Source organism: Gastrolobium bilobum, unplaced genomic scaffold, assembly GCF_033153095.1.
Source record: "Gastrolobium bilobum isolate Gb01-03AN ecotype WA unplaced genomic scaffold, APGP_CSIRO_Gbil_v1 utg16099, whole genome shotgun sequence".
Classification (NCBI taxonomy): domain Eukaryota; kingdom Viridiplantae; phylum Streptophyta; class Magnoliopsida; order Fabales; family Fabaceae; genus Gastrolobium; species Gastrolobium bilobum.
In genome coordinates, this window is record NW_026898009.1 from 349,384 (window position 1) to 420,729 (window position 71,346).

A 71,346-nucleotide genomic window follows, 5' to 3' on the forward strand; every position below is an offset into this window, starting at 1 on the left:
ATTTAGGAATGGAGATAACTGATAAGTTATCTCTTGTGGTAGGAAAAATATTTAACTATATATAAAGAGAGCATATTATTATTACATTAATGTACGAATAAGAAATTTTATATCAAATTTTGATCATTAATTTACTTGTATTTAATCGTTCATATATTTTATAAATCAAAACCATTAAATATGAATGACGGCAAATATTAATAGTATAATCATGACTCATATACCTATTGATGTTTCTCCGAATAGGGATAATATATATATATATATATATATATATATATATATATATATATATATATATATATATATAGGGTCAGGATCATTTTACACCAGTGTAAGTTACACTTTCAATCTTATCCGTTGATTCCATTTATATCTAACGGCTAAATTTTTTTAGTAATGTGAGCCATTGGATACAAGTGGATCAATGGTCAAGATTGAGTGTAAGACTTCTAACTCTTACACCGGTGTAAGAATATCCTGTATATATATATATATATATATATATATATATATATATATATATATATATATATATATATATATATATATATATATATATATATATATATATATATATAGAGGGAAAATCACTTCTCCTTTGAAAGAAGAAGAAACTTCTTCTACCGCTGAGTGCTTGAAAGTTATGCCTTGTTTTTTTTTTTCTATTTTAAAAAGTGTGACTCCCACTTTTGGTTGTGTCTGCTGCAAAGTCATGAGTTCTACTGTGAAAGAAGAGATGTAAAGCTCATATATATATATATATATATATATATATATATATATATAATATTTTTATAGTGAATATTTATATTTATTCTCAAAATAAATTATTTTAGATTAAAAGATTATACTAAGAAAAACAATTAAAGCCTTATAATAAGGGAGAAAGGTGTGTCATTTTAAATGACACACCTTATATCCTTTCACTCTTATAAAGAAGTGAGACTCACACCTTTAAAACTTTTTCCATCTATTCTCTCTCTCATGATTTATCTCTTTCTCTCACTTAAAATGACACAATTTTATGTTCTTTAAAATGATACACATTTTTTCCTTATAATAAAGGATTTCGATTTTCTTACGTGGTAGGAGAAATTTTTTTCATGTTGTAGACACATCTTATGTGAGACTCACATCTATTAAAAAATAAAAAAATAAAAAAAAATATTGCACGAAAATCGAAAAGTAACTAATAAGAGAAAACAAGTCTCCTACGACATGAGAAAATCGTAATAAATTATAATTATAAAAACATTTTGATTTATGTGGAATTAACCGAAAAAAACGAATCACGTGGATGGATCTCGCTTTCTGTTTCTATCTGTGTTGCGGGGATAAGGTTATTTATATTTCCACGAGAAACATTAATCTTAACATTCAACAAATGGACAAGCACACGACCTCGTAAACTCAATCATCTTCATCCCTCTCTCTGTCTCTCTCTCTATATATATATTAGGTAAGATAGCCATAGGTGATCATCGATCACTCACTCTTTTACAAAATCGAAATCGGATATGACGAGGGACACATCTAACCTTGTACCGAAACTCACCCCAGCTCATCAACACTTCAACCTTCAATCTCTCATTCGCTATTGTTCTTCCAACATTTCTGCCTTCCCTCACTCCCCTACTCATTTCACCGTCTCCCAGGTTCCATCTTTTCCCTTTTTCTCTTTCTGGGTCATCTTCTATTGCATCAAAATTCCCTTTTTTTTTTATATATATATTTGACTCTTGTGGTGAATTGTTCTAGTTTGGGCATGGACAATCCAACCCCACGTACTTGATGGAAGTGGGCTCACAAGGCTCTCAGGTGAAACGCTATGTTCTGAGGAAGAAACCTCCTGGGACATTGCTCGCTTCAGCTCATGCCGTCGACAGAGAGTTTCAGGTTTCTTCAATTCATTGATGAATATTGAATGCCCATTTGTTTTGGATTTGAAAATTTTGATTGTGCAGATTAGTTTTTGCAGTGAATCAAATTGATAGTTATGAACACAATGTGTTATGAGAAGGGGAAAAAAAAAATGATTCCTTTTTTCTTGTCTTTCCCCTTTTAACTCAACAGGTTCTCCAGGCGTTAGGCACTCATACTCAAGTTCCGGTTCCTAAAGTTTTCTGTTTGTGCAATGATCCAACTGTTATTGGAACAGCATTTTATATCATGGAATATTTGGAGGGACGCATATTTACTGACCCCAAGCTACCAGTATGATTTTTCTATCACTTTTCTCAAACTAAATTTAGTGGATTGCTGAAGTGTGTTATATAAATGTGTCAGGGTGTGGCACCAGAGAGGAGGAGAGCAATTTACCGGGAAACTGCTAAAACCTTAGCTTCCTTACATTCTGCTAATGTGGACTCCATTGGTCTGGGAAAATTTGGGCGCCGTAATGATTATTGCAAAAGACAGGTAAATTACTTTAAATGAATTTCAGTTGAACTGTATGCTTGTTTATGGTCATGGTTATGCCTTGAAAATGATTTTTTTTTTTTTCCGAAGAGATATATATTGTATGAGGATAGAAAGGAGTGCCATTTGACTGTGTGATGAACCTTGTATCACTGTATAGGTCTATAGAAAAGTTGAACACGGATGCATTAACCAGTTATTACAGTACAATAAAATTTGTGAAAGTTATTTTTGTGGAGACCTTGAAAAGTTTGAATCTTCCATCAGGTTGCCCAGGATCAATCCTGGGTTACGGGTGCTTATCCCTTTCCTCATGCCCATTTCTTGGCACCATTCCCCTCTCTCCTATCCCCTCCCATGCTATTGTACCAGGTCACAAAAGAAGGGTTAGGATCGAATTAGTTTTATTTTGCCAACATTATAGCAGTAATGGATATATATTTTTTTATTTTTTTTTAGATTGAGAGGTGGGCTAAGCAATATGTTGCCTCAACCAGTGAGGGTAAACCTGCAAGAAATCAAAAAATGTTTGCCTTGGTTGATTGGCTACAGCATCGAATCCCTTCTGAAGATTCTTCAGGAGCTACAGCAGGTCTGGTTCATGGAGATTTTCGCATTGACAATCTTGTGTTCCATCCCACAGAGGTAAGATGCGTATAGTAAGAGTATACACTTTCCTTCCATTGGATTAAAAAGAAGTCCTTTTTCTTTGTTCCGGTATTAATGCATATATATTTTATCTGTTCATGGTCAAAATTAGAGTATCATAACCATCGTGCTAAAAGAAATAGAAATTTATGTTGTCATGTATAGATTACTCTGGAATCTGGAAAGTGTCAAGATTAGCATTTAGGATTTATAAAAATTCATTGGCATCTTAGAATCCAGGTCTTATGCCTGATAAGATTTCTTTCTACTGCAGGATCAGGTAATTGGCATACTTGACTGGGAACTCTCTACCCTTGGTAACCAAATGTGTGATGTTGCATATAGCTGTCTGGTATGTACTACACTATTCTGAGTCAAGACTTTGGCAAATAAAGATGTATTTGTTATATTCAACTGCATACTTGTTTATAAAATCTTGATGGTTAGTATTTTCATTTATTCATGGCTTTTCTTTTTCTTTGGCAGCCTTATATTGCAGATATTGGGCATGAAAAAATACAGGAAGGTATGGAACGTTCGGGATTACCAGAGGGAATTCCTTCACTACCAGAGTATTTGGCTGAATACTGCTCTCTGGCAGTAAGTGCTGTAACTATATATGCTCAATTTGGATTTTTGTATCACCTATGAGGTATGCTGGTATAGATCAACGAAGTTTATTTATTGCCTTTGCCTGAAGACACAATCTTGTTAGGGATTGGAAACTCCATTAGGCATGTGATGGAATTTAGATTCAAATAAAATTAGCAACAATTTAAAATTCCTAATCCATTTAATTCTAATTACAACATGCACAATAATATCTATCTAGAATAGGGTTTCCTAGAAAAGGATGAAGATGTAGCAGCCAGCCATAATTAATCCTGAAAGCAATCATGAACAAGGATTTGTGTGTGTGGAGTGAAGGAGAGAAACTGTCCCCATTCTGTATATATGTCGAAGATCACACAGGCACGATGGGGAAACCATGGTAAATATATGGGATTAAAAAATCCAACAGCATGTTCAACAATAACTAGCTAATCTCATAACTAGATGATTTGGATCATATATTTGTTTTGCTAGAAACTTGATGGTCATGAACATTGGCTAGGGATGCTTTTGGCATATCTCTAACATTTGTATGATATGTTGATCTACTGTGTTGTCCTGTAGTTAAATTTTGCAATCTATATACATCTTCCAGCATCTAGAAATGGTCAAGTGAAATAGTGGTTGATTTATATCCTATCTTTGCCTATACTAAAGAATTCTAACAAAGGGGTTTTGGATGCCAGGGAAGAAAATGGCCTGCTGCTGAGTGGAAGTTCTATGTTGCCTTTTCTTTCTTCCGTGGGGCTTCAATTTATGCAGGAGTGTATAATAGATGGGTTAAGGTATCTAAACTTGTTAGAGACATGTTTCCATTGGAGTTTAAGATTAAATAATTTGTAGCTCTTTTGTGTGCAATCTAGGGTAATGCATCAGGAGGTGAACGCGCACGACACACAGAAGTACTTGCTAACGGTCTTATAGATACTGCTTGGGAATTTATTGAACACAAATCTGTGCTTCCTCAACATCCTCCCTCTGGTAGCTATACCATGGGCTCTTACATGCAATTTAGCTCACATAATTTGTTACTTTACCCTATGCTAATCATATTACTAGATTATTAGTATTACACTAATAGCTGAGGCATTTTACTCTTATCAAATCAGATGCAAATGCAAAAGACTATTCAAAAGAGTTAGTGCATGGGAATGATATGCAGGGCCTCTCAAATCAGGGGAAGTTTGTTCCTAGTCAAAAGGTTTTGACGCTGAGGAACAAATTAATTAAGTTCATGGAGGAACATATATACCCCATGGAAAATGAATTTTATAAACTTGCCCAGTCAGAATTGCGATGGACTATTCACCCAGCAGAGGAAAAGTTAAAGGAGATAGCAAAGAAAGAAGGCTTGTGGAACTTATTTATTCCGGTATGCATCTTTATCCTGCTCTTCTGTAGTATATTTTATCTTTATTACGTGATTTCAGAAGCTTTTATCATCCTTCTATCAGGTTTTGATATATTACAGCTTTCTCCATATCTTCACCGATAGGCTTGAATTTATTTGTTATAGACCTTGGTACTTGGTATAAAAGGGTTTTCACCATTTTCAATATTTTCTTGCCGAAGTTCACACTATTATGCAATAGATTCTACAATTTAAACAAATACATTATGACCCACTATTCTAGTGAAATATTATTGAGAATGAATTGAAGGTTTCCAATGTGAAGTATTCGACCTTATATGAGATTCATGACTTTAGTATGTGTTTAGAGAGAATGAGAGATTATTGCATATATACTCAAGCTTTGTGAGTTGTACAGTGAAATATTAGAATGCCAATGTAGAAGTTCCAAAATTGGGGATTGTTATGCGTTAAAATTATGGGGCTTGTGCAGAGAAAAAGGAAAAGTCAACGTGAATTCTCTATAAAAGAATATTATATTGATACAGTTTGTAATGTGATACAAAATACTAACTCAATGGTCTTCTTTATACAAATAATTAGGTCAAATTCTAGAGTAGTATTACTAATACAAAGCCCTAATAAAATAAGGGAGTGAATCAAGAAAGATAATGAATAGGAAATAACTCCTAATATTGCGTCCTCAATTGGATGACTAATTAATTCCGCAATACATTCTAAAGTTCATGTAAGATATTCTAAATATTAAAAGATACAACTAAAATATTATGAGATATTTTGTAGATATTCTAACACTCTTGCTAAGTTCTAAGCTTGTTAAAAATGAATATTTTAAAAAGAAAATAACAAAAATATAAAGTGGGCTCCATAAAAGCATGTCTGGAAAAAGGGGGAAAAGCCTCATGGATGTTAGAGATGCCATAGAGATGAGCATTCCTAAAAAGGTAACTCATCAAGACGACAAACAATGTCATATCCTAAAGAGCTAGTTGAAATATTACATGGCCAAATAAGAAAATACTTCATCGAAATGAAGCTTAGTGAAAATTTCCTAGCAAGCAATTATTTACATCGACGAGTAAAACTTCTCCAAATTCAAAAACAGTATTTGGAAAGCTTTGAACAACAAGAAAACTTAGGTGACCCAATAAACTTGGAAATTAAATTTGGGAATCAAATTAAGGGACTAGTGACTCATCATTGGAACGTCAACAAGAAGAGAAGTCGCCACTAAAATGATTCATTTGTGGGAAAGAAATCACCACCATAATAAAAATATAAGTTGGGTTTGGATCATCATTCTCAATCTCCCCCTCAACGCTATTTGAGCATTGGAAGACCAACAATTATACCATTTGAGGGAAGAGATTTAGCTAAGATGAAGACTTATTAAGAGCAAAGTGAGGGTGAGATTTGGAGCGAGTGGTAAGGTTGCTTCTTTATAACCGTGAAGGTCACGGGTTCGAGTCTAGGAAATAACCTCTTTTCAAAAATGCAAAGGTTAAGGCTGTTAGGTAAGTGGCTTCAATACTCAAGAGGAGGGTGAATTGAGTTTTATAAAATCTTTTCGCAAAATGCCTCCTTTGATATTTTGAACAGTATTTCTTCAATCAATTGATTTAACACAAATAATTCTAGGTGAAAGTAATAGTGTATGAGCAATAAATATGAACTAAAAAGTAGACAAACACAATCTAATAGTGCAATTTCAAGTTAAATATAAGGAGTTCAAGGTTAGAGAAATTGCAAACTAGATGTATCCTGGTTCGGTTACCATCATCGTGACCTACGTTCAGATTGAAGCCGCTCGATCAACCTTTTTCACTAACTATCAAGCTTCAAGGGTGCTTGATAAACCACTACAATCTTTCAAGACTTCGGGCTCTTGGTGCCTTACAACTTTCAATCAAAATTTACTTAGGAATTTGGTAACCTCTCAAATACAAAGGGGTTTCACTACCCTCAACTCAAGTATTCAGTGGATGAGTGTTTAGAAATGAATAAGTACTCTTAAAGTACAAATTAACAAGTTGAAGCTTATAGGTATTGATGGATATCACAAGAAAAGAGCTCAAAGAGGTTTTATGATCAAGATATGTAAGAATGAGTAGATGATGTGTTTGATTTAAGGAAAATAATCAAGAATGATTGTATATTCAATAAAACAGTAACTTCTTCTCATTTGAGGCGTAACAAATGAGTATTTATAAGTGTTGGATCAAAACTAGCCGTTTATAGCCATTAGAATACTTACTGTCCAGTAAGTATTCTAATACTTTTCAATAAGTAATCGAATACTTTTATTTCCAGAAAAGTATTCGAATACTTTTCTATAAGTATTCGATTACTTTTGTTCTCAGCACAGGTATTCGAATACTTGTCAAGAAAGTATTCGAATACTTTCTTGACAGCTAGTAAAATGCAGTCTTTTAAGAGTTCAAAAGCACTCCAACTTGCCTCCAATCACTTTTTATGTAAATCCTTGACTTAATGAAAATGTTTTAAAGTTATAAACCAGGTCAAGGATGTTTTTAATGAGATTTTCAAATATCTTTGTAGTGTTTTAAAGACGTTGACAATGCATGTATAAAGATAGGTATACTTTAAGCTCATTCATGCAATTTTAGTCAATTACCTTTACATTCAAGTCTAAGTCCTATAGATGTACTACTTGTAGGTTCTAGGACTTAGGTACTTCCGTTGTAGTTTGATTCTTGATCTCTCTTTGGACTTGGTTATGTGTCTTGATGGTTTTGTATCCATTGACTTGTTGAATTGCTTCCTTAGACTTCTTTTTGATTGTTGTGAGTTATATCACTCTTGAAGTCTTTTCCAAACTTGTTTGTTATCATCAAAACTCTTGTATTATTGAAATCTTCATTTTGAGTACATTTGTTCCACAAAAGCTACATACAGTTGACTCTCACCTCTATCTTCGCAAAGTTGGGTAGCCTTTGTGCAGTAGGTTTGTTGTCAGACTGAGAAAAGAAGGGAAAAGGTTGCCAAAAAGTGAAATACAACAAAACAATAGTCGGTAGAAAGAAAAACTAGACTTTTATTGATATAATTGGTGCACGGCCAACCAACTGAAAGAAAAGAATCATGGAGATAAAGTCACCAATGTAGTGGGGTCCAGATTTTAGGGAATTTTACAATGGAATAATCATGAGATCGGGTCATAGATGATGATAACGATCTAATACCATGGTGAAATATAGACTCTAAATAATATTTTCTTAGATTGATATGGTGTATATTGATGTGGTGTGATATAAAAGACAAACTACTATCCCCTATTTATGCTGGTAAAATACTAGACTTCTAATCCTAATCAAATAACGGAACAAAAAACTTGTTAAAGAAATGATTAATTCCCTAAGAATAAGATAAGATTCCAAAAAAAAAGAAAAGAAAGAAAGATATGACCCCTAGAAATTGGGTAACATAAATATTCTTAAAATGACAATATAAATTACCCAAATCTATTATGCATCATTTTCTTGCTCTAAGATATTTTGTAGATATTCTAACATTGTGTTAAATTAAAATGCAATATGAAGATGGTCAGTTGCCTTTGGAGAAGGGCAGAGGGTAAAATGGCAGAATATAAAAGTATGTACAAGATTTTAGTACAGAAATTCTTGAAATATAAAAAAGTAAGATGATGATTTTAATAGAGCTGAGATTTGGCATTTGTGGTCTATGATGACTTTTTGACTTCTTCTCTTATTACCTCTCAATGGTACTATATTTTTTGAGAATAAAGTCCTGTTAATATCTCTGTTTTTATGCAGCTTGATAGTGCTGCGAGGGCAAAAAATCTTATTTTTGATGGGAGCAATAATGATCTCCCTAGTGATGCAAATGACTTGTTATTGGGTGCTGGTCTCACAAATCTCGAATATGGATACCTTTGTGAGATCATGGGTCGTTCTGTTTGGGCTCCACAAGTGTTTAACTGTGGTGCACCTGACACAGGTAATATGGAGGTAAGATGGAACTTATATATTTGCAGGATTGATCAATAATTGACTGACTTTAATTGGATTCTCTCCTGGGTTGAGAAGATTCTGCACTTCTCTCTACCTATGTTGCACTTTTTGTCTGATCTTGTTGTAACATTACATATTAGGTATTACTGCGCTATGGAAATAAAGAACAAATGCGAGAATGGCTTATTCCTTTGCTTGAGGGGAAGATTAGGTCTGGATTTGCAATGACAGAACCACGTATTGCATCTTCTGATGCAACCAATATTGAGTGTTCTATCAAAAGGTAGGATTACCAATAATCTTAAAGTAATTCTTTAGTTCACCCTTTCCATTTAGCTGATGTAAGTGCGTTGGAAAATTAATTAAAATCATAGGTTTCAGTCAAGCTTCTTGATAGAAACAAATAGAAATTTATGAGGCTATGGACTATTATTTTCTTAATTTTTCTTCGTGTGTAGGCAAGGAGATTCATATATTATCAATGGGACAAAATGGTGGACCAGCGGTGCTATGGATCCGAGATGCAGAATTCTTATAGTCATGGTGAGTATTTAGTTGAAACTTTTTGCATCAAGAGTCCATGTGCTATTCATGTCAATAAAGATTAGAGAGTGATCAAATCATGTACACAGGGGAAAACTGACTTCAATGCAGCAACGCATAAACAGCAATCTATGATCTTAGTGGATATCCAGACTCCTGGTGTTCACGTAAAGAGACCATTGATGGTATTTGGCTTTGATGATGCACCTCACGGGCATGCAGAAGTAACATTTGAAAATGTTTGTGTGCCAGCAAAAAATATCTTACTGGGTGAAGGACGTGGATTTGAGATCGCTCAAGTAAGTTGAAAAATATTTCCCTTGGATTGAATACTAGCTTGTGATGTTGGTTTGAACTCTGTTATCCACTAACTCGGGCACATTTTGTACAATTGAGTTTCAACTATGCTTAAAAGCTTGAGGAGCTCTTCAACTTTTATGTGTCAATTCCTCCCATGGTTTAATCTGCTTAAAGTATCAATTCTACTGATTTTTTTTTTTTTTTTATCAAGTATTGTTCATAATTTTCGAACCAGTCAAAGTCCCCAAAATGAGCAAGTTGATATAGTTTTAAGGCTTGAAACACTGTAGGTCTCCTTATGTTGTTGAGATGTTTAAAGTACCGAAAAGTGTATTTTTCATTTGCTGCTAACTTGCACACTTGCAGGGTAGGCTAGGTCCAGGAAGGCTGCACCATTGTATGAGACTGATAGGTGCTGCTGAGCGAGGCATGTATATGATGGCTCAAAGAGCTGTTAGCAGAAGAGTATTTGGGAAGTTGATCGCTGAACAGGGTTCATTTCTTTCAGATATGGCTAAGGTATTCGGATTGAACAAGCATCACACTTTTATCCATGGGATTGGGTGAGGGAAAAAAAAAACATTTACCTAGGGGGTGTTTGGTAGGAGTTTTTTCTCAAGATACCCAGGCATTTAGAATGGTATTTTAGGTGGTGTTTGGTTGGGAGCTTTTCAGCGGATATCTATGTTTCTCAAGTATGGCTTTTAGAAACACTATATTTGTTTCAACGTATTTTCACCAAAAACCCATCTATCCAATTTGTATGGATTTATGAGAAACATAGATATCCGCACTGTTTAGAAACCCAATTTGAAGGTGGGATTTTTCGAAAAACCGGTTATCTGGCTTTTAATGGACTGTTGATTTCATAAAGTTACCTAATTTTTCCAGTAAAATTTTTCCCCACCAAACAACTTTTTTTTACATTTTTCTACCTATCTCACTTTATCTATCTTTCCAATCATTTCTCTATCTATCTCATTTCTCTACTATTCCAAAAAAATTTCCTCAATCAAACGCCCCCTTAAGTTGTCCATATTTGGTACAAGTTTTTAAAAAATTCACCCAGTAAACTGATTTGTCCATCATTTCTCGCTTCTTTGAAAATTGTGATGAAAAACACGGTTTAAGAATACTACTTCGAAAATGGTATTTTGAGATTACTGGCAAAATGGAAAAAGGAGCTTGAAGTAGATGACGGAAAATGACCCTCTTCTAACCCTATTCGTGTACTGTGCAATATTATTTAGTCAAGAGTTGCTTTCGTAATTTCACCCCATTTTCCCAACAATATTTTACCTTCAACCAAACATAGACTCAGGAAACTTAAACCAATTTCCTCAGTAATATTTCGGCCTACTAAACAACTTTTTTCTAACTTTCTTAGAAAACTCATTTTCCCACCATATTCCCAGTAATTATAATTTCATGGTAAAAACAAATTTCTCCTCTACCAAGCGCCCCCTATAAAAAGTGTCAAAAACAGAAATCTATTTCAATTTGACTTTAACAGTATCTTCCCTTACTAAGCTTTCTATTGTTCAGTGCCGAATAGAGCTAGAGCAGAGCAGATTGTTGGTGTTGGAAGCAGCTGACCAACTTGATAGGCATGGGAACAAAAAAGCTCGAGGGATCCTAGCAATGGCAAAGGTAATTCGATCCTCATCCGGGGTTCCTATCATTTTACTCATGAGATTGATTTTCTTTCAACAATATGCTTGGTTTGTGTTCAGGTATCCGCGCCAAACATGGCACTAAAGGTGCTTGACATGGCCATGCAAGTGCATGGAGCAGCTGGTGTATCATCTGACACAGTCCTGGCACATCTTTGGGCAGCTGCAAGAACATTGAGAATCGCAGATGGTCCAGATGAAGTTCACTTGGGTACCATAGCCAAGTTAGAACTACGGAGAGCCAAGCTTTGATTACCTCAACATTCTGCATCATGGGACGAAAAGAAAGTTACCAAATTAAAAACTGAAACAAAGCAGGAAAATACACTGCCATCAAATAAGTGTTCCAAGAAAAAAAGCATTTATGACAATAGCAGTGTTCCGAAATGCTTTTGGGAGCATTAGGTAATTTGTATTAGTTTTTTTTTTTTTTCAAAATAAGCTTTCACTTTGTGCGTTCCATAATTGTAACCCTTCTAATTCCTTGCTAAATAGTAAATACCTTAATCCTTACTACACAGTAGTGAAGTATTCCGGAACCACAACTACAAGAAGGATTCCTAATAAGATTTCACAAGTACAAAGCAAAAAAAGGAAATAAGTACAATGATACCTGCCAATAGTCATAACTTATTTGTAATTAACAGCAAAAGAAAGTTCATTTAAACAACACGTTTACGGTATTTACCTATATTTTGAAACTCTACTAGTTAAAACCACATCTCTTCCATCATCTTCATCTATCTCAAGTAAACGTGAATTAATGGAATCTCCTTTACAATATTAATTGAAGCCTCAGGTCAGTAAATATATAATAACCATGCCTCATGGACCCAATCGTGATCTCCATAGCTTTATGAGCTAAAACTTGTGCCATGAATCAGCACATCACTGTCATATTCATTGAAATCAAAACTAAATTCTATAATTCAGAACACCTAAGCATATTGAGCTGAATTTGACTCAAGAAATTGGAAACTTATTTCACCCACAAATAAATGATCAATTTATAAAGAGTAAATCAACATCAATAACACTTTTATCCCAAATCAGTTGGGTCAGCTGTTGGATGAACCAAAAAAATAAATAATGAAAATAGTAAATAAAAAATAAAAATAAAATAACAGTTCACCCAATGCAATTGAAAGTCAACAGTTGTCCAGGGTAATAGGTGGAAAGGCCTGAAATAGTACATATAAATGTTAATGAGTATGTTAACTCAGGTTAAGACTAAAAACGTTTCACACATTCAATCAGTATTAGTCTCTGAAGAAACATTTCTATTTTCTGGAGTTGATTCTAGCAGCAGAGGAGAATATACTACCATAACGGATTAAATATTGCAAGTTTCAACTTTCTCAAGGTCCAAACTTCCTTCACATACTATGTAAACAGAGGATATAATAGGATTTTACTTTGATATCTGTTTGCCAGCCAAAACAAGTATTCGAGAAGTTAATATTTGAACAATGAAGTGAAACCATTATTTTGGATTTTGGTGTAAATATACTGAAATTTTTTACACCAATAAATATAAATTAAAGGAGCTAGAAATACATCACTAATTGACATAACATGAAAATAGTCCGATCTTACCACAACATGGATGCCAATCATTGTTTCAACAAGTTTTTTGTCATCAACTATAAATACTTTCATCTAAGGCCAAGTTTCTCACTTCACTTGTCCATAGCACAAAATCAGAATCATATTTTTCTGTGGCCAAATAGAATTGCATGGAATGTTGTGGATGCAAACAATTAGCGAGAAACACCAAGAACAAGAGAGACGAATAAAGAAGGAATAGTGAGACAATAAATGCTTACTCAAGCATCAAGAACAAATGGGAACAGTGGCCAAAGTGCCACTGTTGGCAAAAAAAAACACCAAAATGCCACGCCAACAGTAAATTTTGCCAAAATGCCACGCGACATATTTCGCTACACTGTGTAGCGAAATATGTGTGCAAATAATTCGCTACACAGTGTAGCGAAATATGCAACGTCAGAACCAAAAAGGCCACATGTCAAACAGGGAGAATTTCGCTACACTGTCTGACACGTGGCATTTTTGGTTCTGTGCATTCTGACGCGGAATATTTCGCTACACCGTGTAGCGAGTTATTTGCACACATATTTCGCTACACAGTGTAGCAAAATATGCCGCGTGGCATTTTGACAAAATTTACTGTTGGCGTGAAATTTTGATGTTTTTTTTCTAACAGTGGCACTTTGGCCACTGTTCCGAACAAATGAGCTTGAAACAGTAGTGCTGTATTGTAGTGATGAGGTGTGGTGGCTAGGAGAGGAATTTGGTTGCTCCGGGAGCACCACTCACTCGGTGCTCCCTTCTCATAAATGAGGAGGATAAAATGGAAAAAAAAAAAATTCTTATTACGAGAGGAACCACCAAAAATTTTTAGTGGTCGAACATTTTAGATTTTTTCAGTGGCTAGGGCTGTTATTGGGTGAGTTAGCAATGGCATAATAAAATAAAAATAAAGAATAAAAAAACACCTTTTGGCATGTGTTATTTTGTTGTGCAATGAACTGATAATGATGTACATTATTGGTCATTTTCCTTGTAACAAATAACAATATGATTACTTAATATATACCAAAACAATAACAAACTGCAAAAGCCATGCAAGCATAACAAGAATACTGATCGCACCCGCCATCTATTCTGTCCAATCTCGAAGTCCCATGATTCAAGGAGCTCCTCTAAACTATACCCTTTTGAACCATCTTTTGATTAACAAATAAAATGCCATAATTAGTCAATGAGCTATATTTCGGTTGATGTTACATGCCAGGTTTAGTAGTTAGGTGACATGCCTAGTGGTGGATATTACAATTACACTCTGTTTCATAAGGGATTCCCACCTTCCATTTGACAAGGGATATTGTGCTTTGTATAAATAGAATATTCATTCCCACGATTGGGAAGCAAGAGCGCCCTAGGTCTTTGAAAAACACTGCCCAGGAAAAAGGGCCTAGAGCAACATTGTTTCTGATTCTTTTACATTTCTATTGCACAAAAACAAAAAAACAAAAAAAAACAAAATATATTGAAATCATAGTTTAAAATGGCCGAACAAAATAGTGGCCGTGATCAGAAGAAGAGGTTTGCCATTGTTGGCATCTCTTCAATCCTTCTTGTGGCTATGGTGGCTGCGGTGGCGGTTGGTTTAACCCGCAGCGGCACCGGCAAAAGCAACGGGCATGATGAGGGTACTGGTCATGTCTTTAGCTCTCAAAGGAACGTAGAAATGCTTTGCCAATCAACAGAATACCCAGAAACCTGCCACAAAAGCCTTGATAAAGCATCAAACGAAACCACAGACATAAAAGAGCTTATCAAAATCGCATTCAATGCAACAGCTGTGGAGCTTTTGAACCACATAAACAACTCCACCCTTTATCATGAGTTGGCAAAGGACAACATGACAAAACAAGCCATGGATATTTGCAAGGAAGTGTTGGATTATGCTGTTGATGACATTCACAAGTCTATTGAGACAATGGACAAGTTTGACTTCAACAAGCTCAATGAATACGCTTATGACCTTAAGGTTTGGATCACAGGAACCCTCTCTCACCAACAAACTTGCTTAGATGGCTTTGAGAACACAACAACACAAGCTGGTTTAACCATGGCTAAGGTTCTGAACACCTCTTTGGAGCTAAGTAGCAATGCTTTGGATATGATCAATGGTGTCTCTGGCATTCTCAAGGATCTCAACATCAACACAATTGGTAGCAGAAGACTTCTCTCTGAGGATGGTTTCCCTTCATGGGTGAGTGAAGGGCAAAGACGTCTTCTTCAGGTTGGTCCTGGAAGCATTAAGCCTAATGCTGTTGTTGCTAAAGATGGGAGTGGCCAATTCAAAACACTTGGTGATGCTCTTAAGACTGTTCCTCCAAAAAATGCAGTGCCTTTTGTGATTTATGTTAAGACTGGTGTATACAATGAGATTGTAAATGTGCCTAAGGAAATGACCCATGTCACCATCATCGGAGATGGTCCCACAAAAACCAGATTCAGTGGTAGCCTCAACTTCAAGGACGGTGTCCAAACTTACAACACTGCAACCTTTGGTAAGTACCACACCACACAAAGAGGTTTTTCTGTTTTGTTTTTTCGGTCGCATAGCATAGCATAGTATGAAGAAATATTGCATGCTACAACTCCATTCCACCAGATTTAATGAAATTTAAACATAGAACATCCAAAAATATAGTACTCAATGCTTAACAATTAGAGCATATATAGTCTTAAAAAAATTTAAATCTGTATTACTGTTTATTCAACATATGTGTACTCTAGCAGTTAAATAGAGATACCATTAATTAACCACGTGGATGGGCGTGATCATTCAGCATCTCGTCCCTTAAGCAAGTGGTTGGGGGTTCGAACCCCAACTCTTGTGAATGGAAAACATTTCGTGGCCAGCTCTTTACCGCTTTGTGCGCTGACCTAGGGCAAAGGATTAGTCTCATGCCTATTGGCTGTGGGGATACCCAGATGTAATCTAAAAAAAAAAAAAAGATATACCATTAATTAGGATTTCATATAGAATTTGTAGATTTTTGTTCAACATATAAAAACCACTTGTCTCAAAAGTAGTCCAATTAAAAGAATTGAGTGAGTGAGTGAGTGTTATTAGAACAAAATGTTCAAAATTAAGATCATACCTTGTGTGAAACTAAATAACATTTGGAAATATACGTAGCTTATGATTACTATTAATTATGACATGCAGGAGTTAACGGTGCTAACTTCATGGCAAAGGATGTTGGATTCGAGAACACAGCAGGAGCAACGAAGCACCAAGCAGTGGCACTTAGAGTAACAGCAGACCAAGCATTGTTCTACAATTGCCAAATGGATGGTTTCCAAGACACCCTTTACACTCAATCCCAACGCCAATTCTACCGTGACTGCACCGTAAGTGGAACCATTGATTTCATCTTCGGTGACGCCTTTGGAGTCTTCCAAAACTGCAAGCTAATAGTGAGAAAACCCTTAGACTCACAACAATGCATGGTAACAGCAGGTGGCAGAACAAAACAAAATAGCCTTAGTGCCCTTGTTTTCCAAAACTGTGTCTTCACAGGGGAACCAGCGGTTGCTGCCCTTAAACCCAAGATATCATACCTTGGAAGACCATGGAAACCTTATTCTAAGGTTGTTATCATGGACTCACAAATTGATGATATCTTTGTCCCTGAAGGGTACATGGCATGGATGGGAAGTGCTTACAAGGAAACATGCACTTATTATGAGTACAACAATAAGGGTCCTGGTGCTGACACGTCATCAAGAGTCAAGTGGTTTGGTGTTAAGACTATAACACCTACGGAAGCTGGTGATTATTACCCTGGAAAGTTCTTTGAACTTGTTAACGCTACTGAACGTGATGGTTGGATTGTTAACTCTGGGGTACCCTACAACCTTGGACCTATGGCTAGTAAAAATTCCTCACCCGTTGGTGGTTTTACAACGAGAGGACAAGGGAAGGCACGTGTCCTTATCCAGCCTGAGCATCCTGAACGTACTCGTGAAATGTAATATCTTATTTAAATTCAAATGAACAAGGTAACGATATAGGATAAAGGGGGTGCAATATTGACATCCTTTAAGCTACAATGTTTGTATGCAAAGTTATGATCATTTGAATTATTGGTATAATGAAGGAAAGTGATTTGCAGTACATGCTCCTATATCCATATATAATCATTCGATTAATGCAGATATATAATTTTTTTTTTTTTTGGTATCCTATGCAGATATATAATTTAATTTGCTTATAATTGGGCTTTTTGACCTTTATGCCCCTTAATTAATAATTAATTACCAAATTGCCCTTCATTCAAAACTATTTCGAAAATTTACCCTCCCCAACAAACATAACACCAATCTGCCCCTGTTTGACCGTTGACCACGAAGCCTACCCGGGTACATCATTACCTACCCGGGTAAATTTTGAAACTTTTTATCTACCCGAGTATGTAGGGGTGTACCCGGGTAGAGTTCTTGAATCTGGGAAAATGTTTGAATTATTTACCCGGGTAAGGAGCAGTGTACCCGGGTAAACATCGACGGTAGGGTTTTAAAATACCCCAGCAGCCCCATTTCGAAAACCCACAAAAGGGGTACCCGAGTAGAGCTGCTGGAGGAGTGTCTTCTTGAGCGATTTCAGGCATAATCTTGCACCAATTCGTCTTGTTTGTGATCATCATTCGCGGACCTTGCAACCTCTCTGCCTTCTACCGATTGAAATCGATCAAAGGTGCATTTTTTTTTTCAGTTTTTTCAATTATGTTATGATTTCTGTTCTGATTCATTGTATTTTCGTTTATATCATTTGATTCTGTCCGAATTATTTTATCAATTTGTATGTCATACGCTTACCCTAACCCTAACCCTAACCTAACATGTATCTAATTTCTGATTTTGGTTATTTTTTCAGTTTAATAGTGTGACACAATGACCTCTCGACGCGTATCAAAGCTGCCAGTGACCCAGTCCGAGAGAAGAACCAAGAGTCGTCACGATGGGTCGTCATCCTCTCAGCCCCAGGCTGCTTCGAGTCAGGCTCCGGACTTGACGTTCGGATATTTGTTTGAGGATGACATACCTTCACACGAGAAGTTCATGAAGTTTTTCATGCCGAATCCAGTGATTTCGGTTCGCAGATCTTCCGGGTCATGAAAAACTTCACGAACTTCTCGTGTGAAGGTATGTCATCCTCAAACAAATATCCGAACGTCAAGTCCGGAGCCTGACTCGAAGCAGCCTGGGGCTGAGAGGATGACGACCCATCGTGACGACTCTTGGTTCTTCTCTCGGAATGGGTCACTGGCAGCTTTGAAACGCGTCGAGAGGTCATTGTGTCACACTATTAAACTGAAAAAATAACCAAAATCAGAAATTAGATACATGTTAGGGTTAGGGTTAGGGTTAGGGTTAGGGTTAGGGTTAGATTCAGGGTTAGGGTTAGGGTTAGGGTAAGCGTATGACATACAAATTGATAAAATAATTCGGACAGAATCAAATGATATAAACAAAAATACAATGAATCAGAACAGAAATCATAACATAATTGAAAAAACTGAAAAAAAAATGCACCTTTGATCGATTTCAATCGGTAGAAGGCAGAGAGGTTGCAAGGTCCGCGAATGATGATCACAAACAAGACGAATTGGTGCAAGATTATGCCTGAAATCGCTCAAGAAGACACTCCTCCAGCAGCTCTACTCGGGTACCCCTTTTGTGGGTTTTCGAAATGGGGCTGCTGGGGTATTTTAAAACCCTACCGTCGATGTTTACCCGGGTACACTGCTCCTTACCCGGGTAAATAATTCAAACATTTTCCCAGATTCAAGAACTCTACCCGGGTACACCCCTACATACTCGGGTAGATAAAAAGTTTCAAAATTTACCCGGGTAGGTAATGATGTACCCGGGTAGGCTTCGTGGTCAACGGTCAAACAGGGGTAGATTGGTGTTATGTTTGTTGGGGAGGGTAAATTTTCGAAATAGTTTTGAATGAAGGGCAATTTGGTAATTAATTATTAATTAAGGGGCATAAGGGTCAAAAAGCCAAATAACAAGTCCTTTACTTACAGGAGAATAGTATTACTTCTGATAAAAGTTTAAAAGAGAGAAAAGAGAACGAGGTGAAAGAAAAATTTAATATAAAATCCAAACTTTTTCACCCTTTTGCCCCTTATTAATTAATTAATAATCATTTTGTGTTAAGAGTGTTAGCGTTAATAGTGTAGAAGTCCCACATTGAGTGTGTCTCTTTGTATTCTTCAATTGGTTTGCTATATAATAGCACCAATGTTGTGTAGTTTAATACAACAAGGATTACTATCATTTCCTCTTGTATCTATGATATTCAACATGGTATCTAGAGCCTAACAAGAGGAATCTTAATCTGTTTAACTTAGTTCTATTTTCCATAATTTCAATATGGTTATAGAGAGATATCACCCTCCTTGAGGGATTCCCGTTGCTATTTCTTTTTCGGGTTTTTTTTAGTATGCTCTGTGACTGCAGCTTAGACTGATCTGTCACATCAGAAAAGAATGATCCTTGGGAAGTTGTTGGGTTGACCACCGTTGTCTTTGACTGACCACCGTTGACCGCGTCGTCCACCGTTGACAGCCGTCTCCGGCGACTTTTCCAGTGACTTTTCCGATGACTTTCCGGTGACTTTTTCGGCGATCCACCACCGTCTCCGACGACTTTTTCGACGACCCACCGCCGTCTCTGGCGACTTTTCCGATTCCGCGAAGCTTTGTTTTTCTTTAATCTTCTTTCTTCCCAAGATGAAGTATTTATACTATTCATCATCCATCTTGAGGGGGAGTGTTGTCCAAGTTGTTGATGTTGTCTCCGCTGATGATAATTCTGGCACTGTTTAGAAGTTCCTCTTAAGGGGGAGCACTATCTATGTTGCTGATGGTCATTCCAGCACAATTGTCTTTGCCGATGATAATTCCAGCACTGTTTAGAAGTTCCTCTTGAGGGGGAGCACTGTCCATGTTGCTGATGATCATTCCAGCACAATTGTCTTTGCCGATGATAATTCCGGCACTGTTTAGAAGTTCCTCTTGAGGGGGAGCACTGTCCATGTTGCTGATGGTCATTCCAGCACAATTGTCTTTGCCGATGATAATTCCGGCACTGTTTAGAAGTTCCTCTTGAGGGGGAGCACTGTCCATGTTGCTGATGGTCATTCCAGCACAATTGTCTTTGCCGATGATCATTCTGGCATCTTCCATGTTGATGTTCATTTCGACGCCATTTTTAGCACATTGTTGATTTTTGGTTTCTCATTTAGGAGATTTATTTTGATGTTATGTTACTTGGTCTTTCTTGTAATAAGCTTGTAGCATAGTCAAGGGGAAACCACGGCTGCTCACCAACTGTTAAATGAAATGTCTGAGAGGGATCTTGATGCTGATGTCCTGGTCAGCTCAGTTGTCTTTGTCGATGATAATTTCGGCACCATCCATGCTTTGATGTCCATTCCAGCACTGTCTCTTTATCAGCTCTTCAGACTGATGGTCATTCCAGTTGATTTGTTGTACTTAATCATTTCATTTCGTTGATGTAGCATTGTTGTTTTTGGTTCCTAATGGGAGTATTATTTATGTATCAAGCTTGTAGCATATGATCTATATGCTACAGCTTGAGGGGGAGTGTTAAGAGTGTTAGTGTTAATAGTGTAGAAGTCCCACATTGAGTGTGTCTCTTTGTATTCTTCAATTGGTTTGCCATATAATAGCATCAATGTTGTGTAGTTTAATACAACAAGGATTACTATCATTTCCTCTTGTATCTATGATATTCAACATTTTGTCTCTGATTCGAAACTTTCTATCAATCTACCCCTCTTTAATCGACTACCTTGCATTTTTAATCGATTAAATCTCCCAGGCAACAAAGGAAAACAGGTCAGTATGATTTTTTAATCGACTAAATAGGGAGATTTAGTAGATTAAATCTCCCAACAACTATTTAATCGATTAAAAATGCAAGTTAATTGATTAAAGAGGGATAAATTGGTGGATAGTTTTGAATAAGGGACAAAATGATTATTAATTAATTAATGAGGAGCAAAATGGTCAAATAGCCTAAAACCCACTTATGGATTGCTTCTCCGGAAAAATAATACTATTTTCTCGTAATATGAAAATAATATTACCCTTGATTTAATAGTTAAAAAGGATAGAAAGATAAAACGTGTTTTTTTTAAAATATAAAATTATGTCATTTTAGATAAGCTAAAAAAAGATTAGTTTAATTTTTTTTAATTAAAATTATCATTCTAACATTTTTCCCATAAAAACAACAAAATAGAAGAAGAAAACTACAGAGTGTTTAAAAAAAAAAAAAAAAAAAAAAAACTACAGAGTGCAGTGCAGAGACCACCCCTTTCGTTCAAGACCACAAGTTTATTGGGATGAGCTAGGCCCAGGGATCAGGCCCAACTTACCTTGGATTTGTGATTGGGGAGCAAGCGGGAAAAACAATCGAAAACTTTCGAACGGTCTTTCTCTCTCCTCTCGAATCTCCCTCTCTCTCTCTCTCTCTCTCTCTCTTTCTCTCTCTTTCTCTTTGGCTGGTTGCCATAGCTCGCAATTCTATCTGCACGTCACACAAGCTTCGAACTTGTCAACTCCCCATTTTGCATTTCTGGAGGATCTCGAAACCCTTTTTTTTGTTTTCGGAGTTCTCCTATCCCACGCCGGAAAATTGAAACCCTAGAGTTTTCTCTTTTTGTTTTTGTTTGTCGAAAGTTGCAAAGATTACTATGATTTGCGTAACGTTTTTGTCCATTGAAGATGACTAAAGATAGCTCGGAACCTGGCGGCAGTGCCGGCTTTCACGCGGTTCACGCGTTGCGTGACCTAGAATCCAATTGGGAAGTTGACCTCGCCAAGAAGCTTGAGGAGTATCTGCTGAAAATTTGCTCCGGCGAGATCACCGGCGAAGAAGAAGGCCATATTCCTGTAAATTTTGCCGAAGGTTTGCCCCCATCTGACACGTTTTCTGTTGAAAAATCCCAATTTATTTTATTACAACTATCTTCTTGTTGTTAAAGCCCTATGTTCAACTGAAATAGCTGTTTCTGGTTAATTGTAGCTGCTCTGCTGCTTCAGGGTTCCATACAGGTATATAGTCGAAAGGTGGAATATCTCTACAACTTGGTAGTGCGTGCTTTAGAGTTCCTTTCTCAGCAGAAAAGGTTTGATTTTTTAGTTAAAGTTTCCGCATTTATTTGTATTTTGCTATATAATCTGTAGCTCTCTCTCTCTCTCTTTCTCTCTCTGGGGAGTTGGGGGTTAGAATAAAGGGGCCGAAGCCCATTTGCAGTTCGTGTTTTATCTAAATGCAGTAGTAGAACTTTAACTTCTTAGTTACATGTCAGTTGCAAAAGTTAGTTCCGGCTTTCCTCTTCTGTCTGGTTGCAATTTTCGTGTTAATTGATGTGTAAGTATCACACACGAAGTCTCAATGTCTTCGCGTCACATATGATTTCATTGGTCAAATTTAAAATCATGGTTAAAGTTTTTTTATTAAATGAATTTACATCGAAGCGTGCAAAAGATCCTTTGGTGAGTAAGGTGTTTAGTGTTTTCCATAGCTGCATTTAATTGCTATTGTCAATTCATTGATTCAGCAGCAATTTTGTGGATATCCTTGTAAAGAATTCATTATATCTCTACACCTAATTTATTGATTCATTTTATTACATAAAACCTCTATGGGAGCTGAAACGGCTAATATGCCTTATGTGGTAAACGTATGTGAAATTTTCATCTATAATATCTATTATAAACTAAGTAATGGCCCGGGATCAAGATTTCGTATATGAAGACTCTCAAGTACTGTAGCTTGTTTGAAGAGAGTCAAGAGACAATGGTGTATATGGCACAGATTATCTTTTGATAATTATTACTTTTTTTGTTACATAAACTAGTAGTCTAGAAGTCAGATCTCCTTTGCCTACACTGTCAATATCAAATGTAGGAGTGTTTAGGGTTTAGGATCCTACCGTCTATTAACATAGTATCGGAATCTTTGCACTGTTTACACCAGTAACTCATACCATTGTTTATAGTTGCATATTTTAGCTTGCTCTCCAGACTCTAGCAATGTAGCTAGTTTAACTTTAAAATATAACTATTTTTATTTTATTTGCAATAATCGCGATTCATTATCCATGATAAGAAAGGAGACCGCAAATAATCTCTTTGTTAGAACCTCTAAAGCTGTTAGAGATATGAAAGCAATCTTGTGCCTTCCCCTAATAGACCTAATAGTTTAAACTTTTAGTTTAGTTGATCCTTGACATGGTATTGTAGCCTCTGTGATCAAGTGGTTAGGAGTTCAATCTTTTCAACCTACATTCTTCTAAATAAATAAATTGAATTTTCATCATAATGTAGGTGGGTTTGCGTATTGTCCGGGCTTTAATCCCAATGTGATTTTGTATGAGGGGGCATGCTAGAGATGTAGAATCATTCATATGTGTTCATCTAACAGTTTAAGTTTTTTTTATGGAGAGTTTGTATATGCAAGAACCAACAACAGATTTTAAGTGACACAAAATAGAGAGTAATAATCTGATTTAACTGACTTTTTTATTTTATTTTATGCAAACTGCAAAGTACTGTTTGATCTCACTAATGTTTTTTGGGCAGTCAGCAAGATCATATAGATGGAGCATCAGTCCCACCTGAAGAAAGTGGTCCTTGTGCTGTTGCTGATGAAGAAAATGATCAATTCTGGGGCTTAGATGACATCCCAGGTAGCCTATTTAACGGATAATATGACTAAATGATCAAACAAGAATCATAACATTAGCGGAGTTATTATTATCGTGATTAGTTTTATTTAGAAAAATTTGTTTGCTGCTGCTATAGGTTTGTTCTATACTGGGGTGGGGCATATTATTTACAAATCTTCTTTAATTGGTAAGGTTGTTTAAGCTTATATGGTTTAGGATTTAGGACATTTTCAAATACATTCATGATATTACTCAAATTAGATTTTCATTGCTTCGGGCCTTTGTTTCATGTCCATAAAATTTTTAAGGATGTTTCTCATTTTGGGTTCTCCCTTCTCTCATACATTCTGTCTTCTTTGTCTCATTAGTCTTTCATCAAGTGCATCAAAACAGTTATCTTGTGCATTATTGTTGCTTTTGTTTCACTATAAATATGTACAAATGCTAGATCACTTAAACTTTTGTTATATTGCAGCTGAAGAAAAGAATTCCTTGGATGTTACAACAGGCAAAGAGGTGAACTTGGATCACTTTATAAAACCCCCTGCAAATCTAGTTGTTCTTGAAGGTGACTGCTTGGATGCCGCCGGTGATGGAGGGGAATTGGAGTCTTATCTGGTATTGTAACTGCTTGCAGCTGTTTACATAATGATGTTTGTATTTTTATTCACTAATGATATGATGAATTGTTGCAGTTGTCCACCACAGACTTGTACCAGGATTTTATTTTATTGGACACATCTGATGCTGCTGCAGTTAATGAGTTTCTGAAGGGCAGGAAAGCTGGTGCAACACAAAATGGTGCCAATAGGGGAACCTCAACACGTAAAAGCTATCTTTCTCCCACTAGATGCTCTGGTGGAAGTGCTCGTAAATCATCAGCTGCAAAGAGTCAGCGTGCTAAATCCAACTGCTCTCCTAAACTTAATTGTAGTTTTGATGAGAAAAATGTTCGGCCCAGTTCTCCTGCTGGTCTTGATAACTGCAACTTTGGATTTAATATGGATGATGGATGTGATACATCTAGGGATTCAGACAATTCGGATGCTGATTATGATGATCCATGGAGACCTTTGAATCCTCATGAACCTGGCAACTTGAGGGTGAAACCATTTAGAAAAGGTCCCCACCCTCCCCTGCCCCTTCACCCTTCACCAACTTGCCTTAACTTAATTGTATAACATTCATATCTGCTTTCTTCTTTATGTTGTACCTGCAGTGAAAGCTCTGAAAAAGAATGTCACCAATGTGACCCAACGAGTATCTATGAGCACCTTGTTTCCACTTGCGAAACTGCATGGTCCTGTCAGTCCAGAGCTCATGGAAATGTGGGAGATGCGACATCATGCCCATGAACGTCAAAGGGATTCTCAATCTTCTCCACCATTATATGAGAAGGTACTTTTTCATGGTTGCTCTATTTACCAATTATTTAAATTTCAATTTTTATATAATGTGATATGTAAATTGCAGCTGAGGCAATCTCTTATTAATGATGTGAATAAAACTGGTGGATCGTTTTTTAACTCTGATGCTGACAATGATGACAACGAAAATGATGGCGGAAATCCTGATTTTGATATGCCAGGCGATGCCTTCATGGATGAAGATATACCTCCTTGCACTAAAGAGGTTAGGAGAGGAGACCAGTAATATGACTTATCATATATTCTAGATGACATCTTGAAAACTAATATTATATGCTTATCTACTTGAATTAACAGCCTGAAATTGATGACGCTCATGTCAATGCTGATGAAGCTATAGATCCTCAATATCTTAATTCTCAGGAAAGTTTGGAAGATCTTTGCCGCTCTCACCTGGTAAGAGTGCCATTGTCTATGATTTCTGGGTATTGAAGTGGTTACTTATCAATTGTTGCAACTTGTTACAACTTACAAAGGCTTCTGTCACCCCCTCTTTACAGTATTCATAATTTATTTTACTAAACCCCTAAATTAACTGAGAAATTTAAGTCCTGTGAAGCATCTGCTCATGGTTGTTTGGAGAAGAGAAAGAAATGCTAATTCACTTAAACGAAATGTAAACATCAATCCGATGGTATTTATCCTTAGCCCTTTGTTTCAACAAAATAGTTTGAATCAACTTAAGAGCTAAAGAGTTGTAGCCTTTTAGAGTCATGATAAGAATACACCCATGGGGTTGGTTTTTCCTATCTGGCCAGTTTTGCGTTGTCTGTTTTCCTTACACTACTATATCTTTTGCTAAATAATTCTATATTATTGTATGGGTTATTAACCATTATGCCTCATCTAGAATGCTCTCCTAGCTAGCATAGCTGAAACGGAGAAGCAAACTGAAATGGCTGCTAGGGTTTCAACATGGAAACAAAGAATTGAGCACAACTTGGAAGAACAGGTGAATTCATCTTTTGAGTGTCCTTACACTCTATCTTTTTAGTGCTTAAATTGAATGGACTGTTTTTGCATGATAGGAAGCCCACCCACCATTTGATATCCGAGACTATGGTGAGAGAATTCTGGACAAACTATCCCTTGAAGCAAGCAGTAGCTGTGCCCTTTCATTTTCTGATTTGGTTCAGGGACAAGAAAAGTATGACGTGGCCCGAAGTTTTTCTTCTCTTCTTCAACTGGTAATTCCTTTATTAGCAGTGTCCAGTGCACTTTTTGAACTTTTACTTCCCGTGGTAGAGTCCTATTAATTGGATGATCCCCAAATCATTATTTCAATCTGTCATGCGAGTTCTACCAATTTCCAGGTGAACAATGGAGAAGTAGATCTAGAAAGGAATGGAATTGATGGGGGGTCTGTCTGCTACACAGCAGTAAATCCTTTTCATGTTAGGCTTCTTAAGCATGACAAGAAACGGGAGGATGCACAGCTTCATTTGCCAAAAAAGAGAGGCAAGTCCCCAACAAAAAAAGGGTCCATAAAAGGTGACAAGAACAAAACTGGAAGAGCAAAGTCTCCCTCCCCCAGTTCATCTTCTAGGAAATATAGACAAACAGGGTTGTCACCACAGGCAAATTGCAAGTTTTCTGTGAAGCTTGGAAAGGCGAGTGCCATAAAGTTCTCCCCTGAAGCCAAGAGAAGGCGTAGATCTCAGTATGTCGAACCAGTTAACTTACATTCATCAGGGTGACACTGACCATTAGCAGCTTATTCCACTCAGTCCTGAATGATTCAACTCGACATTTGCTAGATGTCTTAGACTAAGTTGTGAAGTCATTACAGTCCTAGGTCTCACTAAATACTAACATCTATCAGTTTCCACCTGTATCATCATTGCTGATGACATTAAGATATTGATGTAATATCATCTTGTAACACCATGCAATTTTATCAATGTAATAACTTCGTTCATACCCAGTATCTGACTATCTGTCCGCATTGCTTGTCCCTCTTCCTAAAGCAAATTGTGCATTTGTGCTCATGGCGAGGAGAAATTCCTATGTACTCTTAGTTAAGAGTACTACACCCATTTCATTAAAAGTGCAACAGTGGAGTGTGGACAATATATAATATATGTTGGATTAAATTAAAAAAAAATTATATTTCATGATTTCTCATGCAAGGGAAGGTAATCATTATCTGAATTTAGAGGTGGCAAAGTGGGCGGCTCGCCTTATCCAGTCCCATCTCACCCTGTTATTAACATGCTAAAAAATGAGCCAGCCCGTCTCACTCCATCCAGTCCCATCCCACCCCGCTATCAACTTGCAAAAAAATGAGCCAGACCATCTAGCCTTGTTTGGTGGGTTGGGCGGATTGGCCTGTCAGTCTGAGCCTACTTTAGATTTATCCGCCTCGGTCCACCTATACTCGTCATCAACTTGCTAAAAAATGAACTCGTCCAGCCCCGCTTTTGAGATGGGTTAAAAAACTCAGCCCGCCTCTTCCAGTTTAGTGGGTGGGACCGATTGGCCCGCCGAACCGAGCCCATTTTGCTGGCTCTATCTGAATTACATAAAGTGTTGTTGATGACTATGAAGCACCGACACTTCAAAAATCCTGACGTGTCGTGTCCGACACTTCTTGACACTCACCGACACTTTGACATTTTCTGACACTCCAATACTCGTTGCAAAGACTCAAAAAAGGTTCAAAGGTTATGTTACGTTGCATTTTGAGTTTCAATTATTTGATTCGTTAGATTACGATTACGATTTTATTGAGTTTAATATAAACATTTAGGATATATTTTATTTTTTGAAAAATTTATGGGTATTATAAGTTTAGCTTTATTTTTTTGTTAAATTATTGAGTACTAAATATAATATACATTATATAAATTAAAATATTATATAATATCAAAACGTGTCCTAACATGTCAAAATTTAACATTTTTTAAAATTAACGTGTCAGAGTGTCGTATTGTATCGTATCCCGTGTCATGTGTCGGTGTCAGTGCAATGTAGGTTGATGAGATGAAGTGTTGTAAAGGGGAAATAAGAGTTTCAACAACCATGCAACTGTCTTGGCATAAAGCAATGAAACTTGACAGTTGACAGTTGCTGTGGAGTTAGTTTGTGAAGTAAGTCCAGCCAATTGAACCACAGATTTTTAGTAACAGTGTACAAAGTCAATAACTACTTTTAGTTTTAGCTGCTCCACACCACACCCTTGGTCCATCACACTATTATTTTCATCAACAGTCATGAACCCACCTAGTAACAGGATACATAATTACACAAAATAGGAAAGCGTGTGGGGTCGGGAGAATAAAATTAAATGTGGGGTGTAGTTTCTAGTGGCAGCGTCGAGCCCCATTGTATAATGTCCATTACCAAACTCGTTTCGTTTTCTTACTTACCCCAACACAAGTGGCTCCCAGATAAACATTATTTCCTACGGTGAGTGTGTGTCATTTCAAATGATGTAAAGTTGTGTCATTTTAAGTGAGAGAAAAAGATAGATAAAGAGGAGAGAGTGGACAAAAAAATAAAGGTGTGGGTCTCATATCTCTTTGTACGAGTGAAAAGATATAAGTTGTGTAATTTAAGAGGACAAATATTTTTTCCTATTTCTTAGGTGGGGTTTTAAATAGTAAAATTTCAACAGTAGAAAGAGTGTAGGAATTAGAATCAGACCAGGAAAAGAATTTGACGGGTTCTGATTTAGTACTATGTATTGTTGGGATCAATTTATAATCTGATCATTCTTGAGGCCCTTATCATAAAAACCAATTATTTTCTGTTTTGTTTTTTTAGACACAGTGAAGGAGATGAAGCACTGTTTGAAACTGAAAAAGCATTGCTGCGAATGTAAATTTATGGAATGTAAATTTATGGAATAAAATTTTCATTTGATATTATTTTAAAACTATTAATTTAATTTTGATCTAATAAAAAAGAAATGATAATACGAAGTTGCAAGGGAGAAAATTATAGATATAACCCCACTTTAAAATTAATATCTATTAAATACCTTGTACTGGTAGATTTAGATCCATCTGAACCACCACCATCTTGCAAAATCGTAAACTAACTAATCGAACCACTTGTTGAAGTTGCTGATAGATCATTTCAAACCACCACAAGAAAATTCAAATTTAAAAATACAATTTTACCAATAAAAATTAAAGTAACATATCAATATCATTAAAATCAAATCCTTTGACTAGTAGCGGTTGGAATTATTATCAGTACAGTTTGACCAAAAAATTTGCTGCTCTAAGCCACTAGGATGGAGGGATTTGGATTTAAATAATTTGCATACGATCATTGAAACAGTGTTCCCATTGTGTAAAAAAAAATTGCTTCCCTCTATTTTCTTTTTTCACTCTAAAAAAAAAAAAAACCTATGAATCTATGAGCTTTTTTAAAAAAAATTATTAAAAGAAAAGTATTTATTGTACAATATTATTCTTCCAACATTATCTTGCCATGGCCAAAAACTCTTGTCACCGACACTCACGCGCCGCTCATTGCGTCCACCGAAAAATGTCCAGACAAATCACATGAGGAATAAAATTCTTAAACAATAGCCGCCACGCGCCGAACCCATAGCTTTGGACATGTTTTCGGTTCCACACCCGCCGCGTTAGCACCACCACACTCACCGAGTCAGCTCCGATTTCCCGCTCGCCAACTCACTGAGTTTCGTCTCGTCCACCTTGTTCCGTGCTAAACTCGGCAGCGGAGCTGCAACCACCACCACCCGACGACGACGGAGAAACGCTTCCCTTACGTTCCCTGCTAAGGATTCTCTTGAACGACATCATCCGACTCATCGGCGACCGAAACGATGACTGAGTCGACGGCGAGTCGCAATCCGACTCGTCCCGGAAACTCTCGTTCCTCGCGTCCCGGAAACTCTCGTTCCTCGCCGGCACCTCAACGGTCACCCTTACAAACGACGGCTTCCTCCTCAACCCAACCGACGACGAAGAAACCTCTCGCCCGGCTCGGTTCTCATCTTCCAAGCACAATCCCGAACCCGAACCGGGTTCCGGTTCGCACACAGTTATAAACAAATCGGATCGGGTCTGTGGCGGGTCAACCGTAGCACGACAGAGAGGACAGGTGGAGTGAGAGTGAAACCACATGTCAATACATTCGGTATGGAAACTGTGATTACACTTGGGCAAGACCCGACCCGTTTCACCAGCCTCGAACTCCGACAAGCAGACGGCGCATTCCGGCGGGTTTTCCTGTTGGGTGGTTGGGTCGTAGGAGAAGACAGGGAGCGAGGCGATGAGGGAGGCGTCGAGGCCGCGTGCGGCGGCGGGGTTGTCGGAGTCATGGTAGACGACGAGTTCGGTACGGCGGAGACGGCGGTTGCGGAGGTGGCGTCGGCGAGCGCGGAGGAGGTACCAGCGAGCGTATAAATGAAGGAAAAGCATTAGAAGAACGATGAAGAAGAGAAGGATGATAGCGGAGAGCATGATCTTGCCACTGAGACTGTATCCTCTTGCATCGAAGTCGTTGATCTTGCGTGTGGATTCGTCGTTATCCATTTGAAGAAAAGAGAGAACGAAGAATAATTAGGGAAAAAAAGTTTGGGTTAAGTTTATAGAAAAAAGAGAAGAGTGAAGCAGCTTCTAAGGATTTCTTCAATCTTTTATTATAAGACTTGAAAAAGTGACACATACGAGTTTGGTTATGCTAAATGCTTTATATAGTCAATGAGGTTAACACACGCCATTCTTGACGCGGTTTTCCTTTTTCTCTCTTCTTTGTAATTTTGTTTGCAATGTTATTAAATTCAAGTCGATGTGGTGCTGAGTTAATTGCCTATTGAAGTAATTTAGTTTAATGGTTAATATTTCAAGAGTACAATTAGGGTGAAATTTGGCTTAGTGAAAAATTTTAAAAATTGATTTAAATTCAATTCTTAATCAGGTTATATTCATAATCGATTATTCAGGCTGAGTGGGACCCAGTTTAATAATTCTGCTTTAGAACTTGGAGCTTGAGGAAATTGGGTTGCAGTTTCTCCCACACTTGCCTGTTTACGACGCGTAGATTCTTTTTTAGAATAAATATTACTTTTTTCACTTTGTTATGGTGATAATTTTATTATTAGATTCTTGTACTTATTGTCAGAACGTTATAATTAAATCTGGAATTTTGGCATGTTTAGCGTATTTGGTAGTTGAGTTATTAACTTATGCCTTTGTTTTTGTTGAAGATATGTTCGAATACTTAACGAATAAAGAATCATATAAATAAAATGAAATGGAATAAAGAAATATTAAATTTTTACTTATTTGAGATGTTAATAACATAATAAGAGTTATAACTCTATTATTGCATGGAATGGTTCTATTCATATTTCTGAAATATGGAAGAAGAAAGATAAAAAAAATATTAGATGGAATTAAAAAAAAAAATGTTATCATATGTATTTAAGTCAGATAATAATAATAATTACAATTATTTTACTTTATTCAGGTTTATATCTTTATTTTTCTTTTAATCAAAACATAACGAGATTCTAATTTAATCTTATATTATGACAAAATATTAAAAATGTATTTTTGGTTTTCTGAGGTTTTATTTTCTGAAAGTCACTTTAGATCCCAGATAATTTGAAATGAACCTGATGAATTCATTTCGGGGAACACAATTATCTCAGTAATATGTATTAGTAAATATTATTTCAATATTGTTTACATTAAAAAGATGTATTAGTAATGTTTTTTCAAAATTGTTTCTTTGTTGTTGACTATAAATATTAGCGTGTGTGTATGAAACCCGAAAAAAAAACAGGAATTGTGTGGCAAAGACATTGGTCAACAGTCAACTTGCTTACTTAATCTAATTAAATAGATCTTAGTCCAGCGTAAACGCTTACTCTCTTTTTTTGGTAAGCTAGTGTAAACGCTTACTTTTGTTTCTTAGTCTATACGTCATTTGCTTTATTACAAAGGAAAGCAAAAATAAATAAATAAAAACAAAAAACAAACAAAATTATAAACAAAAAGGAAAACAGAATTTAGATCTTTTTGGATGCACTTCTTATAGGTGATCAATTTCTTAGAGCATATAAGTATTTTTATCATAATGCTAGATTATTCTAGTTTCATTAAATAATGTTATTCATAAAACAAATTAGTAGTTCGCGTGGCTCTAGGTTAATAAAAAAATTCTTTTAGTTTTTTGCGAACTTTGTTTAGTGGATATTGATCTAGACCTATTATACGTGAGATAAGGGCCCAATTGTAAACAAGGCTCAATCCACTTCTGCGACATAGCATAAAAGCGGATCATCTCGTTGAAGAGGCACATGCATCTCGCTGGAAAATTTGGCTACTAAACCAACATAACTTAACCTAAAAAGAATCATCATTGATGAGGTCAACATCTGAAGCAAGCTAGTCATCACCAGAAACCCATGAAAGGTTAGCAGCTCTAGCTTGCTGCCATTACTACAAAATCTACTCTGAAAATAAGCTTGTCCACCAAGGAATAGCTTGAGAGAGGTCTCCCACATCCACCAATCAACATGGATACAGTCTCATGAAGGACGGTAGTAAACACGTCGCTCAAACACTATAAATACAGAGGTCATTGACCCATATATGATATCTCCCTTTGAATACTTCAACTTCCTTGAGTATTAAATTGACTTTAGCGTTGCAATGTCTTTACAGGTATCCACATTCGTTCCCAAATTGCCCAGATACACAAAGGTGATAACCAATCATCTCAGAACATGGTACACCATCTCGTCAAGTGCTCAAGTATCTCGGGAACAACTCACATAACTTTCCTTCTCTTCATCGACATCCTCTACCTTTAACTATGTGTGGTTAGATCCAGCGTGATTGATGTTGGACTCATCAGATATAATCTCTGTAAAATATTATTAGATACATATAATTGTATGGATACATTTTTTATATATTTCTTTTTTGACATTGATTAAAGAGAAGTGTACCTTAACTACTTAGAGTTTAAACCTTAGACTGACCCCATTAAGAAAATAATTTTTGGACTGGATACATACTTAAGATTACCTAGAGAGTTATTTAATTTTAGGGAAATAATACTCTCATGCTACATGAGAGTAAATCATTTTCCTACACAAATTCGTTTTCCGTGCCAATTAATTTTTATTTTCTTTTTAAATATAAAATATAGGACCCACATTTAACTTCTCTCTACTTTTTTTTCTCTCATACAATCTTACAACATAAGAAAACTTAAACCCTTAATTTTAATTGAGCGAGAAAAATAGATCCAAAATATTAACACCATTAAACAAATAATTACTAAGCAAGCTTAAAAGGTGAAAGCAAAAAAGACCACATTCTTAATCTATTTACGTTAGTTATATGCATTAATAAAGTTTGGTTCAATTGATATGATTGAACTTTGTCGATCTATAGGTTTTTAGTCCTATTGCTGCTATGACTTGTGGGATATCTCAAATTTTTTAACAGAGAAACATTATTTTTCCTTAGTTTTCTTTGACAAAAAAGTATGACATAAGTAATCATGCAAAATGTGTCAAAATTATGATTACGAGACCTGGACCGTCATATTTAATTTTATTTAGTGACTGTTTGGATCTTTTTTTTTTAAGTTAGTAGCTGCTTCTAAGCATAAGCTAGGCCAAATAAATTTTGAAAAAAGTTCTTATAGTGAAAAACTCTTTTTTCATAATGAAGAAAAAAGCTGAAAATTAAAAGCTCTTAAGAGGAGTTCTTTTTAAGCTCTTGTTTGCTTTTCTTAAATTATGTGTTTTTTTTTAAAATGAAGAGTTATAAAGATAAAGAGAGATAATTTTCTTGAAATATGTGCTTTTTTTAAGCTAAAAATTTTATGTGATTACCAAATAGCTTTTAGCTTTTTTTTATAGCTTTACCTTATAAGTAGCTTATAGTTTAAAAAAAAGAAGATTCAAATAGGCTCCTAATAGAGAAAAATAATCTTAATAAAAACAATAGCTATGTAATGAGGTTAAATAGTCAACAATTAACAACTAATATAGTCATTTATAAATTTATTTATTGTTTCATGTATCTTTATGTATAACATTTTCTTTAATATTGTTAGCCATTCGGGGAGAGTTAATGATCACGCAATCATAAGTGATGGTCATTCATAAAATTTTTGTTAACTGAACAATTTATCCAACATAAAACTTCATTTACAACTTTTAATTACGTACTATGTTACAATATGTAGCTTCTTATTAACAAACATTAGTTAGTTGTAAAAAATTTCTTAACTTCATGAATTCAATATAGTAATTCACTTACAACTGTTAAATACTCAGTATGAACAAATAATCACTCATTAACAAGTAATAGTCATATGTATTTTTATTTTTATTTTTATTTTTAAGTGCATTGATCTAATATAGAACTTTATTATATAACAAGTAATAGGTCACAACTTTTTTCCTAGGTTCATGATTAGACAGTGACACCAAATAGTCACTTATAACAAGTAATAGACATTAGCAAATTTTTCATAGTGGTATTTTTGTTTATTAAGCAAAATCTAATACTCATTATCACTAAATGATTTTCCTATGGTCCTTCTCAATAATTTAGATTCTTTTATGTCGCTTAATATTAATTATTCCACGTAAATATTTTCTACTGATCTAGAATATTAATACGAGGTCCATATTGAAAGCCTTCATTGTTAAGGAAAGACTTTTGATCAACAAAGGTTGCTACCAGCAAAATATTTCTGCAAAGCTTGTTACTAAGCCACCCACAAGAATTGATGAAGAGATATGGTTGCCTTCACCATAAAAAAAAGCATCTTCCAAACTGGTTATCTCTTCACTATAAATATAAATGTGTTAACCCAAAGGTACACATATTCTTCTACGTGAATAAATTTGTTTACACAAAATTTGACTTGAATATCGGAATGTCTTGTAAGTACATCCCGCACCTTGATCGAGTAAATACCTATGAGTTAAAGCTACATTAAACTATTTGTGTAGTCCAACCAAATAAAAATGGTTATGATCACCTACTATAGTTAAAATCTACATAACAATTCAACTATTGGTAAACAGTATAAAATTCCCTGTGGTTCAAAATTCAGTAAATTGGGTTGTTTCTAAATTTACCTAATCCTCCAAAGTAGTATAAATTAATCTCTCATTCATGAACAAAAACCCCTATATCAGAAGTCCATATGCACATTTTAATAAGTTCATAAAGTCGAATCTCTAATTTTTAAACTAGAAGAAATTTTCTTCATCTAACCTATTATTGGAAGAAGTTCCTTGTATTTTAACTAATAAAAACAAAAAAAGGGTAGCCCTTCCTATTACAGTTCCACTCTTGGCTCTAGGGTATTGGGTACCTAAATAAGGGAACAACTTGTGGGTAGGGGCGGAACCAAGAGGAATTGAACCGACAAGAATTCTACGTCAATATTTGATTGGTTCAATTCAACCAGATAAATTAATGAATTAGCGAAAAGCGAATGACACATAAAAATAAAAAATAAAAAATTGGATTATAAATATGACGGGATTATAGTCTAGTTTGGTTTTTCAAAACATTGCTTCTTCTTTGATTGGTTGTTACATTGCTGTTAAAATATCTTGAAGTTTGTTCAAATTTTCAAAGTTCTTATAATTATTTATGTGAAAGGGTTTAGAGTTACTTTGGATAATTATATTTAATGTTCACCAAAATACATATATAAAAATATCTGGGGTCTATATTTTTTTTCCTCTCTTATATTTTCACATGAACCTCATACACTTTTTTTATATGTATTTTAGTGATAATAGATAAGTTATATAAAGTAACTTTAAAATCTTTAAACCCTATATAAAATTGATAATTTAGCTGTAAAAAATAAATCAAAATTAGGCCTCCAACATGAATTTCTTAGCTCCATTCATGCTTATGGGGGCGTAAAGTGGCAACTTGGACTTTAGGCCCATTTCGTTTTAACTTTTAGCCCAATGGTTTTTAATTAATGTTTTTCATATTGTAGGAGATAAATTTATTTTCTGCACACACATAAAAATATATGAAATCCATATGAGGCTATATGAAAAGAAGATAGAAAAAAATATGCACACTTTTTTTATATGTGTAAGAGATAAAATATAAATTTATTTCTACAATAACATAAGAAATATTAATCCTTTTTTTCCTAGTTTTTTTAAGATCTCACTTTTTCAAGTTACAAATTTAAGAATAGAGTTGGGGCGCAAAATTGATTTACTCATTTATTTAAGTATTATTTTAAGCAGTGGCGGACTTGCTTTGTTGCCGCTGTCTGCACGTGCAGACAAGAACTTTCAAATAATTTTTTTTTTGACAAAAGGGATAATTTGGTAAGAGTAAATTTTTTTTTGGGTCGTTAATAAAAAATACGATTTCCACATTCGTTCCTTACAAAAAAAAAAGTCCTTAGGTCGTTAAAAAATTCAAAGTAGACCCATTTAGTTGAAATCGTGGTTCCTCATAAATTCAAAAAGACTAACATTAGTCTCTCAAAAGGGGATTTTTCTAATATACACCCGGCCCATAATGTTTTGGGTGCTCCTTTTCTAGAAAAGGTAATTTTTTTTTCGTTTTAGTCCCTCTCTTTTTCTTAAATTCCATCTGAGTCCCGTTTTCTTTCCATTTTAAACTAAGGACTATATAGTCCTGGACCACATAAAATGTGCTCCTCAAAAGGACTAAAATGGGTCCACTTTAAATTTTATAAAGACCATGATACTAATTTTTTTATTAGAGACTAAAGTGGAGACCGTGTTTTTTGTTAGAGATCCAAAATGGGCTTTACTCATTAGGTAAGGGTGAAATAAAGATGAAAAAATTGCTTCTCCAGTTCTCGTATTTCTCCTCGCATCATCGATCGACCATGTTTTTTGGGGTTTGCTTTCAGCTTTTGTGCCTTATTCTAGCTTAAAAAAAGAAGGTTGATACTAGGTTTGACATTCTCAAATGAGTTAATCTCTAGAGATAAGGGTCTTCACTGTGATTTTGTTTGCCTTCTGTACAAGTAGTGTTGACTTTTTTATTTACCATTATAAATAGAACGATGATATATGGATGTACAGGAATATATTCTCATATTTGTTTTGGAGAATTGGTAAGATTTTTTTTTAGGGGAGGGGAGGGGTAAATGATTGGTCAAACTATTGTTTGCAGCTTGTTATGGAAGCAACTAGATTCTAAGCGGGTTCATAACCTTGTATATAAAGGTTGATTTAAACTTTTTTTACAAAAAAAATATTTCAGGGGCGCTGCCCTCGAACTTCCAACTAAATGTGCAGACATAAACCAAAGAATGTACTGTATGTTCCAGATTTCAAGGTTAACCTCATCTCTGTTTCGAGATTACTTGATAATGTTGCTTGTTTCCTTACCTTTCATGGTTCGACATGTGTCATCAAGCAGAACAACACTTTGAAGACGATTGGTACAACTGAGAGACATGGAGGACTGTTTGTAATGACCACTGATTTACTTTCATTGAAGCCAAGGTTTCAACTTTCCAGCAATTCTGTTAATTGTAATAAAGATGATCCATCCATATGGCATCTTCGTTTAGGCCATGTATCAGATAGTGTATTGAAGCATGTTGCTTCCCAATTCCCTTTCATACCAAATGTAGCTACAAAACCTTGTGATATATGCCATTTGTCTAGACAAAAGAAACTCCCATTTCCAAATAGCAGTTCAGTTGTGAATAAGATATTTGAAAGGCTACATGCTGATATTTGGGGTCCCTTCTCTGTTCCTACAGTCCAAGGGTATAGATACTTTTTGACATTAGTTGATGAATTTTCCAGATTTACATGGGTTCGGTTCATGGTACACAAGAGTGAAGCTAGAACTCTATTGCAGAACTTTATTACCCTCATAGAAAATCAGTTTAATGTGTCACTAAAATGCATCCGAACTGATAATGGCAAGGAATTCATGATACCAACATTTTACTCACAAAAGGGATCATCCATGAGACTAGTTGTGTGGAGACTCCACAACAGAATGGTTTGGTGGAACGTAAACACCAACACATCATGAATGTTACACGAGCATTGGCTTTCCAAGCCTCTTTACCACAATCTCTTTGGAGTTTTGCAGTGAACCATTCCATCCTCATTATTAACAACCTTCCAACTCCTTTACTTCAACAGAAATCACCATATGAAATCCTATATTCCACTCCTCCCATACTTCACAACCTTAGAGTCTTTGGTTGCTTAGCCTATGCCTCCACTTTATCCTCCCAAAGACACAAACTATCACCTCGAGCCAGAAAATGTGTTTATTTAGGCCACCCTGCTCATACCAAAGGCTGTGTTCTTTATGATCTCCAAACCCATCAGATTTTTATTTCCCGCAATTCAGTTTTATATGAGACTGTCTTTCCCTTAATTGCTAAACCACCTGTTTCTACCACTGAACCCAACAATTTCTCCATATTTCCCATTCCTTCACCACTTGAATATGATACTCCTTTACCACCAATTACTGATAATTCTTCTTCAAACCCAACTACAGATCCTTCTCCAAATCCAAATATCATTCCTTCTCCCAACACAATATCCATACCAATCTGTCGCCCTTCAAGAATTAGAAATCCTCCTTCATACCTTCGAGACTTTCACTGCAATTCCCTCCATACATCTCCTACCGTCAAGTACCCTTTACATGATGTCCTCTCTTATGATCGTTGCTCACCTAAATTTCACCGGTTCTGTTTTAATGTTTCACTACAGGTTGATCCCCATACTTACAAAGAGGCCATCAAGCATGATTGCTGGAAACAAGCCATGAACACAGAATTACAAGCTTTATCCCTTAATGAAACTTGGAAACTTGTTGATTTACCCAAAGGCAAGACTCCCATCGGTTGCAAATGGGTGTACAAAACTAAATACAATGCTGATGGTTCCATAGAGAGACACAAGGCCAGATTAGTGGCAAAGGGGTACACACAAGTCGAAGGCATAGACTATTTTGACACATTCTCTCCCGTTGCCAAACTTACCACCGTGCGGACTCTACTTGCTCTTGCAGCTGCCAACAACTGGTACCTCGAGCAATTAGATGTTAATAACGCATTTTTACATGGTGACTTGAAATAGAGGATGGTAACATTGTTACCATCCTCTATTTCAAGTAACTCCACTTCACATTAAGCACACGTGGATACAGTACAGATACACGAAGAAAATAGATCCAACTAATTTCTGTTTGAGATGAGTTGGCATTAGTTATTCTTTCTGTTAGTTTTCTGTTAAGCTAATTATAGCTTCTGTTAGTTTGTTAACTAATTATAGTTAGTGGTAGTTTCTGTTACATTTTTTAAAGTAAGAGATGAAGAAATGTTGACATTTCCAGAATATGAAGCAGAAACAGAATCACCATTTGGCAGTTTTATGGATAGAGGTGATATCTTGTGAAGAGACGAAAATATGCATCGAAGATTAGTAATATGATCTGTAGCTCCGGTATCTAAAATCCATATAATTGAATTCATACCTGTGTTATCATTCATAGCAGTGTGTGCCATGTTTGTGGCATGTTCAGGTTCTGTCTTTTGCATGAAATTGCAAAATTCTTCATATTTGTTTCTTGGAACTAAAATTTGCTGAGTCATATCATCATTACACTGTGCAACATTGTTATCAGTTTCTTCAGAAATCACAGCATTACTTGCATTCTGATAATTCCTTGAACGATAGCCTTGAGGGAATCCATGTTTGAAGTAACATGTATCAACCGTGTGATTGGTCTTTTCGCAATGAGTACAAAATTTGTTCCCTATGGCTTGTCCACGTCCAGTGTTAGATCTTCCTCCTCCTCTATTGTATGAATAACCACGGCCATGATAGCTATCAGAGGAATTCACAAAGATTTTTAGCTCCCTTGCACCTCCACCATGTGTATCTGATTGGAGTTGTCTTTCTTGTTGTAAAACCAGAGAAAAGGCTCTGTTGATGTTAGGGAGAGGGGACATCAGCATTATCTGTGACCGAACATGAGCAAATTGCTCATTGAGACCTCTCAAGAACTTGATCACTTGATCTGTGTCTCTATACTCACGCATGCGAGCTAGATTTCCACAGATACAAGGAGGAAGTGGCCTTATATTATTCAGCTCATCTGAAATCGTTTTCAAGCTTGTGAAATAATCAGAAACCGATCTATCACCTTGGTTAATCTGATGAAAGTCTTCTTGCAGATCTGATATTATGAACATATCAGATTGGGAGAAACGGTCTTGCAAATCACTCCACACTTCATATGCTTTATCGATCCAAAGGATCGATTGAACAATGGAATCATCAAGGGAACGGTGGAGCCAGGAAAGTACCATTGTGTTGCATCTCTCCCAGGCTGCAAACAACGGATCATCTTCCTCAGGAGCTGTGATGTTGCCATTAACAAAGGCTAGTTTGTTTTTCGATGTTAGAGCCACCTTCATGGCTCGTGACCATGAATTGTAGTTCTTTCCATTCATCATTGGAGAAACAAGAATTAAGGAAGGTGACTCATTTGGATGAAGGTAATAAGGATCTGCGAAATGGTTTTGATCTGCCATGATTCTGCAGATTATCAAATTTGATTAGAGAAGAATGCTTGCGGAAGTGATGAATGGTTCAGAACCTTAGAGGCTCTGATACCTTCTTGGAATTCTGTAAAAATTCATTATGCTAATCTGCATCTTACAAGGAAGGCTTTCACCTTATATACAGTAGGTGATAAGCATAAACTGAAGCGTAAAAAATGTAACAGAAACTACCACTAACTATAATTAGCTAACAAACTAACAGAAGCTATAATTAGCTTAACAGAAAACTAACAGAAAGAATAACTAATGCCAACTCATCTCAAACAGAAATTAGTTGGATCTATTTTCTTCGTGTATCTGTACTATATCCACGTGTGCTTCATGTGAAGTGGAGTTACTTGAAATAGAGGATGGTAACATGAGAGTATATGTTTGATCTTCCACAGTATTTTTTTTGGAGGAGTTTAAAGCATTAATCCCCAAACCTGCCCCAAATCGGACTAGTTGGGAAGCAATGAATCGATTAAAATATCTCAAAAAAAAAAAAAAAAACTCCACTCATCTTGTGTCCATTGGAAATTAAGGGATAAATGTTTGGAAATGAAATTATTCTTTACATTATAAGAAACTTTAAACTAATAAAAAAGTATAGTACACAAATAATTATGAGTTATAACTCAAATGATATAGGTGGCAGTTAGACAATTTTTTTTTTCTGCAACATAAATTTGAGCAAGTTTATTATTTGACTAACTCATAACGGATTTAGCGGTTTTATTGCCAATTTCAAAGGTTTAATTGGTCAGATTAATAAATTAAGGAACGTAGATTGTCATTGCTTCATATAACATCTAAAAGCAAAAGCAAAAGGCTCAAAAGTTGATAAGGAACGTAAAAAAAAGCTTTCATGTCTGCACATCGCAAGTCACAGAGTCACGAGCAACTTTAAAGAGATAGTATGTTCACTCAAACAATGCACGTGAACTACTGTTGTTAATTCTTATTCATGGCGACCTATGGCACTGCTCGTGCCTCGTGGATCTTATGTTAATACTGTTAAACCAATAAATTAAAGGGTAGCATGCAACTCTGCACCTTGGGGATCAAAGGCTGCAGCTTTCAATGTTTGACTGCTTCTTCTTTTATTATTATTATTATTATTATTTTAGATTATAGTATTTTATCATTTCGTTATGCATGATTTCAAAGATTATACTTTATAGTTTGGGATGGGAATAAAATTTTAATTCTCCGTACTCGAAATTAGTCTATTAACCAATTTAAAGAATCAAAATTTATAGAGATATACGAGAGAATCTACTTGTCTCGATAAGATAATTATAGTTGCTATTAAAACAAATTAAATAATAATGAGTATGTTTTGAAATAAAATTATAATTTTTTTCAAGTTAGATTTTATTTTTTCATTAAATGAGTGAATTTGAGTAATTAGATTAAGAGTAAATACTCTTTTTAGTCCTTGGCAATATCCACGAAGCCCTTTTCAGTCCCTAACAATAAAAAAGGGACAAATTGGTCCCCAAAATAACAAAAAAGAGGCCACGTTGATCCTTCTGTTAACTCCCACGTAACGGCCCAACTAACGGTGCCCATTTGGCACGTTAGTTTGCTGACGCGACTTGGATGTGGTATAGCGTGGAAGAAGAGACGACGACATTTTGTGAATGGCATGCTTCTGAACATGATACATGATAAACTAACGTCGTCTGTTCAGAAGCATGCCGCCATTCACAAAACGTCGTCGTCTCCTCTTTCACGTTGTACCACATCCAAGCCGTGTCAGCAAACTAACGTGCCAAATGGGCACCGTTAGTTGGGCCGTTACGTGGAAGTTAACAGAAGGATCAACGTGGCCTCTTTTTTGTTATTTCAGAGACCAATTTGTCCATTTTTTATTGTTAGGGACTGAAAAGGGCTTTGTGAATATTGCCATGGATTAAAAATGGTATTTACTCTTAGATTAACATAGGCTCTATTTTAGTGTAAGAGTTTAATTGATTAATCTACCCATAAATTTAACTTCATTTTAAAGATGGGTTCGTTTTTTTAATTGTAAATGCAGATAAGTTATTTACATTGAGTACAAAATTATGTTATTTTGAGACAGAAATTAAGATATTTTTGTAATTTTAATCTATTTCAGGGTTATAATAGTCTTTATCATTATTAAAGTCTATATATATATATATATATATATATATATATATATATATATAGGATTTATCGAATGTACAATGAATGCACCTAAAGATTGGTACAGTGATATAAAACTACGTCGTTTTATAGTGCGAAAGCATTAAATATGTGGAATCATAACCATACAAAGATGGAAATAAATATACAACATTAAATGTGGAGAATCATAACCATACAAAGGTGAAAATAAATATAATATTTTCATTTACTACAATTAATTTTGAACGCGAACTTCCTTTATCTTACTTAAAATGATGTAGTTTTTAGGTGACTGCACCAATGCTTATTTACCGTCACATTACAAATCATTTTGCCATATATATATATATATATATATATATATATATATATATATATATATATATATATGAGAGATTTTTATTCAAAACAAAAGTGAATAATTTCAACCACCTTTAATTAAAATAAATAGTTAAATTTAGGGCCCGTTTGGATGGGCTCTTTCTCTCTCTAAAAGCTGTTTTTTTTTCTTGAAAAAAAGCACTTCTCAGTTTTAGTTCATTTTGATGTCTGCTTTTAAAAAAAGAAGAAGTCACAAAAAAGCTAAAAAAACTACTTTTTTCAGAAGCTAAAAATTTTAACTTCTAAAAAAAGCAGAAGTCAAAAGTCAATTTTTTTTTTAAAAAAACTAAATATTTTTATAAAATATAAATAGCTTTAACTTTTGTAAAAAGAACTTCTAAAATAAAGAAGAGATAAAAGTAACTTTTTTTATAAGGTGAAACAAATGAGCTCTTATAACATTTACACTTTATCTATTTTGTTATAAAGTCCAAGAAATTTTTTTATTTTTGACAACCTTGCTCATCCAACAAACGAATTGAACGCGCGACCCATGGTCGTGGATTTGATGATGGGTCCAATTCAATTGAAAGCTATATCATTATCCTATCTCACAACAACCATTCAGCTTTTCGAAGTGGACTAAAAATTTAATGGACTACACATTGTGGTGCTTCCGAAAGTGTTTTGGCAATATTCAACCGTAAGGTTAAGCATGCCAGCCTTGCTTATAGAACAAACAGAAAAAAAAATTTTAAAAAAATGCAATGGCGAGAGTGAGTTATACATTTCTATTATTTACACGTTTTTTTTTTATCTCTAACTTTTAATTTTTCTTTTTCATACATTAATTATGAAGCTATAAACGAATAACTTTCTACATAAAACTCAAATATAAAGATTGGTATATTCTTATTTTAATTAAAAATATGAATGACCACAAAAAAGAAAAAAAAAAAAAAAAACCAAGTAACTCTGTACTGAATTTTGGGAAGGCGGTGTTTTTTATTTAATTATTTTGTATTTTTCTTCCTTTCAATATGACATTGTATGATTATAAAAAAAATTATATTATAAAAAATAACATTAATATTAATTAAACTTAGTTGAAAATATATTTATTTAATGCTTATGTCAAAATAAAATACATCATCAATTTTAATTTTGAAAAGCTTAAATCTGATAAGGATGTGTGGGCATTAATTATTAAAGAATTAGAAATATACCCAAAAAAAAAAACACTGATTTTTGTTTTGGTACAACGAATAAAAGTACCGATGTTATATTTGGTATGCTGACTGATGATTAACATATAGCATGTAGTTTAGCATGGTTTTTCAATTAGTATGGTTAAATTTAACATACAACATGTAAGATGGAATTTAATAATCAGTATAATGTAGTTAATCTTATTTTTTTCAATGAAATTTAATCTCTTTTTTTTCTTAACATATATCATGTATCATGTATTCGATCAGTTAAGTCAAATAAAAATTAACATTTAAACACTTAAAAGTAAATGATTTCAGGGAGATTAAGTGACAACAAATATTAGCAAGCGATAAAAAAATATGTTTTTAAATAATATGAGAATATGATATGCATGTGTTTTATATTCTATTTTCTTTGATTGAAAAATAATATTTTCTCTAAAAACCAAATATCAATATATTTTTTTTTTTGGAATATAGAGGATTAGATAGACTAGCTAAATCAAAAGGTTTTCAGTCTACCAAAAAAAAAAAAATCAAAAGGTTTTCATATAAATATAGGATTATACTACGGTTATATTCTATTTAACTTAACCAAGATCTATCTTTTATGTGTCAGCCTACTTTATCTACCATTCCTTTCTTGTAATTAATCTTATATTCTCGTTGAACTTAGAAGAAGAAGAAAATTGTGAAAATGGGGAAAATATAAAAAGCATAATAATTTCAACAAAGAAAATATTATATATAAAAATGTTTGAACTATCTTATCCCAAAAGTTATACACATTTCAATTTTTTCTAATAAATAAATCGGTTTTGGTAATTTTGACAACATTTTTTTTGTTATGGTTATAAAATAAAAAACTAAATCTGAAAATCATCATGAAAAAAAGTTAACTTCATTTGTAGATAAAAGTTGGTATCTACACTCTTCCTCATTTCATTGAAATGTTGCCCATAAGTAGGCTCAAAATTACATATAAATTTGAATTAGCAACAATATGTAACCAACTCATAAAATTGTAACTCCTAATAAAACACAATCAGTTTGTATTAAATACAAAAACAATCAACTCCTATTACATTAAATTCTAAATTCAAAGTGTACAATTCCTGCCTGCTCTAAATTGTATTAAATCCTAAATCAAAACGTAATACTCTAAATTAAATTCAAAATATCTGCTCTAAATTTTTTTAAATTCTAAATCAAAATGAATTATTCTAAAATTAAATTCTAAATTTAAAATTTAAAATATGTAATAGCAACATAACCTCCAATACTCTTTATTCTCCTTCAAGTTAGAGCATGTAAGGATAAAATACCCCCCAACTTGGAAAGAAAATCATGGAAGGTCGAGTGTCCAAGAGCCTCTATAAACAAATCTGCCAGCTGAGTGCGCTGTAGCAATATGACCCATAAAAATATGATTCCAAACAAAATGGCAGTCAAGCTCAATGTGTTTGCTTCTACAATATATGAAAAATATTGATCTCATGTAAATCAACTCGAATTTTCTTTTACATTAATTTTATATACCAACAAATAAAATAATTTGAAAAGACACTTTATTTTAAAATTTACAAACTTCAAAATAATAGCGTTTGATTTAGTTTCAATCCATTTCATTATAATCACTACAAGGTTTTTATTTTTTTATCTACGGAAAAATCATCCAAGACATGATGGTTCATATCATAGATATATCCATCAACGGAAAAGAATTATTTTTCATTATTGTTATTCATTTGTAATTCTGATTTCCATGTGAGTATCTGGTCTCAGAAAAGTGACCCACCCAAAGTTCCTTGAAGTGCAGCAATCACAAGTTGCCTCCATTTTCGCGTAACGAAGCTAATAAGTGAGTGGCCTTACTAAATGGGAGGGCACTAAAAGATGTGAAACACATTTACTAGTGTTTACCAACTCTCACACAACCCCTCCACACCACGCCTTAGAGCCTAGAGCCCCCCCAAAAAGCAAAATCCTCTTTCCCCTCTCTCTTCTCTATTCTATCTACTTAATTTCCTTCACCACACTACTCCATTTTTTTGCATCACCCTTAGACTTAGTTTCTGTTCTGAAACTACCAACTGCCACCATTTCCAAGGAAAAAAAAGTTCAGGTTTTTAGCATACCCATCATCACACAATGTCCAACAAGTCCCCAGTTTTTCCCATGCCAGACCCCCAACACTTCAGTGACTATGGTTTTGACCCCCAAATCAACTATTTTCAGGTCCTTCTCTTTTCTCTATATCTCCTCAATTCCTAAAGTGTCTTTGGAAAATGTTGATTTATGTGTTTGTGTCATTCTCCAAAGCAGGTATTGGAAGAAGCCATGAAGCACAAGCGTGAAACAACAAGATCCGTAGACTCCATACACTTCAAGCTTCAAAAGCCCATTTCCAAGGATGATTCTAGGACTAAGGTTCACAAGTCCAAGAAGAAACGCTGGTGGAAAAACGCTCTTCTCTTCTTCAAATGGAGGTGGACCCACACCCACCACCACCACCACAACCACCACCGTGATCACCACCATGACAACAACGACGTTCACCAAGTCAGGGCTCGGGCCTTCCGGGCCTCTATCTCAGGCCCGGTTTATTTGACCGAGAGTAGAAGTGGGTCCAGCACACCTTACCGGACCACTAGCCGGCCATCTTCCGGTCCACTCGCCGGAACTTTAACGCCGCCGGTGAAGGGTGACGTTGACATACCTTACTTGAGTCTTAGGGAGCTCACCATGGAACAACAACAACAATTGCAGCAGAATCAGAGGATGTCTACCTCAGCCATGCCCGTATACTTGGTCACTTGAACCAAACGCAATTCACATGTACACTTTTACATGTTACCATTTCTACAAAGTGAAATGGTTGTTAAATGGGTACCCTTTGATTTTGTGGATTCATTACATCTTTATTATCTGTTTTATTTTATTTTATTTTTCACCTAACTAAAGGTGTTTGTTTGATTTGATCCATTGGAGGAAAGGTTGGATCCTACTTTAGGTGTTTGTTACCCCCTTTTTATGAAAAAAAAAAAAAAGTTATTATAATGCAACTGAGCTCTCGTGCTTTTGACTAAAGTCCATTTCGTTGTTGTTAATATCTTGTTACTATTTTTCTTGTTTTCGTGTCCTGAAAACTAGGATCATGGTTTATGGTAGTTTAGTTGGTAGTTGTTACTTACACGTTACCAATATATTGCCAAGATTTGTGTCCGTTAATATGGACCACCCTCATCTTAAAGACTTAAACCATTGAGGTATATTGGACACTGTGCCATACTGTTGCTACACTCAATGAACCAAACCCGAGGGGCCCAAGCGGCAACGTATCGTGATGTGCAAAGATACAAAAGCTGCAAACATAAGGAAAGGGGAAAGGGGAAAGTGGATATATTTTTAAAAGTCATATATATGGCCGTTCATTTTATTATTTCATTGTCAATGGGGCAAAGCACAAATCAGCAAAACAAAAATGGGAACATCGGAAGGAGAAAGAGCATGAAGGGTCATTCTCTGGAGAGAAAGTCCAAATTAATAAACGGCTATAGCATGTGCATACGACATGTGACAAACAAATGGTGTTGTTACCTGGTTGCATTGCATTTGCATGTTAGTTGGACGCTCCTCTGCTATTTTTAATTTTTTTTTATTTACTAGAGATTCTCTTATGAGTATTATTTGATTTAGATTTTTACTAGCATCAATATTCTTTACATTTTAGTTTTTTGCTTTTATAATTATTTTTTGCAGGCTCATTAAATGTTTTTTGTTGTTAATAAGTATAATACTCAACACACATCATCTCAATTATTAAGTTATTATGACTCGACTTTTAACCATTGTTAGTATCTTAAAATTTGCAAAATGCAAATGGTTAAAGGATTTGAATCCTTATATATATATGAAACAATGATTATGTTATTGGATCATAATTATTTATTTTTATTTATTGCTTATGAGATAAGAGATAAAAAATATATAATTTTTAAATAAAAAATTATAATTAAATAATATAATCACATAACTATTTTTTTATACGAGAGAATTCAAACTCATGATTAAATTAGATTCAAAAGGTTGAATTCGCTTGTAAAGCTAAAAAGTAAAAAAAGGTTTAAGGTTGGATACCAAAAAGAGGTTTAAGGTTCAATTGTTGGAACAGTGACTAAAATGTCACTGTTTACCAACTTTTTTTATCACGCGAACAGTGTTATTTCTCAATATGCCACGGGACAAGTTCGCTACCCGGTGTAGCGAACTCGGTTTGCTGACGTGTCACGTTTCTAGTGGACGTGACAAGTTCGCTACCCGGTGTAGCAAACTCAATTTGCTGACGTGTCACGTTTTTAGTGGATATCAAATTCGCTACACGTGGAATCAAACTTGTTTTTAACCAAGTTCGCTACCCATGTAGGCGAACTTCATTTAAAAAAAAATGAAATACTTGTTATCCACTAAAAATATGACACGTCAGCAAACCGAGTTTGCTACACCGGGTAGCAAACTTTTTCCCGTAACAGATTGAAAAATAATACTGTTCGCATGACATTTAAGTAAAAAAATTGATAAACAGTAACATTTTAGTAAGTGTTCCTCAATTGTTAGTATTTATTATTGGTGAGTAAAGTTTAATGATGAGTGTTGACGGCTGACCAAGTCGTTTTCGGTACACTGTTGCGTGCCGTTGCTGATCTGCAATTTCGATTTCCATACTCCAAGTCAAAGTCCAATCTACCCCTACTTTACTGCAACTCTGCGTGCTCAGGCTCATGGGCATAAGGGATAAATTACCCTGATGATAAATGGAATACTATCCCTTGAGAATGGTCTTATCTGCATGTTAATTTGTATGTCTAAGGGACAACAATCAAAATAATAAGTTTTTTAAAATAAAGTATTCAAATATTACATTTCAGTAATTTTTTTGTCATATTTCATGACTCGCTATCAGCTGTAGAAGGTTCAATTTATCACGTGTTAACAGGGCAGGACCGTTTAAGGGAAAATACTTTGGTACATTAAATATATCGAATTTGGTATATCTTATAAATTTGGAAATTTTTTACCATTTTTAATTTTTTTTTTCATCACATTATAAACTTTTTCAAATTAAAAAAAAATATATATCGAATTTGGTATATATGATGTATCGAAGATATTCTCCCACACTAAGTGTTTCTAACATGTGGATCCCTATTATTAACTATAAGTCATTGAAAAATAACAAGCATGAACAATAAAGCACAAGAATTAAATGGAGGTTCAGTCATAGACCTACTTCCTCCTCAAAATCTCTCCCCCTCCTTTTCTTATTATTTTAGGGAGGTTCCATTCATCTTAAATAGAGTGTGATACAAAGAGTTCAATAATAACAACAATTTCAATTTAAACACATGATAAGGATAATCTTTATTCTTTACACTCCTAGTTAAATTTGAAATAGGATAACACTTAATCTTATCTATTCTTTTTCCATAATCTTCTACAAATTCCTTTTTACTCACAACACTCCCCCTCCAGGTTGAATCAAATATATCTATTAGATTCAACTTGGCTACTATGTTCTGAAATGTGTGTTTTAGCAAAGCTTTGGTGAATATGTCGACAAGTTGATCTTCACTACGAGTGTAGGGAGTAGCAATGATTCCTTCTTGAACCTTTTCATGTATAAATGGCAATCCACTTCTATATGCTTGGTCCTTTCGTAAAAAACTGGATTTGAGGCAATGTGAATAGTTGCTTGGTTGTCACAATGAAGTATCGTAGGTGACTTGAGGACTTCATTTGTTAAATCTTGCATTAAAGCTCGTAACCAAACAATTTCACTTGTAGTTGACGCCATAGCTCTGTACTCACCTTCAGCACTGGATCTTGCAACAATACTTTATTTTTTGCTTTTCCAAGTAACTAAATTCCCACCTACAAATATACAAAAACCTGACGTTGATTTTCTGTCAATAGGATTTCCAGCCCAGTCTGCATCTGCATATCCAACTATGTTGGTGTGGTAGTTCTTCTTCATCCATATCCCCTTTCAAGGATTTTCTTTTAGGTAACGAAGGAGTCTGTCAACCAAGTTCATGTGACCATTAGTTGGGGCATGGAGAAACTAGCTTATATAACTCACAGTGTAAAAAATGTCTGGTCTACCGATGGTGAGATATATCAATTTTCCAATCAGTCTTTGAAGTTGTTGAGGATTTGACAATTATACTCCATGGGAGTGTCTGCAGGTTTCACTGCTAGTTTTCCTGTTTCCTTTAGTAGGTCCAAGACATATTTTCTTTGAGATATGAATAGACCTTTGTTGAAAGTTGCCACCTCGATGCCCAAGAAGTATTTGAGGGGTCCAAGATCTTTAATGTCAAACTTTTTGTTGAGAAACTGTTTCAGCATACTTATTCCGTTGAGATCATTACCTGAGATAACAATGTCATCAACATAAATCAACACCACAGTTGTCAAGCCAAGGCAATGTTTGACAAACAGAGTGTAATCTGATTTGCTCCTATTAAATCCATAAGACATCAATGCTGAACTTAACTTTTCGTACCAAGCTCGAGGAGATTGCTTTAATCCATAAATTGCCTTCTTTTGTCTGCACACCTTTCCCGCCTGAGTTTCCATTAACCTGCTAGGAGGTATGCCCATATATATTTATTCTTCAAGTTCACCATGCAAAAATGCATTTTTTACATCCATTTGGAATAGAGGCCAATTGAGATTAACAACCACTGACATTAGGACTCTAACTGTATTCATCTTTGTTACAGGAGCAAAAGTCTTGTTATAATCTACACCATGTGTCTGTGTATACCCTTTTGTCACCAATCGTGCTTTGTGTCTCTCAATAGAGCCATCACTTTTCTATTTTATCTTATAGATCCACTTGCATCCAACAAAATGTTTTCCCTTGGGTAATTGGACAATATTCCAAGTTTGGTTCCTTTCAAGAGCATCTAACTCATCATTCATTGCATTCCTCCATTCAGAAATTTTACATGCTTCTTCATAGGTTGCAGGTTCGAAATGAGCATCAATAGCAGCAATGAAGGATATGTGATTCAATGAGACATTGTTATAGCTGACATGGTCTTGGATAGGATAAACAATAGTGGTGTTTGAGACAAAGTCACTGAATCTGTTTGGAGGTCTTATAATTCTACTTGATCTACGAAGAGGAAGTTGATGCACTACTAGAAATGTTAATATTTTCAACGGAATTTTTCCGTGGGAAATTATGAAAATTCCGTTGAAAAATCATTTTTCGACGGAATTTTCAACGGAATTCTGCTGTTGGATAACCCTTCGTCGAAAGGCAACGGAAATTTTTTTTCCGTTGATATTTACAACGGAATTTTTTCCGTCGAAAACTTCAACCGAATGTATTCCGTTGGAAGCCTTACTTTTTCGTCAATAAATAAAGTCATGGAAAAATATTAAAATAATAAATTTCGTTGAAAATTTCAACGGAAAATATACCCGTCAAAAAATTCTGTCTCAATTTGCAACAGAAATTAACAAAAATTCCGTTGAAATTTTTGACGAAATTAATTTTCGTTGAAAAATTCCGTCACAATTTTCGACGGAATTTAACTATAATTCCGTCTATACTTTCAACGGAAAATAATTCTGTCGAAAAGTTCCGTTTCAGTTTGCAACGGAATTTATCTATAACTCAGTCGAAAATTTCAACGGAATTAAATTCCGTTGAAAAATCTTGACCGTTTACAACGGAATGTACATAGAATTCCGTCAAAAATTTCAACGGACTTAAATTCCGTTGAAAATTCTTAACCTTTTACAACGGAATGTACATAGAATTCCGTCGAAAATAATATTTTTAATTTTTAAAAAAACATTAAATTCATATGAATTTTAATTCATCAAATATTGATGGCATTTCAAACTGCCAGCATAAATATTAACGTCATTTTGAAAATTGCCTACAAATATGGAGCCACTAAATCCATCTGCGTGATTTGGAGTCAATTTTCTCAACCATCGGAATAAGCAGCCATTGAACTTTTTGTTTGGACAAAAGATATGGCAACCATTAAAGATCTCCACTGAGCTTTTGCTTAATAATTAAAAAAATAAGTAGCAAAAAAAACTTCTATTATTTTTTAAAAGTCATTTAAAATATACTACAATTACATACAATCAAAATGAAAAAAATTCTAAATTTCAATTAAAAGAAAATTTTCCTAAATATGATAATAGTACACAACTAATTATGCCACAAAACTAAATAAAAATGAATTTAAAAATAACTGAGAACTTCAATGGGACCATCAAAGCTGCATCTCCAACCGTGAAAATTCCATGAACAAGAGCAACCTATTATAACAAAATAGCACCATTCTAGAAAACTTAAGAATTCACTAAATAATCACAATCACATATTACTTATGGTTGAAGAGAAAATGGAATTAAGTTCCTAACCACAATGATAAATTATATAATAATACAGTTTAAACAAAAATATAATATTATAAATTTATTATAATATACTCTCTCTCTTTTTTTAATCAATTATTGCCACTTTATTCTCTAAAGTACCTTGCGGAAGCAAATTCATTTTACATAATAGAATACAGATTAATTATATAATAATTAAGATGTTGTCATGCTAGTACTTATTAAATGCATGTTAAAGTAAATCAACCATTAATTAAGGAATCCAAATTATGTGTCAAGCAAATTAATTGTAACTTTAAGTTATTTCCTGCATATTGTCAAATTAAATGTAAATTTAAGCAACAAATGGACAAAGATAACTATTATGGCAAACAGATTGATTTTGGGCCTCAAAAGATAATTACTTGATGACATATATAGTAGACAACTTGTTTTGACACAACTATATCAATGAGGGCAACATAAATTCCGTGAAAAAGCAAGGAAAAAAAGTATTGTCAAGTTTGAAAGCAAACAGACCTTTAAATGGTAAACGATATTGTGCTCCACTTCGCTTATCATATTTCTTTATTATCTTCACAAGACCTGCACAGAGGGATGAGGTAGAAGAAAAGCAATCATTCTAAACATTCATAATAAAAAACCCCTCGTCATCCAAGAAATTCTCTTTGAACTTTGATCCATGTTATAAAAGATTAATCATCAAGCCAATTGTAAGTGTAACTACCCATGTACCATGTCACACCGTAATAAGAGAAACAGAGTAATAAAAAAAGAGAGTCCCTGATAACAGAGCAATAAAAAAGGACCAAATTGGTCCCTGAAATTACAAAAAAAGGGCCATGTTAGTCCTTATGTAATAAAAAAAAGAATTAAAAAAAGAATTAAGAAGCAATAGAAATACCGTAATAAGTGTAACTACCCATGTACCATTTCTTTTGATTGTCCAATATTGATTGTCCAAGATTCAGCAAGTTTTCCAAGATTTTAATTGTCCAATATTGCAATAATCAGCTTCTTGTTCTCATCAAGATACTGCATCATGTACCATGAAAGGGCATTCAAATTAAAAATGAGTTTCTTGCTGCATATTTGGATTTAACTTATCATATCATTTCAATTTGTGAAATAATAATGATCATGCGAGGTAGATATATAGATGATGAGAAAAGAGACCTTACGTGACTTAAAGTTCTATCCTGGAAATTTCCTAATACATAAAGGATAAATAACAAATTCATGACAATACATTAATACATAATATTTTAGTACTCTTTCCAGCAAACTTTGCGTGGAAAGAGTCAAAATCTGAAAGTAACTATGAGATTATGGATGGTGTTGCCAATTTTAGCTATCAAGTTCTCTCAGAATGATTCGTTCATGCATGGCAACATCAAACTCAGGCTACTGTACTGTTTTGTGAGTTTTCTTCAAAGTCCTTTAAAGCTGAGGATGCATCATCTGCAAAATTGCATGCACAATTTACAGAACGTAACATATGCTCAATTTCATTCAAACAATAATTTATAAACACTTACAATTCTAATAAAAAAATAGTAATATAAAGAGAAGAGAACAAATATAAACCCAAATCAAGACTAGCCTATGTAGCTTTGCTAAAAGTAGAGGAAAGAAAAAAACAATTAAGCATCTAAAGAGGATATAGTATTCCAGTGCCAGAGTAGAAAATTTTCTGGTACCTAAGTTCAGTGATTGTATCTATAATAAACAGTATCACTGGTAACTCCAACCACAGAGCTTGGTTATCTGGTACCAACCTTAACCACTATCACCTGGAGAAGTTCTATTGGCTCATGTGTGTGCTAAGTGCTTTGAACTTCCTACATTATCTGTATTGGGCTATCAGGTACAAATATAGAGAGAGAGGTACCAATGAATGAAGCAAAGGGGAATTTTTCAAACGGTCTACATGAGCACTTGAGTTTAAGAGCAACCCATTCTTCAGCTGCAATTCTGTGTAACTGCCTACAAGTCTCCAACAGAGTGCATCAGCATTTACCCCAGTAGAGGTATCCTATGTATACTAGAATAATAGAATAGAACTAGAATAATAGAATAGAAAGAACAATGGCGTTAAAAAAAAGAAGAAAAAAAAAGGGTATGACGTGTAATCAATCTTGCTTTTTTGTTTATCATATATAGTGAGAGCAAATGGTTTATATTCAACCCGTGGTGTTTTTGGACGATTTATTAATCTGTTTGTCATGCTCTGCAGGCAAATAACCCAATCTTTGCCGTTAGATTATATGCACAAGAAGTGAAATGAGAAACACAACGAAATGAACGAGATCAACCTAAAATAAAAAATAATCAAAGCGAAGCTGCAACTAGAACAGAACCGAGGCAACAAAACAAAATTAATTTTCAATGCATTATAATATCTTTCAAGGGTATAGAAAGTCAAAAAGATCAACCCATATAATAAAGGAGAAAAGATAATTTAATTTGAAAAGCAAAATATATTCCTCTGATGTAACCAATTTTTTACTAGTTTTTGTCAAGCCCCTAATCTTTAATTTTGCTTGCACTTCGTTCCTTGTCAAATATTAACGGAATAAAGATAATTTAATTTGGCTTGTGCTCTCCATGACTATGTCAAAGATAGAACAAATGTTTCTCTATCATTAGAATCATAGTTATTTTTCTGCTAAATAAATGTTGAGGTCATTGACATAGCTAGCTACAATCCCTTGAATAAACAGTAAAAGGGCAAGATGAGTCAGATTATAAATTGTACACCATTAACAATTCAAAAACTTTATTATGAGATGTAAACGCACATTGTCTGGCATCAAACCTACCATGACAAAAACAAATAAACAAAACTTAAAGCAGCTTAAACCATCCAAATTTGCGGTTGTGTCACAGTTAAACACAAAAATCACAGAACTTTGAAAATCTACTACTAGAGTTAATAAGAAAGAAAACCAGAAATTCCAAGTATCAAATCCAACACTGAACTCCTAATGCCACGAAATAATCCAATGAAAGAAAACGATGAACAATGCAGAGAATTGAAAATCGAAAGCTTGAGAAAAAGAGAGAGAAGATACCGTGACCAGAGAACTGCAAAGGCGTGTGATTGCCACAAACATGCTTGAAGAAGAAGAAATCAGAACTCGTGAAGAAGGAATCGAAATTGCAACGGAGCTCGTGAAAAAGAAAACCATAAAAATTAGGAATTTAGGGATTTAGGTTTTAGAAAAGAAAATGTTAGTTTACCTTCCATGTGATGATATATTCTTCTTACTTCTCAACAAAGAAAACGTTTAACTTGTCAATCTCGAGCTCCAAGAACTCCAAGACAGAAACTTGTCGCGCCAATCAAGCAAGGTTTGCTCGATCTGGTTGCTGAGAATCTTCCAGATCTTTCATCGTCTCACTTCATCAACTCGAACCGCAGGGAATGACACCTCCGTTATCTCATCGTCTTCCATTCATTCTTCTTTCGTCTCTATTTTTGAGATCTGAGCAAACCAAACTATTTCTTCTTTGCCCTAAACCCTTCCTCATTCCATCTTTTTACTATTTAAAAAAAAACTTCATAGTTTGATTTTGTGGGCCTAAAAGATTTTCAAAGCAAACAAACGGAGTATTTGGGAGGGAAGTGGGAAGTGGGAAACTTTGGGAGGGAAGTGGGAAAAGGGGAAACTCATTACACGTATCAAGTTTTAATGTATTTGATTTTTCCTTTAAAAAGTATTTCTCTTTTTCAATTTGAAAAGTTTCAAATTTGAATATTTAAAAATAAATTATGAAATTATATTTTTTAAGGAAATATTTAGATATTATATAAAATAATTTTTTTAATTTGATATCCAATCAAACAAATTCGTATATATCCTTTAAATTAGTTTTAAATTTTTGTAAATTAAATTTCCTATTTTGAAATTAAACTTCATTTCAAATGCCACTTTAAACTTTTTCAAAACACAAATTAATTATATTACGATGAGTCTTTTAATAGTTAATGAAAATAGCAGTAATTAATTATACCTATTAGGAATAAGACATTTAATATATAATTGTTGATGTTAATAATGAGTTGCCAATTAGATGATTAAATATGGCAAATCGTTAATCCTAAGATAAATGAGATATGAATGGAATCCTTGCAAAAATAGAAGTTGTCAATGCTCATAATGATAAGAAGAAGAAGAAGAATGGCTTCTTCTACTGGTGAGTCTAGGGTTTTAGAGTAATTGGGAGTTTAGAAGAGGAAAGTTCGGGTCACCTGAACCCGTCAAGGAAATGGGCCTAAGCCAAAAAGTGATTTTCTTTTGTTTATTTGTATTATTCTTAATTAAAAATATATAAAGTAAATTGCAATTAGGTAATAATTCCAAGTAAATTAAGCAAACAGACCTTTAGATGGTAAGCGATATTGCAACGGAATAATTTTCTGTTGAAAATTCCAACGGAATTTTGGACTTTTTCCGTCGAAAATTGCAACGGAATAATTTTCTGTTGAAAATTTCAACGGAATTTTGAACTTTTTCCGTCGAAAATTTCAACGGAATTATTTTCCGTTGAAAATTTCAATGGACTTTTTTCCATAAAGTAATTTTGACTGAATTTTACTCCTTCATTTTGCTCTTCAAGTAATCACAAGCATTATGAAAAACCATAAATTTCTTTTAGCACATGCCAAAGCCCGACGAGGGACAAAACCTCCTAAGCGCAGACCTACTAGAAGCCCTCAACATTAAACTTACACAATATAAAAAATGAAGTCAATGAAAATAAAGGCAACATGAGTCATATGCAATTATCAACATATATGACACTAATCTGAGTAGAATAAAGCAACAACAGATGCAACTGTCCCATACATCATCATCTTATAAGTATTTATTTAAGTGAGAGATAGAAAAATGAAATTTTCACCTTTTAGCAACTTTCTACAACTCTAGAAGTTCTATGATTAGAGCGATGAAGACAGTTATAAATTTGTAGAGCAGGTGGGTGGGCTTGCGTGATTTTTTACTTTGACCATTTACATTTTGGTGCAAAGTGTATTCCTAAATGACTCGTGACAGACAATGACTTATTAGTGTCAAAAATTGCAACGGAATTATTTCCGTTGAAAATTGCAACGGAATAATTTTCCGTTGAAAATTCCAACAGAATTTTGGACTTTTTCGGTTGAAAATCGCAACGAAATAATTTTCCGTTGAAAATTTCAACGGAAATTTGAACTTTTTCCGTCGAAAATTTCAACGGAATTATTTTCCGTTGAAAATTTCAATGGACTTTTTTCCATAAAGTAATTTTGACTGAATTTTACTCTTTCATTTTGCTCTTCAAGTAATCACAAGCATTATGAAAAGCCATAAATTTCTTTTATGCAAGAATGCTATCATTTATAATTGCTTATGGTATTGTGCATACATATTCAAACATTCACATGAGAATGCAAGTAGTCATGACTATCCACAACTACAAGTGTTGAAGTAGTGAGTGAAGTTATGAGTATACAAAAATGATGCTAAGATGTACTCATATGATAATGGATATGAAAATACGTAAATATGTTGCTAACAAATCTCTTTAATCTTTATTGAAATAAGCTTCAAACAAAAGATAAGGTCTTAGGCATTGACATAATTAATCGTATAAATGGCACACACGCCTTCTGTTTGATGAGGGACAAAACCTCCTAAGCGCAGACCTGCTGGAAGCCATCAATAGTAAACTTAAACAATATAAAAAATGCAATTAACGAAAACAAACACAACATGAGTGATATGCAATTATCAACATATATGATATTGATCTGAGTATAATAAAGATTACAGAAATTTGTTAACAACATGTTTACGTATTTTCACATCCATTATCATGTGAGTACATCTGAGCATCATTTTAGTATACTTATAACTTCACCCACTTCTTCAACACTTCCAGATGTGGATAGTCACTACTTGCATTCTCATGTAAATGTTTCAATATATATGCACAACACCATAAACAATTATAAATGACAGCATACTTGCATAAAAGAAATTTAGGGTTTTTGATAATGGTTGTGATGACTTGAAAATTATCAACGGAAAAAAACTCCGTTGAAATTTTCGACCGAAAAAAACCAAAATTCCATTGAAAGTTTCAACGGACCAAAAATCCGTTGCAATTTTAGACGGAAAATATTCCGTCAAAAGTTTTGACAGAAAAATTTCGTTGCCTTTTTTGACGGAAAAAAATTCCGTATGAATTTTCAACGGAAAACTATGCCGTAGCAATTTTCAACGGAAAATTTCCGTTGAAATTTTAAACGGAATATTATTCCGTTGTAATTATCAACAGAATTTGTTGTCCGTCAATATTTTTCAATTAAAAGTAATTATGTGATAAATTTTTGACAGAAAATTTCAACAGAATTCTATTTCCGTTAAAATTTTTGACGGAATTTATTTTTCGTTGAAAATTTCCGTCTCAAAATTCAACGGAAATTTTTTCCGTCTCTAATTCCAACGGAATTGAATTTTTGTCAAAAATTCCGTTACTATTTTTGACGGAATATTTTCTGTTGATAAATTCCGTCGATAATAGAGTTTTTTTAGTAGTGATGTTGGGTTGGTGGTATTCTATTATTTTCAATAAGTGTAGGCTGATTTGTTGCTTCGGGTATAGGTTGATTTATGGCTTCAGTGACAACATATTAGTTGAAGATCAGGCAGTGAGGCGAACATTCATAAGGGTGGCAGTGAGGCGATTCGCCGGCTCGGTGGCGCCATTCTTTTCCGTTGAAGATGAGGCAGCCATGAAAGAAAGGTTTTCAATTTTATTTTGTTTTTGTTTTTAGATGCAGAGACGGTTTCAATTTTTTGAGATGCAAAGACGAGACGGTGAGAATGAAGTGACAAGAAGAACCTTGGAGATAGAGGTGAAATTACAACAAAGTCCTAGAGTGAAGGATAAACTACAAAATATACCCCTGCACTAAACAAATAAACGAAGATAGCCCTGGAGTGAAAAGAGGCTCATGATACCATATTAAGTATAAGTAACTGAAAAATAACAAGCATGAAAAAATAAAGCACAAGAATTAATTGGAGGTTACCTACTTCCTCCTCAAAATCTCCCCCTATGAATGTTTCTAAAACTTAGAGAGTTAAAATATAAAATATAAAGTCATTGTCCTAAAATTGATTTGAATAAAAGCCTATATAAATTAAAACGTAATTTACTCTAAATAAAACCATTGCAAACTTTATTGATCAAGTTACTTAGTTGTGCTCATATAAAGTTTTAAGGGAAAAAAAAGGAGCTTATACAAAAGCCATGTGTGTTTAAGTGCAATTACAACCTATAAATCTTATTTAGCGGTGTAATTTAAAAGGTAAAGTGCTGTTTAATGAAGTAAAATTTAGCAACTTTATGATTTATTATACATAAGTACATATTTTATTAAAATTTCAACCATCAATTATAATTTCACATTTTGTCCTTAGCTTTAGAGAAGTGAATTTCTAAAAACATCTCCCCGTCAAGAGAGAAAAATTTAAAATTCTTAAATGGGACATATAAGAAAGTAACTAATGGTTCCCCATATTTTAATTAATTTCATGGGGGAAACGAAGTTGTCAGTCTATAACTGGTTTGAACTTCATATTTGAGAATCTTAGTACTAAAGGCAATTTCTTTTTTTTAAATAAAAAATGAGAAAGTACATTAACTTTGATCTTCAGAAATTCCAATGAATTTACTAGTTACACAAACTCAATAACACAAGGCACAAAAATTGAATCTATACAGCAGTTAATACAATCATCTTTCAGTTGGGCTTGATAAAAAGTCTTAAACGTTTGAGTTTGAGCTATGGTTTCTCTCAATGGCAAGTGGTGTAGAAGTAGGCACAACTGTATACTGGGTTTCACTTGTTGAAGGAGAGGGTTGATTCACTGCCTTGCTAGATTCTCCAACTTGAAATTGACGACGGGACCTGAAATTTTGGACTCTAAAAGTTATTAGTGAAGCACTAAAGCTAAAGGAAATAGTAAGCTCAGTTTAGTTCTAAGGAAAATAAATTATCTCAGTAGAACAGAAAACACCAATACTTCCATCAAATGACAAATCATTCTCCCCTTGACCTTTCCATTTTCTAGTTTATGAATCTTGAAAGAAATTCTGCCACCGTTCAAGCATTATAGCTGCATTGCTGACTCTTTCATCTGATCAAATTTGATTGGTTTGCCAGTAATGTTTCTGTAAAGAACCAATTCAACCCAAAAACTTAAGCTGTTGGGTGAAAACCTTTTTAATAGTTTATATTATTCTCTAACAGTTTCTTCTGATATTCTTAAATAATTTTTTTGTATTTTGCATTCTATTGGTTTTCAAAATAATTTGTCATGAAACAACTCTCCCTTGTGTTGGAATAAGGCTCTCATACCATCTCACCAACTATTTTAAAAGCTCAAGGGATTAGGTGCAGTTATATAAATAGTTTTATTATATCTCTCACATACACTATGTTTATCATCCTAATCTCACAGCAATGATGACAGTTATGCAGCCTACAGAATCAAACTACTTACCGTTGGCGAAAGTTGGAGGGTTGCATACCAAAACGAAGCAAGGAAGGCCTTGAACAGCAACCAGTGAAATAAGTAGCATTCTCAGATATGGTCATGCTTGACTGCATGTAATTGTAAAATAAGGCAAAGGAATATGGCCCAAAAAATGGAAAAGAAACAATGGATGAGTCATTTAATGCTATTTATCCAGATAATAATGCAAGGAGATGTAACTGTGTCAATACAACTGAATTAAATCTTCTAACATGTAATTTCCTTCTAGTAATAAAAGAATGGTGTTTGAGAAACAAAAACATTGTTATGTTGCTATATGCAGATGAGAATTTATCTGCTATGCACACTTACAGTTTGTCTCTGGGAACTTTGCACAGTAGATAGCTCTGAAGACCTTTTCTCATGGTTTCTTCTTTCATGTACTAGAAGAACTGCACATTTGCACGTGAAGTATAGAAGCAAAACTCCAAGAGAGAATATGATGACAAATTCAATCACAATGATTGATCCTAAGGCTGTTGCCACAAATAGAACGAGCTTGTTAGTCATATAAACAACATACTTATATGCTTCTAATTCTGATCAACTAATTATGGAAATTATGAAACTCAAAATATGAGAAGATGAAGGACTCTAATTCTGTTTGGTGCCCTTGAAATCTGCCCATCCAACTCAACTAAGCTTATGAAATCTGCAACTTACTGTGAGCAAGAAATGAACTCATTGGCTGCTTTCTCATTAAATTAATCATAGCCTCAGTATATAATGGCATTGACATTCCCTCTGCACAATCTGGATAACACCCATAGTTTCCCATGTCATTCAATGTCAATGTTAAAACAGCTCCATGCTCACCTCCCTGTACAAAATGAGAAAAAGAAAACATAGTGACAATCCAAGATCTCTGGTTTACTTGATATATTATTAGCAAGGTTTTGCCACAATACTAAACAAAGGAAACTACAAGTGTAAAACATGGCTTAATTTGGTTTAGTTTTCTAATAGGTGCTTTTACTTTCCCTTTATGAGAAAAGTGTTTGTCATTTTAAATGACATAACGCTCTGTCTTTTTAAGAGAGAGACAGACACATAATTTTTTTTTATTTAAATTTTAAATTAAAAAAACCACCCACTTTCTCTCTCCCATGATTTCTATTTTTCTGTGTCTATCTTTCTCCTAAAATGACATAACTTATGTCATTTAAAATGACAAACACCAAACCCTTCCCTTTATATAGTAATAGTTTCAGGCATTTAGTAAACTTTTAAGCAACTTCTTCCTAGATATTGATGGTTTTTTCTTTGAGGTGCTTTGAGAAGTAGATAAGGACTACTTGTAAAACCTTCTGGAGCTTCTCAATGCCACCTTTTTTCAAAAATAAATTTAGTCATACAGTGTTGCCAAAATTATAGTAATCAAATTACGGTAGTATTTATATACACCTTAGGGTCCTTCTCAACAATGTATCCACACTTGTACATCAAACAGCTGAACAGTGAGTGGATCTGTTTGTAACTTTGTATTATATGTTCTATTAATTCTACTATTTTGGTCATGAGCTCATGACAAAAGAACATATGGTAGTGCTTCTTCCACTAGCGATAAACTTTTGTCTAGGCTTTATATTTAACTGGTAATGGGAACTTATTGAAGACCTTGATTGCTCCTCAAACATATGGTAAAAGAAGATCACTCACATGATAGAAAAGTTGCTGCATAACACTATTGCAGTCATTGACTGTGCCCTGAAATCTGATTCCATTAGCTTTGACCATAAAGTGCTCTGATATAGTAACATATGTCTGAAGAGGCTGCCACTGATAATTATTCCCGTGCTTCAGTTCAGTTGTATTGATCAAATGAGCTGGGAGATTTGTGACTAATAATCCATCATTTACTTCCATAGAGAAAGCCACCAGAAAATGAGCCTCACCACCTGGCATATGACCAATCAGCAGAATGTCAAACCTCCAAACTTTCTAACAGAAATTATCAAGTCAATTGCAAAATTGAGAAGTATTTAGTCTATCAGATTTCAAAATTATTCAAAATAATTTTTAGTTTATATAAAAAAGAAAACATATAATTGCATCTTTTATTGATTAGCTGCAATTTCCCAGAAATAAACATAACTATCACTGTCTCATATAATTGCATGTTTTACCTTGTAAATCTTACATTAGACATAAGCTATAAAGTATCACCTTAAGACACTCATTCCAAATCATACCAGGGAAGTTAAGAAGGTCAGGATCTCCAATGAAAAAGTCAAACTTGTCTTTCTCTTTCTCAAAGATCACGGTCTCATCTTCATTACTCCTCAATATGATGAAGTAAGGGGCTCTAATAATTGGAGTGTCATTGATAGGGTCAACAAAAATTGGAACGCCCAATGAATTTACTCCATTCTTATTCTTTGCAGAGACTTTAATGGTATCTCCACCATAAAAATTCTCATTTCTGAAGAACAAAAGTAACATAGTTAATACTACGACCAAAACTTGAAAACATAATATTTACAGATGACATAACAATATAAAAAATACCCCATATACTGAATTGATTGAAGCGCAAAATTGATTACTTCCACTGATCCTTCTAGTAGTAAACTAGTTGCTGTTTCATTTCCTCTAATAATTGTAAGTTCACTCCACATTTTTTGCCCAAATTGCATCACCATAGGAGACAGAAGTATACTTCCAGATTGGGCACTCAGATTGACAGAAATATTCTCCATTGGATTTGAATAAGTTATCTCAAACCCAGTGAAACCACTGCAGGAGGATACAATAAGATTATATATAAGGGGAAAAATTCAATTAATTAAACAATATGACATAACTCTTCAAAAATAATTATATATGCTGTGTATACAGACCCAAATCTAGGACTTATCAAATCTTCTGTTGCTTGCAGCTGACTTGGAACAGAAGCAAACTGAGGTGGAACATTGAGAACAGATATGTATACGGAAGCAGTAGCAAGATTTCCATTTATATCAGATATTGTATACCAAAAAGAATCATTTCCATAATAATCTTTATAGGGAGTGTAACGAAAGATCCTTCCGTTCTGTATAAGTGAACCATGATCTGACTAACAAAATACCAGAGAAGGGGTCATTTATCATATTCTAAAAGAATACGAAGACATAAAAATTAAGGTAGTGGATAACGTAATGGAGAGTATTACTAATTTAATTTAGCAACAACTTCAATCATCTCTCTTTAAAGAAGACTTTACACTGTAATGCTGAGACAGTTGGTTCATCACAAATTTAAGCAAGTTACGGTTAATTATTCATTATGCAGTAAATAAATATTGAGGTGCATATTGACTGAATTGCTAGACAATCATAGTATAATTAAATGCTGGAAGAAAATAAATCCTATCTGTGTTAACATCCATAATCTCCCAAAATGTAAATGATAACTAAGGATCTTTCAGAATGAATTGACTACATAACTTACTTTTGAGAATTCAACTATACTTGCATTATCACCCGCAAAATAATCATTTGCCAAGGCATCAATGGCAATAGATTCATCCTCCCAAATTGATACTGTATCATTGTTGGCTTTGGGAAAATATTCACCTGTAAGTCATCAAGCAAAAGAATCCTTAAAATAGATGTAAAAATAAAAAGTCTTATACCCAATATTAGTCATTAATCCTACTTGTATATGACAGCTCACAACTAATAAATTAGAGCCGATAGATATATCTATACATATATCACAGCATGTTGTTTGAACTTACTGCTGTACACATTGATACTGAGGGGACATGGCAAGAAACGCTTGCCATCAAACGAAGCACAAATCTCGTAAGTGCCAACATCTTTAGCCATATAGTTGCAGCTGTATGACCCATCCTTATTATCCACAATGTCCCAAGTTGAAAACCCAGAATTATTAATTGAAGCAATCTCCAATTTCAACCTTGATTGTTGCGAGAGGACAGGATTTAAGTATGAATCCATAAGCTGCACTATTAATTCATTTTTCAACAGCTTTGGCACCTTTGAAGAAAATCTCACAACACTTGACAAGGAAATATTTACTTCACCTGCACAAAGCTAACGGCACACTGATGAGAAATGATTAAGAGTCTCTAAAACAACAAATATATGCAAAAGTTACCTATCAAAAATGAAATAAAAAATTGCAAATAAAATTTAACATATATAACCCATGGATATATTGTGTACTTAAGCTTAGCACTGTAAACCACTTATCATTAGAAGCAATAAACCTTATAAATTAAAAACTCTTCCATTCAGTGGGGTTGTATCTCTTCTTTCATTTTCTCATTCACTTACGTTTATGATAATGCCAACCTTATAAAATCATTTTTTTTTATAGAATCATGTAATACATTTTAGTACCTGCTTTTACCTCTTTTCTGAATAAATGGCCCTCGTTCAATAATATGTTTCCACAATATACATTAATATTATAAAAACCACTTTTTTCTGGTGTGTAATCCACATGAAAAGCACTGGCCATTACAGGGCTCCCGCTCCCATTAGACTGAAACCAAGATGAGATATCATTAGAATCCCAAGAAAATGTGCACCAAAAATTTATATTTGTCTTCCTTACGTTGTTGCTCATCTCTATTGAAGGTGACGGGGCGGTTTCCATGTGATTGATACCATCATATCTCATTCCTGGAGCTATTTTGCTCCCTGATATCAAGATCCACATATAACAATCAAAATACAATCATGAAATGTATAAAGTAATGTAATAAAAAGTTTATCATTGAAAATACCATTTTTGTTTAGCATAGGATATATGATTGGCGAAACACTATAGGAGTCATTTTCTCTTAAGATTTGTACTTGAAGTATGTCTGTTTCAACTGGTGAAGGATATTGGTAGATGTCATTCAAATAAACAGAAAATTCTGCCTTTACCCCAGCCACTGAATCATTTAAACCCGATCCATTAATAACACTTTTCACCCCATCACAATAACCTATTCAGAAAGGAACATGAAACAGAAATTACATTTAAAAGAGGGAAGTAATAAAATTCACATAATGAAATGATTACGTAAGAAGTCACTACAGCTTAAGAGATTAATTAAAGTGATGTCACAAAAAGTCCAAAAGGAAAGAGGCAGAGGACTAGAATGATGTCGCAAAACCAATAAAATTTTTAGGAGACTTGGCATGATACTCTACCTACAAAAACAGTGTAATCATATGGCATATTGGAAATGCTTTTATTATGCTTGGTATCATATATTGTCAACAGGAAGTTCCCTGGTTCCGAATTGCTAAAAGAAAACAACTGAATTCCAGCATCCACTTCCTCAAAATGAAGATCAGCTATTGGTATTGACAAGTTTGTATCTCTTTCAACAACTTCAGCATCAAATGGATACAGTCCAGAAACCAGATTTCCATATTGATCTAACTGATGTATAAAGATTTCCATCTTCGATGCCAATTGGCATGCATGTGGTTCAATGTTCCACTTGGCGACACAGTTAGAGACATCTATAGCTCCTGGTATTTGACGATAAGATGTTCATCATTGATGTCAGAGATATTTGTGTATGATCAAGCCCAAGCATGTAAATAAAAGTTCAAAATAACTACTATTGTATAAAGATTACATAGCCCAAATATGACAAAAAACTAAATATTATTGAAACAAAAACACACAACCTGGATTCACCTTCAATGGTAATGGAGAACCATTCAAGGTTTGATTTCCTCCTTCTATGCGCAAGGAGAAGTTTCCAGCTTTTGTCACAACAAACTCAATGACTATATAATCAAACTCATTCCATCCCATGTTGGAGATATCTGGCACATTTGCAATAGAACCATTCTCATGTAGCACAAACAAATTAAAATCAGGCAAATAGGACACTTGAGTGGTTTTAGAGATACTGTTCCCAAATGCATCTTTAAGGAGCACCATAATTGTAGCTTTTGAACCAGCTACAAACTCATATTTCAGGCCCTTCCATGATGCAACACACACAGACGGGTACATGTTCCCTTCAGTCAGAAAATAGTATCTAGTATTATTAGACACATACAAAACCGAAGTAACCTACATTTGTTAGAAAACAACAGAATCCTTCAAGTGATTTAAAATGGTACTTAAACTAACTCCATTAACACCTATCTAATTTTAAATCAAACCTGGCTCAACTTGGAAATGCAAGGATGAATCATAAACTTTGTAACGGTCCTCATTGATGAGTACATTAAACAATCCAACCCTAATGGGGGTGAAGGAAATCTTCCAATTATTTGAGTCTCCTTGGAAATCTGACAACACAGTGGAGACATAGGAACTGTTCCCTGGCTTTCCATTCACAGTGAGTATGGGATCAAAAGCATTTTTGTCAATCTTATCAGCATTCTCAAGTACTTTGACCTTAACGGTTGCTGTGTCACCGGCTAGGAATGTGCCCTTATCATCCCACCAACTGAAAGCGAATATGGGGAATTTTGAACTATCTGTCACAAATAAAAAAAAATGGTAAAGATTGTGCAAAAAACTTCCTTTGTTCTTATTGTTTTTTTCGTTCAATTCAAGCAAAGAAGAAAGAGTGTTGCTTTTTTGGTAACCTGAAGTTGGATATTCAGAACATGATACTACTGGGAAGAAGGAGAGAGCAGACAGTGAAATGACAATGAGGGTGCTTGTTGGGATTTCCATTTTTTTTTTCCAAAAATCTCACAGTATGGTTTAGACTTTAAGAGTTATGTGCCTGAAATTGTAAAGAGAAGTTATTGAAGGACACTATTTGAGCAGCGGTTGATGGGCAGTTGAAATTTTTTCATTCAAGTCCTCTAAAATAACTAGCAAGCACCAAATTATTATCCACTAAAGCTCTCTCAAATTATTATCCACCAAATTTATTTTAGGATTTTAATAAATCAGGGCAGATAATATAAAGAAAAAAAAAAACATGCAAAATAACATAATCACCTTCAAAGCGTATATTCTTTCTGACATTTTCCCATCGTAATTCCAAAGCTGCAGATGCTGATTCCTTCTTTAAATTGGTGCTTCATAAGGAAAAAGCACCAATTATCTTCATTAGAAACGTTGATGATAGATGGTGCTCTATATAAAAGACGTGATCATTTAAATATTACATACACTTCGGTAACTGTAGCCAGGTGTCCATGTGAACGTTCATAGCCTACGCGTGTTACCACGACCTGCAACTGCAAAGGAGAAAGAGTGCTCGTTGGGATTTCCATTTTTTTTTTCCAAAAATCTCACAGCATGGTTTAGACTTTAGACTTTAGAGTTATGTGCCTGTAATTGTAAAGGGATGTTGTTGAAGGACACTGTTTGAGCGGTTGATGGCAGTTTAAATTTTTTCACTATTTCAAATCCGTCTAAGTACAATTTAAAAATTGGAAAAAATGTTTTTCATATTTTAAATGATGGGTAAAGCTATCCTCATGTAACATAATTTATACAAATTTTCCTACTCAAACAAAAATACATGTGGGTCCCATATATATAATAAAAACAAAAAGTAAAAAATGATGGTGCGGAAATCAATGAGTGAGTAGGTAAAAAATCTTATATCATGTTACATGATACTCCTTTTTCCCTTAAATGAAATGAAGTTATGTCATTTCAAGAGAGAGATGGACATAAAATAATTTTTTATATTTAAAATTTAAATTAAAAGATAATCACTCACTTTCTCTCTTCCATGATTTTCATTTTTTGTGTTTATCTCTCTCTTCAAATGACGCAACTTATGTCATTTAAAATGATAAATACTAAACCCTTAAAATTTTTATAAACGGTTCATTTTATCCCACAAATAGTAAACGAAGCATCTGATTTCTCGTAATTCATTGATCAAATATGTCTCAATTCCAAAATTCAAATTTCGATTTCATCATTTGAAAAAAATATTGATTAGGATGACGGGGAGCATTATTCTTACGACTTACAAGTTTTACAATCTCTTACGATTTATTTTTTCATCTTTGATTTTCGTCAATCTAACTATTATAATTTATTAAAAATTTAAAATTAATAATAAATATAATCCGATAAATTATAATTCATAGATTGATAAAAATTAACGGTGAAAAAATAAATTGCAAGAGGTTATAAATATTTTAAGTTATAAATATAGCACAACACTATAGGTATAAAGCGTTTGTGAAATTGCTGCCAGAACGAAATTGCTGCCACAAAACTCCTCAATTCTTCAAAGGGTCAAAATCTTTGGAGGGAGAAATCTCTCTCCACAAAGCTTTCCACTCAAAACTAAGCTAGGATTTGGAACGAGGGAAGGATCCTCTACGTTTTTGGCTTTGGAACAAATGAATTTGGTCAAGAAATGGGAAAGCTAGGGTTTGCTCATCAATGGATTTCACTCCCTGCTCCCTCTCTCTGTTTCATGCGTGTGGAAGAAGAAGAAATGAGGGAAAGTGAGGCTGATTCTTCAATTTACATATGTTAAGTTATGTTAACTGGATATAAGCTCATCTATCTATTCACCTACTTTCATCACCAAACTTAACCAAATGGTCTAGAATATTTTTCTAGTAATATTTTTAACTTGACTTTTATATTTTGGGTACTTTTATCTACTCATATTTTTATCCCTTAATTCTCACTGACTGCACTTTTTACCTCAAAAGTGCCCTTAACTCATTAATTTTAACCTCTTGCTTAATTCCACCCATTTATACACGCTTAATTACTTAATTACAAGTAATTAATTAAATTCTTAAGTTAGGGATATTATAGCATTCCTGTGTCAGAGTTACCGTCTCATATTCCCGCAACTTACGCTTCCTTAATAGTAGATCTTTCAAGAACTTCGCGTAATTGGGCATGTTCTCCAAGGCTTCAACAAATGGTATATTGATATGCAACTTCTTGAAAATATCTAGAAACTTTGAATACTGTTGCCTTTGAATCACTTGCTTAAGTTTTTGTGGATAAGGAATTCGAGCATAAGGTGAGAGATCTAAGGGCTTGTCTTGTCTCTCCTGATCTTTCTTCTTCTCCCACTTGAATTCCTTACTTTCTACTTTTTCAGGAGTAGCCTTTCCCACATGCCGATAATTATATTTATAACAGGTAACAGGCTTGGTTAGGCTGACACATTTAAACACAAACTTAGCCTTTTAAGACCAAAGCTCAACTCGACTCGGCCCGTTAACACCCCTAAACCCAATGAACTCAAGTCGAACGAATTGATACTCCACGATTGCGCAAGTAGATGCACCGTATTCGACCAAACGCTAGGCGATCGTCTATAGAGAGGTTCCTAAGCGAATGCAGGGATTCCAATTCGCTTAGAATCAACCACGATTTGGTAATTATTTATCCAATGATGGATGTCCTTGGAATCCTAATTCTTAGGTTGATTGCTTTTAATTTTATTATTCTCATTTTTTTATTTTCGTTTAAATTGATAATCATATTAAAAAAAAACCCCATTTTAGTTTTCATTTGTTCTTTAGTTTCCATTTCTCCTTAGTTTCTCTTTTTATTTAGTTTTTGTTTTTATTTGGCTCCCATTTTTATTTAGTTCTTGTTTCATTTAGTTTCTGTTTCATTTGGTTTCTATTTTATTTTTATTTGTATCACTAAGTGATTAAGTTCCTTGCAAACTCCTTGAGAGAGACGGTTCATGTTAACCACTCTATTATAAATTTTATTGAACCTGATTAATTAATTCGTGTGAGTTCGACGGCTTACGTCATCCATACAGGATGTTATATTTTATGGTATCAGAGCACTTTCAATGGAATTTCTTAAAATGTGGCACCTTCTATGTAT

General features: G+C 34.3%; 6 protein-coding genes across 9 annotated transcripts in view; 4 read left to right on the forward strand and 2 right to left on the reverse strand.

Moving 5' to 3' along the window:
- Window positions 1-1,393: 1,393 nt before the first annotated feature.
- On the forward strand, window positions 1,394-12,074 carry LOC133312187 (probable acyl-CoA dehydrogenase IBR3). Of its 2 annotated transcripts, none has more exons than XM_061513345.1 (17): window positions 1,394-1,658; window positions 1,762-1,899; window positions 2,077-2,217; window positions 2,290-2,421; window positions 2,881-3,066; window positions 3,344-3,421; window positions 3,556-3,669; window positions 4,368-4,466; window positions 4,545-4,662; window positions 4,791-5,053; window positions 8,848-9,042; window positions 9,186-9,328; window positions 9,504-9,588; window positions 9,678-9,887; window positions 10,255-10,407; window positions 11,434-11,538; window positions 11,622-12,074. In XM_061513345.1, exons 1-17 carry the CDS (start codon window positions 1,521-1,523, stop codon window positions 11,811-11,813), a joined length of 2,490 nt encoding a protein of 829 aa, XP_061369329.1. In that variant the 5' UTR covers window positions 1,394-1,520; the 3' UTR covers window positions 11,814-12,074. The 2 variants fall into 2 exon arrangements, with proteins under 2 accessions (XP_061369329.1, XP_061369330.1); XM_061513346.1 differs by having other exon boundaries at window positions 4,824-5,053.
- Window positions 12,075-14,649: 2,575 nt separating this feature from the next.
- LOC133312182 (pectinesterase/pectinesterase inhibitor-like) lies at window positions 14,650-17,135 on the forward strand. The gene is made up of 2 exons (XM_061513339.1): window positions 14,650-15,661; window positions 16,327-17,135. The coding sequence occupies exons 1-2, from the start codon at window positions 14,650-14,652 to the stop codon at window positions 17,133-17,135; spliced, it is 1,821 nt and encodes a 606-aa protein (XP_061369323.1).
- Window positions 17,136-21,638: 4,503 nt separating this feature from the next.
- On the forward strand, window positions 21,639-27,184 carry LOC133312190 (condensin-2 complex subunit H2). 3 transcript variants are annotated; one of them, XM_061513352.1, is made up of 12 exons: window positions 21,639-22,109; window positions 22,227-22,329; window positions 23,789-23,895; window positions 24,011-24,061; window positions 24,350-24,492; window positions 24,570-24,996; window positions 25,094-25,272; window positions 25,348-25,506; window positions 25,599-25,697; window positions 26,152-26,253; window positions 26,330-26,488; window positions 26,615-27,184. In XM_061513352.1, the coding sequence occupies exons 1-12, from the start codon at window positions 21,926-21,928 to the stop codon at window positions 26,996-26,998; spliced, it is 2,097 nt and encodes a 698-aa protein (XP_061369336.1). In that variant the 5' UTR covers window positions 21,639-21,925; the 3' UTR covers window positions 26,999-27,184. The 3 variants fall into 3 exon arrangements, with proteins under 3 accessions (XP_061369336.1, XP_061369337.1, XP_061369338.1); XM_061513353.1 differs by lacking the exon at window positions 24,011-24,061; XM_061513354.1 differs by lacking the exon at window positions 24,011-24,061 and having other exon boundaries at window positions 24,383-24,492.
- Window positions 27,185-29,515: 2,331 nt separating this feature from the next.
- On the reverse strand, window positions 29,516-30,946 carry LOC133312196 (RING-H2 finger protein ATL2-like). Its single transcript, XM_061513363.1, has one exon. The coding sequence runs from the start codon at window positions 30,812-30,814 to the stop codon at window positions 29,948-29,950; it is 867 nt and encodes a 288-aa protein (XP_061369347.1). The 5' UTR covers window positions 30,815-30,946; the 3' UTR covers window positions 29,516-29,947.
- A 15,561-nt stretch (window positions 30,947-46,507) lies between these two features.
- On the forward strand, window positions 46,508-47,438 carry LOC133312200 (uncharacterized). Its single transcript, XM_061513369.1, has 2 exons — window positions 46,508-46,792; window positions 46,880-47,438. Exons 1-2 carry the CDS (start codon window positions 46,706-46,708, stop codon window positions 47,372-47,374), a joined length of 582 nt encoding a protein of 193 aa, XP_061369353.1. The 5' UTR covers window positions 46,508-46,705; the 3' UTR covers window positions 47,375-47,438.
- Window positions 47,439-60,808: 13,370 nt separating this feature from the next.
- Window positions 60,809-71,346, reverse strand: part of LOC133312183 (protein GAMETE EXPRESSED 2) — a gene marked incomplete at its 5' end in the record, with an annotated part of 17,107 nt that continues 6,569 nt past the window's right edge. Inside the window, 19 exons of the mRNA XM_061513340.1 lie at window positions 60,809-60,953; window positions 61,549-61,649; window positions 61,894-62,057; window positions 62,245-62,401; window positions 63,241-63,479; window positions 63,774-64,003; window positions 64,090-64,317; window positions 64,422-64,639; window positions 65,014-65,138; window positions 65,303-65,611; window positions 65,931-66,075; window positions 66,148-66,215; window positions 66,320-66,526; window positions 66,735-67,061; window positions 67,224-67,562; window positions 67,710-68,030; window positions 68,506-68,585; window positions 68,680-68,741; window positions 70,326-70,607. Of these exons, the coding sequence (XP_061369324.1) occupies window positions 60,809-60,953; window positions 61,549-61,649; window positions 61,894-62,057; window positions 62,245-62,401; window positions 63,241-63,479; window positions 63,774-64,003; window positions 64,090-64,317; window positions 64,422-64,639; window positions 65,014-65,138; window positions 65,303-65,611; window positions 65,931-66,075; window positions 66,148-66,215; window positions 66,320-66,526; window positions 66,735-67,061; window positions 67,224-67,562; window positions 67,710-68,030; window positions 68,506-68,585; window positions 68,680-68,741; window positions 70,326-70,607 (3,747 nt within the window). The remainder of the gene's footprint in view (window positions 60,954-61,548; window positions 61,650-61,893; window positions 62,058-62,244; window positions 62,402-63,240; window positions 63,480-63,773; window positions 64,004-64,089; window positions 64,318-64,421; window positions 64,640-65,013; window positions 65,139-65,302; window positions 65,612-65,930; window positions 66,076-66,147; window positions 66,216-66,319; window positions 66,527-66,734; window positions 67,062-67,223; window positions 67,563-67,709; window positions 68,031-68,505; window positions 68,586-68,679; window positions 68,742-70,325; window positions 70,608-71,346) is intronic.

Coding starts and splice junctions, on each gene's coding strand:
- LOC133312187 (XM_061513345.1), top strand. CDS start 1,521: ATGACGAGGGACACATCTAACCTTGTACCGAAACTCACCCCAGCTCAT. Junction 4,467..4,544: donor TGTATAATAGATGGGTTAAG/GTATCTAAACTT, acceptor TGTGCAATCTAG/GGTAATGCATCAGGAGGTGA. Junction 9,329..9,503: donor ATTGAGTGTTCTATCAAAAG/GTAGGATTACCA, acceptor CTTCGTGTGTAG/GCAAGGAGATTCATATATTA.
- LOC133312182 (XM_061513339.1), top strand. CDS start 14,650: ATGGCCGAACAAAATAGTGGCCGTGATCAGAAGAAGAGGTTTGCCATT. Junction 15,662..16,326: donor TTACAACACTGCAACCTTTG/GTAAGTACCACA, acceptor TATGACATGCAG/GAGTTAACGGTGCTAACTTC.
- LOC133312196 (XM_061513363.1), bottom strand. CDS start 30,814: ATGGATAACGACGAATCCACACGCAAGATCAACGACTTCGATGCAAGA.
- LOC133312190 (XM_061513352.1), top strand. CDS start 21,926: ATGACTAAAGATAGCTCGGAACCTGGCGGCAGTGCCGGCTTTCACGCG. Junction 24,997..25,093: donor GGTGAAACCATTTAGAAAAG/GTCCCCACCCTC, acceptor TTGTACCTGCAG/TGAAAGCTCTGAAAAAGAAT. Junction 25,273..25,347: donor CTCCACCATTATATGAGAAG/GTACTTTTTCAT, acceptor TGTAAATTGCAG/CTGAGGCAATCTCTTATTAA.
- LOC133312200 (XM_061513369.1), top strand. CDS start 46,706: ATGTCCAACAAGTCCCCAGTTTTTCCCATGCCAGACCCCCAACACTTC. Junction 46,793..46,879: donor CCCAAATCAACTATTTTCAG/GTCCTTCTCTTT, acceptor TCTCCAAAGCAG/GTATTGGAAGAAGCCATGAA.